This window comes from Gigantopelta aegis, chromosome 10, assembly GCF_016097555.1.
Source record: "Gigantopelta aegis isolate Gae_Host chromosome 10, Gae_host_genome, whole genome shotgun sequence".
NCBI classification, from domain to species: Eukaryota; Metazoa; Mollusca; class Gastropoda; order Neomphalida; family Peltospiridae; genus Gigantopelta; species Gigantopelta aegis.
In genome coordinates, this window is record NC_054708.1 from 47,193,756 (window position 1) to 47,265,844 (window position 72,089).

The 72,089-nt window shown below is 35.6% G+C and overlaps 4 long non-coding RNA genes across 4 annotated transcripts in view; all 4 read right to left on the reverse strand.

The window, feature by feature from the left end:
* Nucleotides 1-11,083: 11,083 nt before the first annotated feature.
* On the reverse strand, nucleotides 11,084-22,666 carry LOC121383098. The gene is made up of 4 exons (XR_005959258.1): nucleotides 22,579-22,666; nucleotides 20,983-21,047; nucleotides 14,382-14,425; nucleotides 11,084-11,104 (listed from the first exon to the last, which is right to left on the reverse strand). It is a non-coding gene; the product is annotated as an uncharacterized LOC121383098 (long non-coding RNA).
* An 8,904-nt stretch (nucleotides 22,667-31,570) lies between these two features.
* Nucleotides 31,571-35,772, reverse strand: LOC121382772. Its single transcript, XR_005959217.1, has 4 exons — nucleotides 35,752-35,772; nucleotides 32,855-32,875; nucleotides 32,547-32,567; nucleotides 31,571-32,031 (listed from the first exon to the last, which is right to left on the reverse strand). It is a non-coding gene; the product is annotated as an uncharacterized LOC121382772 (long non-coding RNA).
* Nucleotides 35,773-43,710: 7,938 nt separating this feature from the next.
* Nucleotides 43,711-51,473, reverse strand: LOC121384010. Its single transcript, XR_005959327.1, has 4 exons — nucleotides 51,393-51,473; nucleotides 50,178-50,209; nucleotides 44,697-44,717; nucleotides 43,711-43,730 (listed from the first exon to the last, which is right to left on the reverse strand). It is a non-coding gene; the product is annotated as an uncharacterized LOC121384010 (long non-coding RNA).
* A 19,134-nt stretch (nucleotides 51,474-70,607) lies between these two features.
* The window catches only part of LOC121384705, a 12,382-nt gene continuing 10,900 nt past the window's right edge, over nucleotides 70,608-72,089 (reverse strand). Inside the window, exons 4-5 of the long non-coding RNA XR_005959426.1 lie at nucleotides 71,922-71,936; nucleotides 70,608-70,914 (exon numbers count right to left, since the gene is read on the reverse strand). This is a non-coding gene — a long non-coding RNA (uncharacterized LOC121384705). The remainder of the gene's footprint in view (nucleotides 70,915-71,921; nucleotides 71,937-72,089) is intronic.

Here is a 72,089-nt window from a genome sequence, read left to right on the forward strand (position 1 = left end):
CCTCTCTCAATATCTGTGTGGTCCTTAACCATATGTCTGACGCCACATAACCGTAAATAAAATGCGTTGAGTGCGTAGTTAAATAAAACATTTCCTTCCTTCACAATCGATATCAGTAATACACATGTAGTTACACCGCGAACACAAGTATATAATTACAACCTAGTTTAAACATTAAGACCTTCGTTCAAAAGTGTTTGGGTTTTTTAATTTCCCACAGTATTAAATAATTTAATCCTCTCGTCTTCCTCTTATTTATTCTAATGACCTCACAAATGCTCCAGTATTATTTAAATTTTCCGCCGAGCTGTTATTTTTCTATTTGTCTTATTTCCACGGAGTGTTGTTCCAAACTGATCATAGCCCGCCTATTAATCTGAACGACAAAAGTGTCATCTGTGATCAAGTAGTATCTCTGCACAACGCAGAGTCAAATTGGCATATAGCAAAAATAGTTGTTGATTCCATGAACCTTTATCTAGTTCCTCGTGTATAGGAGGACATCCACTCCCGAAGAGATCCTACATCAATTTGACCGCCACAAAGAGTATTGCCACTCACATACTAGTTCACTATATAAAAACTAGTGCATGACCGTTCCTACTACTTAATATTCAATATGACATGTCTGTAGCTTGTTAATAAGAGGATCTGTTATTTTCTTTTAAACCATCAATTTGAAGAATTATTATTTGTCACAATGTTTTACTGTGAATAGTCAATGCAGAAAACCAATTTTGCTCCTCTGCAAATGTTTGATATAAGAAGTACTAACCTGATGTGGTGTAGTAGTTTTGCCCTGAAAATAAACAATTGGATATACATTAATCGTGACAAATGAATATTTTAAACACAGAATTCATAATAGTTTTACTGTTGAAACAGACAGTATACTTGCACCTGTGGATGTTCATAACAAGGCATATTATTTTCTTTTTAAAATTATTAAATTATTTGTCTGTTTGTTTGTTTTAAGTTTTAAAGATATTAATTTGTTTTTAAATATGTTAGATATAAGAAAAACCAACCTAGGGGGGATTTATTTTTCCATGAAAATAAACAATTATATATGCATTAATTATAACACAAAATTAATATTTTAAACATAGAATTCATAATACAGTAGTTATTCTGCTGAAACAAGACCGTATATTTACACCTGTGGATGTTTATCAAAATGCAGATTAAAAGTTTAAAAATAATAATTAAATTAATTTTTGTGTAAATTAATGTTTAAAACTAAAATATATTTTTAACTCTATTTCTCACAAATTATAAGTCGTAGGCCAACGAAGCTTGGTTTAATATCGTTGCATCTATGGATGATCATATGATATCATTTAAAATTTCTTTAAAAAACTAGATTAATCATGAATATTATATCACAAATTTCATTAATTGTTTTACACTTTAGTGTTTTATTCCTTTTCAACATATAAAAATGAAACGACAACTATTTAGATAGTTCACTTCGTGTAATCGTTAAGTAGTGGGTTCTAATAAGACACTCCCCACTGCCGAAGTTGACTGAATGTTTGGTTTCAACTAGCCGATGAGTCTATTATTTGGTGGACAAAATGTGATAGAATTGTTTCGATTTCATCCTAAACTTTACGAAGTTTTTATTTAAAATTCAGTATACCTATTTATATTTTGCACAGCTTTTTACACTGCGTTTTAACTTAAAGGGACAGTCCTGAGTTTGCTGCAATGATGTTATCGACAAACAGAGACTTTTTAACGATTGTAATTACATATCAAATATATTTTTCTACATAAAATATTAGTGGCTGTATATTAAACTTGTTTCTGATCGTTCTTATATATGTACTAGGTTAATTTTCATTTTATTTCCTAAAATATTATTTTTTCGTACGTACGAAATTATTTAAAGACAAAATCCAGTTTGGGCTTCTTACAAATATTAAGAGGACCAGAAACACATTGAATATACAGACATTGATATTCTAAACAAGAAAATATATTTAATATGCAAGTTTAAATATTTTATTAGTCAGAAATATCTTACAGTGCAGCAAACTCGGGAATGTTCCTTTAACTTATTTTTTTGTTTTATATTGATGCTGATAGTCAATTTATGTATATATTCACCATTCTTTGACACCCAATAGTCGATATATGTTTTGTGGTGGGGTGTCGTTAAACATTCATTCATTCATGCATTCACAATCGATATCGGGCCTAGACGTAGCGCAGTGGTAAAGTGTTCGTTTGATGCGCGGTCGTCCTAGGATCGATCCCTGTTGGTTGGCCCATTGGGCTACTTATCGTTCCAACCAGTGCACCACGACTGGTATATCAAAGGCCGTGGTATATACTACCCTGTATGTGGGATGGTGAATATAAAAGATCCCTTGCTGCTAATCGAAAAGAGTAGCCCATGAAGTGGCGACAGCGAGTTTCCTCTCTCAATATCTGTGTGGTCCTTAACCATATGTCTGACGCCACATAACCGTAAATAAAATGCGTTGAGTGCGTCGTTAAGTAAAACATTTCCTTCCTTCACAATCGATATCAGTAATACACATGTAGTTACACCGCGAACACAAGTATATAATTACAACCTAGTTTAAACATTAAGACCTGCGTTCAAAAGTTGTTTTTTTGTTAATTTCCCACAGTATTAAATAATCTAATCCTCTCGTCTTCCTCTTATTTATTCTAATGACCTCACAAATGCTCCAATATTATTAAATTTTTTCCGCTGAGCTGTTATTTTTCTATTTGTCTTATTTCCACGGAGTGTTGTTCCAAACTGATCATAGCCCGCCTATTAATCTGACTGACAAAAGTGTCATCTGTGATCAAATAGTATCTCTGCACAACGCAGAGTCAAATTGGCATATAGCAAAAATAGTTGTTGATTCCATGAACCTTTATCTAGTTCCTCGTTTATAGGAGGACATCCACTCCCGAAGAGATCCTACATCAATTTGACCGCCACAAAGAGTATTGCCACTCACATACTAGTTCACTATATCAAAACTAGTGCATGACGGTTCCTACTATTTAATATTCAATATGACATGTCTGTAGCGTGTTAATAAGAGGATCTGTTATTTTCTTTTAAACTCATAACCATCAATTTGAAGAATTATTATTCGACACAATGTTTTACTGTGAATAGTCAATGCAGAAAACCAATTTTGCTCCTCTGCAAATGTTTGATATAAGAAGTACTAACCTGATGTGGTGTAGAAGTTTTGCCCTGAAAATAAACAATTGGATATACATTAATCGTGACAAATGAATATTTTAATCACAGAATTCATAATAGTTTTACTGTTGAAACAAACAGTATACTTGCACCTGTGGATGTTCATAACAAGTCATATAATTTTGTGTTTAAAATTATTAAATTATTTGTTTGTTTGTTTGTTTGTTTTAATTTTTAAAGATATTAATTTGTTTTTAGATATAAGAAAAACCAACCTAAGGTGGATTAGTTTTTCCCTGAAAATAAACAATTATATATGCATTAAATATAACACATAATTAGTATTTTAAACATAGAATTCATAATACAGTAGCTATTCTGCTGAAACAAGACCGTATATTTACACCTGTGGATCTTTATCAAAATGCAGATTAAAAGTTTAAAAATAATAATTAAATTAATTTTTGTGTAAATTAATGTTTAAAACTAAAATATATTTTTAACTCTATTTCTCACAAGCTATAAGTCGTAGGCCAACGAAGCTTGGTTTAATATCGTTGCATCTATGGATGTTCATATGATATCATTTAAAATTTCTTCAAAAAACTAGATTAATCATGAATATTATATCACAAAGTTCATTAATTGTTTTACACTTTAGTGTTTTATTCCTTTTCAACATATAAAAATGAAATGACAACTATTTAGATAGTTCACTTCGTGTAATCGTTAAGTAGTGGGTTCTAATAAGACACTCCCCACTCCCGAAGTTGACCGAATGTTTGGTTTCAACTAGCCGATTGGTCTAACACAACTCGGCGCCCCGTTGGTGTTCGGACCAACAGATTTCCACTGTAGTTAACTGAAAGAAGTCAGGAATATTTAATGTTAGTCTAATCAAGTATAGATTGTTATACCAGTATAATAATTGTTCGTATGCTACATATTCCATCACGTTGCCAATACCATCTTTCAGAGAATAACATCACACTGGATATCAGCAATAGTCACATCATATATGTACATGCATAAAAATAAAAATAATTTAAATATTTAAAACTTCATTCAAATGTTTGTCAGAATTATTTTTTCCCACAGTATTAAAAAATGTAATCCTCTCGTTTCCTCTTATTTATTTCAATGTACTCAAAAATACTCCCAAAGTATATACATTTTCTGCCGAGCTGTCATTTTTATTTGGCTTATTTTCACCGAGTGTTATTCCAAATTGATCATAGCCCGCCTATTAATCTGAACGACAAAAACATTTTCCGTGATAAAATCGAATGGGTATATGGCAAACTATTTGTCTCATTCCATTAACCATTATCTTGTGCTTCGTCTATAGGACAGCCACTCTCAAAGATATCCATCATTTTGACCGCCACAAAGAGTACTGCCACTCCCAGACTAGTTTTCTACATAAAACCTAGCATAGGACGGTTCCTACTACTTAAAATGCAATATGACATGTCTGTAAACCTGTTAGTAAGAAAATATCAGGCACGTTGGAGCACAAGGGGAGGGGGGTTGGTGGGCTCTACCCCCCCTCCCCCCCCCCCCAATAATTCTGAATAAAAAATATTATTGGTAGTAAATCTTAAGGCAGATATTAATTGTATTTGTAAAATAAAGGAAATTGCATTTCAGGACATTTGGGCCCGAATTTACGAAAGGTGATCATCGCTCGTTTATCTCAGATGCGTGTTAGTCTTAAACGCGGCTAAAATCACACTTGTACGCGTGTGGCTACACGCCTGCGGGTAGCGTATATTATGAAACTAACAAAACGTGTAGTTAGCTATCTGCGTGTAACTTGTACGGGCCATTCTATAATTGGAGGCACTAATGTCATCCGCAAGTTTTGATTGGTATAAAATAATTAAAAAAATTAAATAATTAAAACATGTTTTTGTTGTTGTATCATTGTTTATATTATAATAATATATATATATATATATATATATATATATATATATATATATATATATATATATATATATATATATATATATATATATATATATAGCAAACCATCCACATTTGTATTTGATCATGTTAATCTGAAGAAAAGATTGCACAGATCCAGTTATTTATAAACAAGAAAGATATCGTTATTACAGTCTTGTTTATACGAATGGATCTCTGGTTGGGAAGTATGTGGCCCTCTGCTACAGTTTCTCCCTCCGATACAATAATTACCATGAGACTGTCTGATTTGGCATCTATTTTGTTCTGCTGAAACTTGGGCAATCATTAAGGCCCTGGGAGAAATTAAGGACTCCATAACATCCAAATATGGTATTTTTACAGACTCACTTTCATGTCTCCAAGCTTTACAGAATATGAAGCTGGAACATCCCTTAATTGGGATGTCAGTACGAAAGCTCGTTTTAGCCATTGCCAATAAAAATATTGTGTTTTATTGGGTGTCCAGTCATACTAGCATCAGTGGTAATGAAAATGCAGAGACAGCTGTTAAGTCTGCTTTACATTTGCCTCATTTCGGGGTTGGAGTGCCTTACACTGTTCTTAAAGATAATATTAATCAATATATATTTTCAAAATGATTGGAACGCTGGGTTTGCGAACATGTTGCATTCTGTTAAGCCAGTCCTGTGGGAGTGAGTCCTATATGCGTTGCAGGAAGAATGAAAGTATCTTGTGTCGTGCTCGCATCGGTAATACATACCCATCATATTCATTTATTGTAAAGAAAGATCATCCACCTCAGTGTGAGTACTGTTATTGTACACTGAATGTTCCCCACATTTTGGTGAAATCTAATTGTCTTATACCGACGAGGAAACATATTTGGTGGACAAAATGTGATAGAATTGTTTCGATTTCATCCTAAACTTTACGAAGTTCTTATTCAAAATTCAGTATACCTATTTATATTTTGCATAGCTTTTTACACTGCGTTTTGACTTCACTTAATTTTTTGTTTTATATTGATACTGATAATCAATTTATGTATATATATATTTACCATTGTTTGACACCCAGTAGTCGATATATGTTTTGTGGTGGGGTGTCGTTAAACATTCATTCATTCATGCATTCACAATCGATATCGGGCCTGGACGTAGCGCAGTGGTAAAGTGTTCGCTTGATGCGCGGTCGTTCTAGGATCGATCCCCGTTGGTAGGCCCATTGGGCTATTTATCGTTCCAACCAGTGCACCGCGACTGGTATATCAAAGGCCGTGGTGTGTACTACCCTATCTGTGGGATGGTGCATATAAGAGGTCCCTTGCTGCTAATCAAAAAGAGTAGCCCTTGAAGTGGCGACAGCGGGTTTCCTTTCTCAATATCTGTGTGGTCCTTAACCACATGTTTGACGCCATATAAAATATGTTGAGTGCGTCGTTAAATAAAATATTTCCTTCCTTCAAAATCGATGACAGTAATACACATGTAGTTACATCGCGAACACAAGTATATAATTACAACCTAGTTTAAACATTAAGACCTTCGTTCAAAAGTTGTTGTTTTTTTAATTTCCCGCAGTATTAAATAATCTAATCCTCTCGTCTTCCTCTTATTTATTCTAATGTCCTCAAATATGCTCCAATATTATTTAACTTTTCTGCTGAGCTGTTAGTTTTTATTTGTCTTATTTTCACTGAGTGTTATTCCAAACTGATCATAGCCCGCCTATTAATCTGAACGACAAAAGTGTTATCTGTGATCAAGTTGTATCTTTGCACAACGCAGAGTCAAATTGGCATATGGCAAAATAGTTGTTGATTCCATGAACCTTTATCTAGTGCCTCGTTTATAGGAGGTCATCCACTCCCGAAGTTATCCTATATCAATTTACAATGCTACTTAATATTCAATATGACATGTCTGTAGCTTGTTAATAAGAGGATCTGTTATTTTCTTTTAAACTCATAACCAACAATTTGAAGAATAATCATTTGACACTGTTTTACTGTAATAGTCAACGCAGAAAACTAATTTTGTTTCTCTGCAAATGTTTGATATAAGAAGTACCAACCTGAGGTGGTGCAGTAGTTGTGGTCTGAAAATAAACAATTGGATATACATTAATCGTGACACAAAATGAATATTTTAAACACAGAATTCATAAAAGTTTTACTGTTGAAACAGACAGTATACTTGCACCTGTGTATGTTCATAACAAGGCATATTATTTTCTTTTTAAAATTATTAAATTATTTGATTGTTTGTTTGTTTTAAGTTTTAAAGATATTAATTTGTTTTTAAATATGTTAGATATAAGAACTACCAACCTAAGGTGGATTAGTTTTTCCCTGAAAATAAACAATTATATATGCATTAATTATAACAGAAAATTAGTATTTTAAACATAGAATTCATAATACAGTAGTTATTCTGCTGAAACAAGACCGTATATTTACACCTGTGGATCTTTATCAAAATGCAGATTAAAAGTTTAAAAATAATAATTAAATTAATTTTTGTGTAAATTAATGTTTAAAACTAAAATATATTTTAACTCTATTTCTCACAAACTATAAGACGTAGGCCAACGAAGCTTGGTTTAATATCATTGCATCTATGGATGTTCATATGATATCATTTAAAATTTCTTTAAAACACTAGATTAATCATGAATATTATATCACATATTATTTCGTTTAACACATTAATTAATATCATTAATTGTTTTACACTTTAGTGTTTTATTCCTTTTCAACATATAAAAATGAAATGACAACTATTTTGATAGTTCACTTCGTGTAATCGTTAAGTAGTGGGTTCTAATAAGACACTCCCCACTCTCGAAGTTGACCGAATGTTTGGTTTCAACTAGCCGATTGGTCTAACACAATTCGGCGCCCCGTTGGTGTTCGGACCAACAGATTTCCATTGTGAGTTAACTGAAAGAACTCTGGAATATTTAGTGTTAGTCTAATCAAGTATAGATTGTTATACCAGTATAGTAATTGTTCGTATGCTACATATTCCATCACGTTGCCAATACCATCTTTCAGAGAATAACATCACACTAGATATCAGTAATAGCCACATCATATATGTACATGCATAAAAATAAAAATAATTTAAATATTTAAAACTTCATTCAAATGTGTATGTCAGAATTATTTTTTCCCACAGTATTAAAGCCGCACACCCTAGTTCCATCCAGCGAAAATAAATTATAATTTGGTTAATCTACAAACCTGTAACACACTTAGATCACGTTTTTATCAAATGGAGTGAAAAAGCAGGTTTTATATCGATAAATACCATGGGAATCCCCATGTCCCAATTGCTTGAAATAATTTTGAAAGTTAGTATTCTGATGTCACCGGTAGATGTCGCTCGAAGCACAACAATGCCTACGTCAAGACAAATTTCACAGAGTGCGCACAGACTTGGGGTGCGTTCTTTTCACCTCTCCTGGACATGTTCCAACTGTTCTGTCCTGGTTGTATCCCCTCTCCAGATATCGTAAGACTTAGCAAAATTATTGGTTTTAAGGGTTTGTAACGTTTTGTATTGAGACACTTACTTGTCTTAACTTTATTGTTACTGAAAATGTTCACGAACTGTGAAGAAAAATCTCACAAATGAACAACAACAAATCGGATGTTGATTGCGCGAACCGTGCACGAGAAAACAAACCGAACCAAAATGACAACGGTCACGTGGTATACCAACGTCTGTGACATTGAAATGGAAATATCCCGTCTAAAAATAGATTAGACCTTGTCTGCTCAACGGTTTTTTCTCAAACATGCGTGCGTTTTTAAGAAATAAGAAAAATGCATTTTGTGGTATTACAAAAACCAGGATTACCAGGATTACCAAAAAACACTTCAGGTGAATGGAAATGTATATTCTAAATAATAAACGGTAAGTAAAGTGCAATTTTATTTGTGAAAAAATGGGTTTAATAGCGAAAAACAACGCCGTAATGGTTAACAACTAGCAGTAACTAGGGTGTGTCCCTTTAAAAAATGTAATCCTCTCGTTTCCTCTTATTTATTTCAATGTCCTTAAAAATGCTCCCAAAGTATATACATTTTCTGCCGAGTTGTCATTTTTATTTGGCTTATTTTGACCGAGTGTTATTCCAAATTGATCATAGCCCGCCTATTAATCTGAACGACAAAAACATTTTCCTTTGATAAAATCGAATGGGTATATGGCAAACTATTTGTCTCATTCCATTAACCTTTATCTTGTGCTTCGTCTATAGGACAGCCACTCTCAAAGATATCCATCATTTTGACCGCCACAAAGAGTACTGCCACTCCCAGACTAGTTTTCTACATAAAACCTAGCATAGGACGGTTCCTACTACTTAAAATGCAATATGACATGTCTGTTGACCTGTTAATAAGAAAATATCAGGCACGTTGGAGCATAAAGGGAGGGGGGCTGGTGGGCTCTACCACACACACACCCCCACCCCACCCACCCCCCCCCCCCCCAATAATTCTGAATCAAAAATATTATTGGTAGTAAATCTTAAGGCAGATATTAACTGTATTTGTAAAATAAAGGAAATTGCATTTCAGGACATTTGGGCCCGAATTTACGAAAGGTGATCATCGCTCGTTTATCTCAGATGCGTGTTAGTCTTAAACGCGGCTACCCCTGCGTGTGCTGTAACCTCACCGTGGTGCAGGGGTGTAACATTCTCTTTGAGAATGGCCAATACAGCACAAAATTGAAGTTTTGAGTAAAATTCAGTATCCGTAAAATTCTGTGATATTTGTGTCTTTGCACAGTTCTTTACACTGTTTTAGTTTGTCTTGAATTTTTATATTGATGTTGATCATCACTTTATTTATTTGCATTACCATAGTAAGACACCCAATAGCCGATGTATTTTTCGTGCTGGGGTGTCGTTAAACATTCATTCATTCATTCATTCATTCATTCATTAAACGCGGCTAAAATCACACTTGTACGCGTGTGGCTACACGCCTGCGGGTAACGTATATTTTGAAACTAACAAAACGTGTAGTTAGCTATCCGCGTGTAACTTGTACGGGCCATTCTATAATTGGAGGCACAAATGTCATCCGCAAGTTTTTATTGGTATAAAATGATAAAAATATTTAAATAATTAAAACATGTTTTTGTTGTTGTATCATTGTTTATATTATAATATGTATATATATATCTATAGCAAACCACCCACATTTGTGGTCCTTAACCATATGTCTGACGCCATATAAAATGTGTTGAGTGCGTCGTTAAATAAAATATTTCCTTCCTACAAAATCGATGTCAGTAATACACATGTAGTTACATCGCGAACACAAGTATATAATTACAACCTAGTTTAAACATTAAGACCTGCGTTCAAAAGTTGTTGTTTTTTTATTTCCCACAGTATTAAATAATCTAATCCTCTCGTCTTCCTCTTATTTATTCTAATGTCCTCAAATATGCTCCAATATTATTTAACTTTTCTGCTGAGCTGTTAGTTTTTATTTGTCTTATTTTCACTGAGTGTTATTCCAAACTGATCATAGCCCGCCTATTAATCTGAACGACAAAAGTGTTATCTGTGATCAAGTCGTATCTCTGCACAACGCATAGTCAAATTGGCATATGGCAAAATAGTTGTTGATTCCATGAACCTTTATCTAGTGCCTCGTTTATAGGAGGACATCCACTCCCGAAGAGATCTTACATCAATTTGGTCGCCACAAAGAGTATTGCCACTCACATACTAGTTCACTATATAAAAACTAGTGCATGACCGTTCCTACTACTTAATATTCAATATGACATGTCTGTAGCTTGTTAATAAGAGGATCTGTTATTTTCTTTTAAACTCATAACCAACAATTTGAAGAATAATCATTTGACACTGTTTTACTGTGAATAGTCAACGCAGAAAACCAATTTTGCTTCTCTGCAAATGTTTGATATACGAAGTACCAACCTGAGGTGGTGCAGTAGTTGTGGTCTGAAAATAAACAATAGGATATACATTAATCGTGTCACAAAATGAATATTTTAAACACAGAATTCATAATAATTTTACTGTTGAAACAGACAGTATACTTGCACCTGTGGATGTTCATAACAAGGCAAATTATTTGTTTGTTTGTTTTAATTTTTAAAGATATTTAATTGTTTTTAAATATGTTTGATATAAGAACTACCAACTATATATGCATTAATTATAACACAAAATTAGTATTTTAAACATAGAATTCATAATACAGTTCTTATTCTGCTGAAACAAGACCGTATATTTACACCTGTGGATGTTTATCACAATGCAGATTAAAGGTTTAAAAATAATAATTAAATGAATTTTTGTGTAAATTGAAACTCAAATATATTTTTTACTATTTCTCACAAACTATAAGTCGTAGGCCATCGAAGCTTGGTTTAATATCGTTGCATCTATGAATGTTCATATGATATCATTTATTCATATTATTTCGTTTAACAAATTATTTAAATTTCATTGTTTTACACTTTAGTGTTTTATTCCTTTTCAACATATAAAAATGAAATGACAACTATTTTGATAGTTCACTTCGTGTAATCGTTAAGTAGTGGGTTCTAATAAGACACTCCCCACTCCCGAAGTTGACCGAATGTTTGGTTTCAACTAGCCGATTGGTCTAACACAATTCGGCGCCCCGTTGGTGTTCGGAACAACAGATTTCCATTGTAGTTAACTGAAAGAACTCTGGAATATTTAGTGTTAGTCTAATCAAGTATAGATTGTTATACCAGTATAATAATTGTTCGTATGCTACATATTCCATCACGTTGCCAATACCATCGTTCAGAGAATAACATCACACTGGATATCAGTAATAGCCACATCATATATGTACATTCATAAAATTAAAAATAATTTAAATATTTAAAACTTCATTCAAATGTTTATGTCAGAATTATTTTTTCCCAAAGTATTAAAAAATGTAATCTTCTCGTTTCCTCTTATTTATTTCAATGTCCTCAAAAATGCTCCCAAAGTATATAAATTTTCTGCCGAGCTGTCGTTTTTATTTGGCTTATTTTCACCGAGTGTTATTCCAAATTGATCATAGCCCGCCTATTAATCTGAACGACAAAAATATGTTCCGTGATAAAATCGAATGGGCATATGGCAAACTATTTGTTCATTCCATTAACCTTTATCTTGTGCTTCGTCTATAGGACAGCCACTCTCAAAGATATCCATCATTTTGACCGCCACAAAGAGTACTGCCACTCCCAGACTAGTTTTCTACATAAAACCTAGCATAGGACGGTTCCTACTACTTAAAATGCAATATGACATGTCTGTAAACCTGTTAGTAAGAAAATATCAGGCACGTTGGAGCATAAGGGGAGGGGGCTGGTGGGCTCTACCCCCCTCCCCCACACACACACCCCACCCCACACACACACAATAATTCTGAATCAAAAATATTATTGGTAGTAAATCTTAAGGCAGATATTAATTGTATTTGTAAAATAAAGGAAATTGCATTTCAGGACATTTGGGCCCGAATTTACGAAAGGTGATCATCGCTCGTTTATCTCAGATGCGTTTTAGTCTTAAACGCGGCTAAAATCACACTTGTACGCGTGTGGCTACACGCCTGCGGGTAACGTATATTATGAAACTAACAAAACGTGTAGTTAGCTATCCGCGTGTAACTTGTACGGGCCATTCTATAATTGGAGGCACAAATGTCATCCGCAAGTTTTGATTGGTATAAAATTATAACAAAATTAAATTCAGATCTGAACGACAAAAACATGTTCCGTGATAAAATCGAATGGGCATATGGCGAACTATTTGTTCATTCCATGAACCTGTATCTTGTGCTTCGTCTATAGGACAGCCACTCTCGAAGATATCCATCATTTTGACCGCCACAAAGAGTACTGCCACTCCCAGACTAGTTTTCTACATAAAACCTAGCATAGGACGGTTCCTACTACTTAAAATGCAATATGACATGTCTGTAAACCTGTTAGTAAGAAAATATCAGGCACGTTGGAGCATAAGGGGAGGGGGAGGGCTGGTGGGATCTACACCCCCCCCCCCCCCCCCCCCCAATAATTCTGAATCAAAAATATTATTGGTAGTAAATCTTAAGGCAGATATTAATTGTATTTGTAAAATAAAGGAAATTGCATTTCAGGACATTTGGGCCCGAATTTACGAAAGGTGATCATCGCTCGTTTATCTCAGATGCGTGTTAGTCTTAAACGCGGCTAAAATCACACTTGTACGCGTGTGGCTACACGCCTGCGGGTAACGTATATTATGAAACTAACAAAACGTGTAGTTAGCTATCCGCGTGTAACTTGTACGGGCCATTCTATAATTGGAGGCACAGATGTCATCCGCAAGTTTTGATTGGTATAAAATGATAAAAAATTTAAATAATTAAAACATTTTGTTGTTGTTGTATCATTGTTTATATTATAATTAAATATTTTAATAAGACACTTTAAACATCCAAAACATAGTTAAACTCTTTCTGTGTGTCCGAATTCAAGGTCAATACATTTTAATGCCTCTTAAAACTGAACTAAATCTTAACTTAAATCCATGTTTTGTTTTGATTGTTGCTTATTTGGATGATTGCTTTGTCAGGAACGTTTTCATAGCAGTATTATTAAATAATTATTAATTTAACTCTCATTTTGATTGAAATTTATTTTATAAAGTACATTTTCTGCAAAAGTTTTCTTTTTTTCATAATACGATTTTTATATCAACTTGTGATATGTGAAAACCAAATTTTCATTAATTGCTTAGCAATTCGTCAGTATAGTTTTCACACATCGTTCGTTGACATAAAACTCGTTACATGCCAGTTCATCGGTTCCCTTTCGACGCAGACGGACTATTGCAACAAATCTCCTCTTTTTATGACCAACCGTCGAAATTAGTATGGTTGTGAAATAAAATGAACAAGTTCATGTTGGTGACATCATTTCACTACTTTTGCATATTTGTGGGCAGGTAATCATGCTTGTAATCATGATTACTGGACAATGTATTCGCAATCGTAATCGATTACTTTCAATTTTCTTATAATCGTAATCGCAATCGTGACATTCTTAAGTAATCGCATTCGATTATTTTCGTCAAGTAATCACCCCATCTCTGATATATATGTTTGCACACACACACACACACACACACACACACACACACACACACACATAAATATAACCATTTTATTAAAGTGCTGTTAAAGTAATGTTAATTTACTTACTGTCGAATTGTTGGTTGCAGCTTCCAATGTGGTTGCCAAGAGTACTATAATATAAAATTAATATATTTACACAAACACAATATTTTAAGTACTGAAATACTGTGACAACGTTAGTGAACAAGCTTCTCACTAATGGTTTTGGTCACACATGGTATAATCAAAATGTAGAAAATTGCAATACATTTATATCACTATCAAACAAAGAATGACTGATCAATTTATCCAATCTATGTTTGCTGTATTCAACAATTCTCCAAAATGTCTGTTATACAAATACGTTGTTAATAATTATTGCTTACAACCTTACCTTCAGAAACCTATTGCCCTGAAATACAAACATATTTTGAGTAAATATAGATTATCTTCCCATAATCTATTTATAGAAACGGGCAGATACCACAATATTGACATGGATAATAGAATTTGTATTCTGTGCAATAGTGTGTCCTTTCTATAGTATCATAAGAGATAAATATATTAAACCGTTTTATTATAATAAACCATCAACATTTAAATTAACGCAACTGCTGTTCAGCGACAATTCAAAACAGCTAATTAAATTGTATAAGTATTTGAACACTGCTACCACGCATAGAACAGACAACATTGATACATGACATATGTTATTATATTGTATATTATTGCTATGCATGTATTACCCATTTACTATTGACTTTTACTCGTTGCTATATACCATTCCCCGCAGTGTGCACTTCATATTATTTTATCTATAAATATGTATGTATGCCTACAAAATGTATATTTTTGGCAAAATAAAATGTGTATCTTCATGTTATATAATAAGTTTTGTTATCCACATAGTTCAAGTTATTCAGGGAAATATAACCAGTATAACACACGTGTGTCATAATGATTTCACGTGCACAACAAATGACGTAATTTTGTGAAGCGACACTTACCAAAATGACGTCATTTCGGATCATAAAAATAATAAATTATTACACTCGCATGTGAATCGTATTGACTTACGAAACTCGTGTCAGGATTCATGTTACTCTACCAGCCAAATCTGAAGAGGCCTAGTTTAGGTGTTAGTACAAATGGCCGGGTAGAAAAATGCCAATGGTACCAGATGGTGTTGAATGAAAGGTCTGACCATACTCTAAATATTTGTTATTGTAGAGCTAATTTGCATACATTATGACGTCACAAACATGAAAAAATATCCTTTAAAAAAATCGCTTTTTTATTTTTATTTGTACATTTCCGGTGCATGTTTCCAGCTCAGTGTAGTGTCATTTAGTAGAAGATATATCTGTGCTATGAAAAAAATTATATTATATGGGATATAGGGTCTTGATAATGTTGATGAAGCCTTAGTTTTCATGGCGACGTTAATGACCATTTTCGTAGTGGAGCAGTTATCTTCCACTGTTAAAATTTCTATAACTCATATAACGTTTGTATTATAGAAGCTAGAAACACAATTTTGATGTTTCATACCACAGATATATGGATAGTGACTAAGTCAGGAGTTAGAATCAGTTTTAATAAAAATATGATTATGTTTAGTATAATTAATGATGAAAATTATGCCTTTTTAAACTGGCTAATTATTAACATAAAATACTACGTGTATGTTACAAAATTTCAGAATAAAGCTTTAGAAATCAACGCCGTCAAAAACATGCTTAACAAAAAATATTAATACAAAGATTTAATCTATATAAAAGTTATAATTACGAAACATTTAACAAAATATGGGATCCATGGTTTAATCTTTTCGATAATAATTAAAAGGGTTGCACACAATATACTTTAGCATAAATGTTCACATAATTATTGTTTTACTGAATACCTGTTTTGAGACAAGGGAAAAAGGCACTCATAGACAACAATCATTAACAATAACGGTGATTTTTTAATCTTCTGCAGTATTATGATGTTGCTCTATCTTTTTCTCCTGCTTTCTCTTTTCTTTCGCTCATTTTTATTTAAAATCCCAGATCAGAAAAACACTTTGTCCCCATATATATAAACTATTGCTTTAATGTGTCATGTTATTTTGTAAGATGTAGTGAATCAGCGCCCCAACCCTGACACTTCTGTTGCGATCTGGGGTAATAAATAAATAATAATAAAAAAAAAAATAATAATAAAAATAATAAAATAATAAAAAATTAAACTCAAAACTAAAAAAACAAAACAAAAAAAACTAAACAATAATGGATATTAGTATTTAGAGGAGGATGGTCAGACCTTTCATTCAACACCAGAATTTTATTTCTAGCTGCTATAATAAAAACGTTATAGGAGTTTGAACGAATTTAGTTATTAGTGGTAATTTTTGTTGGTAACCATGGAAATGCTGTTGTACAAAATAATTGCACCACTTTCAGACCCTATATCCACCTTGGTTATTACCACCCGTAGACCCCCCTAACAGCTGGTACTATTGGCATTTTTCTACCTGATCACTTGTGCAAAAATGCTGAATCCAGATTTGGCTGGTAGACTATGTATTGCATGTACCCTCGCTCTCGCTCGGACAATACAATAATCGTGACACTCGTTTCGTAAAATCAGTACGATACACAAGCTCGTATAATAATCTTTATATAGAAACAAAAATACAGAATTTACCAAAATACAAAATATTTTCCAAGATTATGCAAAATGTAAAAACAAAATCTTAACTAACTTAAACACTGAAAACCCGTCTGACATAATATTTGTTGGTGTGTTGAATTGGTCTTAGATGGTACGTAGTTTGGTTTTCTTTGAATATATTCGTGTCACTTCACTCCAGTAAAAGATCTATGATCAGATATATAATCCGAACAGAATATATTTCACAGAATTAGCACAATTGAATCTAAATAGATTAATGTCATCTATAAAAATGCAATTCGCTGTATTTAATCATTTTAACCAATCTTGCATCATTCTGAATTTGAGAGATATGTTTAAAGAGACATTCCTGAGTTTGCTGCAATTTTTAAGATGTTATCGACTAACAGAGATATTTTACCGATTGTAATTACATTTCAAATATATTTTCCTGCATACCATATTAGTGGCTGTATATTAAACATGTTTCAGAGCGTTATAATATTTGTACTAGCGTAAATTTCATTTCATTTCCTAAAATATTTTTTTTCATACGTACGAAATTATTTGAAGACAAAATCCAGTTTGGGTTTCTTACAAATATTAAGACGACCAGAAACACATTCAATATACAGACACTGATATTCTGAACAAGAAAAATATATTTAATATGTAAGTTTAATCGTAGAAATATTTTATTAGTCGGAAACATCTTACAATGCAGCAAACTCGGGAATGTCCCTTTAAAGGAAAATGAACACGCTCAGTATTTTGTACTTACACCGGGTACGAGTACGAGTGCTCTTTTGCAATTATATATATATAGCTTAGATTTTACATTAAGTATGAAATCACTAATCTGTTCCAACAAACCAAATAAGCCTTTCGACCTTGATATAAATTTAATACCGAGTCAAAGTAAATGAATTCATCTACTATTTCTACTTCTGCAATTCCCAAGAAAGTAACATGTATCTATGTATGTATCAGATTGTTTTGTGCTTAATACGTATAAGCGTAGCCAATGCATTTATTCATTGCTTGTAAAATGTTAAACTTTAAAATTGGTAAAATCTTAAACATTCAAAAATAATTATCTGAAATCTCGAAAACATTACAACATATTTCGAAGAATGTTGTATCACAACTTGCCCAAATCACAGACAAACACAATTATATGTTAGATATATATTTATATCTAGTTTTATTACTTCTGTAAAACTAATTTTTAGTCCGGTAGGAATATAAATCCTAGAAACAAAAATAACATGAAATACACCAGGTAAGAAAATCAGGGTAGGGCTAAGATATGAAGGTTCGGTTCCTACGGACATGCGTTCCTTTTACACGGGGAATTCTAGTAATGCGATCTTTACATGCTTTTGGTGTCCAGTTCCCTTTATTAAAATCCTAATGTGTTTCTGGTCCTTTTAATAGTTGCAAGTAGTCCAAACTGGATTTGGTCTCCAAATAATGTCGTACGTACGAAAAAAAAATCTATTGGGGAAATAAAATTAAGTTTAACCAGGTACGAATACCAAGACGACCACAAACGCATTTAATACACCGCCACTAATATTTTATGCATATATATATATATATATATATATATATATATATATATATATATAGTCAATCTTCGATCACTCTCGAACACTTCGATCTCTCGATCTGAAGCGACGGTCCCGGCCGAGTTGCTATACATACTAGTTATAACGACCTTAGGAAACTCAAACTTCGAAAACTCGATAACCTCGATCTCTCCACTTAATTCTTTGGTCCCGCCAAGCGAAGCGTGCCTGTCTCGGGTGGTCTTGGCTGTCGAGAATTAGAGTGATAATTACAGAATAATAGATCGCCGACTAAGCGGAACGAAATGATCCTATGTTTGGTAGTCGGTGTTCGTCCGTGGTGGAGAGCCTCGCTACGTAATACTTAATTAGAGACACAGTCTGGTTAACTTCAATGAGCATTTGTAATAATTGTTAGCTTTCTTTTTCTTTCTTCTTTTTTACGTGCCCATATACCACTAAGGTTTCGAACACGCCCATCCCGAGTCCGACCTCCGATAAGATCGGTGTCCTGACTCGGGATGGATGGGGGGGGGGGGGGGGGGGGTTAGAGTTGAAAATGGGCAGAATTTTGAAAATAGCAATTAGTAAAATAGTTAATAGAATACATTTTAAAAAAAAGAAAAGAAAAAAAAAGTTACAAGCCAAAATAAAAAGAATTGATTGCTCGGCCGAATATTTATATAATTTGGAGCATTTTAGAAGGACAGTCCAAAATTAAATAAGAGAAAGAAGAGAGGATCGGACTATTTAATAATAAAAAAGAGAGTAATTTCGACATAAATTTTGAACGCAGATCTAAAAGTTTAAAGTCCGATCGATATGCCCACGTGAGTGGCCTCGTTAAGGCCGTTTGGGTGCACAGCTTATAGGGACGAGATGGGTTGCATCCCGTCAAGAAAACCCCTAGATTGACAGTCGATAGACGTTGAAGGTGTAGTGCTGTGCTGAAATACAGATCTTGAGAAGCCGGATCCGTCTGAACGAGAGAGAGTATCAGACTAGGGTATAGTCCAGTCGTCATGGGTTGGTATAGTGGTGCGGACGGCCCCGACTCCGGAGGATACGAGATGGTATCACTATAAAGCAAAGTAAAGTCTAGAAAAGAGTAGTAGGGGCCGACCCCGCTTCCTATTTCTTCTTAGAGTGGGGCGGTCAATCTTCCAGTGCTGCTAGGACAGGCTCGGACATGTAGAGACTAAACGCGAACAACTGTGGCGTTCTGCAGAATGGCCTCATACGAGTCACGAAAAGACAAGTCAACATAGTCAGACGGAGAAATGACGTGGAGGCGAGGAATCTCGCTAAAAAGAATCCAACCTGGTGGTGCAGACTGTCGAAACGAGAAGCGTTCCAGCGTTCAATCAGTTCCAATGGCCGCATATATCCCAGTAGAAAACTTCATTTCGCTGACAAAAACAACGAAATGAAGGATCCCCAAGTCGAGCACACGAAAGCACGTGCAGTGTGCACCAGCGAAACAAACACGTCTTACCGCGTGGAGCTCCAGACTGGGAATCTAATTGTTAGCGCTGTTTGTTTTTGCTCTCAAAGGCGTGAATCGTGTCAAACTTTAGCTTTTCTATTTATGTTCATGTTAAAAATTGATACATCACAGAAGAACCCGGTAATGTGGGGTTTGCCAGATCGGTTTTAAAAAGTTCTGCTTTCTTGTCATCCAAGCAATCTTGCGTAGGGCCCAAAAATGGAGGGTGGATGGCCAGATTAGAGAAAGAAAGTACAGGTGCGAAGCGTAAATAAAAAAAAAAATTATTTACTTACTTTTACAATATACACAAAATGAATGTATGATAGGCGTCGAAGATGCTAACAGCTGGGGTGGGGCGGGATGGGGTGGAGTGGCGTGGGGTGAGGTGACTGATATATTAATTCACCTTTCAACTTGGAATGCATAGTTTTCAGAGTTCAGAGGTAGGCAGCGAAGCGCACGCTTCTTACAATATCAAGCGAAATAAACCAGCTGCAATGCAGTTTCAAATTTGAACTCTTATATATTAATTTCGAAAACTCGAACTCCCTGAAACTTGAACTATTTCCTCGCCCCCTTCAAGATCGAGTTATCGAAGTATATATATATATATATATATATATATATATATATATATATATATATATATATATATAGATATATATACATATAATATTAGTGGCGGTGTATTAAATGCGTTTGTGGTCGTCTTGGTATTCGTATATATATTTGCAACCGTTAAAAGTCTCTGTTAGTCGATAACAAAACTCAGGATTTTCCCTTTAATGTCATCATCTACTGGTTATTACATAAATGGTAGAAAGACATCCGATAATAATCTTTTACGTAACGGTTATCGTGATAAATTAGGAAAACAAACAGAGAACACGTTGTAATGTCAGACATAAAGATTACTAATTTCGTTTTGAAATGAAGAAATGTAGACAGTAGATAATATGTTTGTACTTACCGGCAAAGAACAGAGTCAAAACAGTGATATTACGCATTTTGACACTTCAGACTGTCTGTAGATACCTGAAGAAAAACTATAATACTATATTTTTATTGCCACTGATGATATACCGAAGTGTGTGTGTGTGTGTGTGTGTGTGTGTGTGTATATATATATATATATCGGTGCTTTCGTCGTTTGTGCGCAAAGGTACGTACATTTGAATATTTTTTATGAATTTGACTTTTGCATCGGGAAAGTAAACAAATGTCTGTCATATTCACAGAAATGTTCGTAAAAATAAAATTAAAACCAGCAAAGAAAGCAAGATTGAACTTTACCCACTCATAAACACGGCACATTTCTTAATACCTTTTTTATGATTTTCAAAGACTGTCATTTGAAAAAAACTTAAGTTTAAAAACTATTTATGTCTGTTCACAGCTGTACTGGTATCTGGTTATTGAAGTCACATGATTGTCACATGTCACGTGTGCTGGTTAAACTCTCTTTACAGATACTTGCCAAAAATATATGGTCCTTATATGTTTTAATATAAATATCTTACATTCCTAAAATATTCTCTGTTAACATTGGCTCTCGAGGACTCCATTTTGTAATTTGCCTTAAAATATTTAAAATATTTTTTTATGTTTTATGTTTTGTTAAAATACTGAACAATTTTGTATTGGAAAGTTTTTGCTGTAAGCTATATCACTAAACGTATCACCCACCGAAAAAAAAAGAAGTAAAGTTTGTTTTATTTAACGACGCCACTAGAGCACATTGATTTTTTATCTTATCATCGGCTATTGGACGTCAAACATATGGTCATTCTGACACTACTTTTTACAGGAAACCCGCTGTCGCCACATAGGCTACTCTTTTACGACAGTCGGCAAGGGATGTTTTATTTGCGCTTCCCACAGGAAGGATAGCACAAACCATGGCCTTTGTTGAACCAGTTATGGATCACTGGTCGGTGCAAGCGGTTTACACCTACCCATTGAGCCTTGCGGAGCACTCACTCAGGGTTTGGAGTCGGTATCTCGATTAAAAATCCCATGCCTCGACTGGGATCCGAACCCAGTTCCTACCAGCTTGTAGACCGATGGCCTAACCACGACGCCACCGAGGCCGGTACCCACCGAAACAGGTTACGTAGTTAACACTATTTACTGCTGATGACAAGCTACCTGCATTTGACATATAGTATTTGACTAACAGATACCATCTCAGGAGACATGTTGTTTTCAGACATGCACAGCCCTAAGTGCATGTGACTCAGGTATCCATCTGTTGACCGGCACTTTTGATTCTATCACTACTTATAAGGCATTCGATATGTATATTTATGTATTTATTTTTACCATAAATGATACCCATGAGCTATCAAGTACACAATATTATTAACCTAGGATAAATAGTGTACATGTTACTAATCGGTAAAGATAGGTACAGGTTTTTTTGGGGCCACTCAAAATATGATCAAACGTATTAGAGCTTTAACAAAGAATTTCTTTTTAAAACGTGTACACAGATGATATTGTCACCATATTTAAATAGGAAAATGTATGTAAAATAACCAAACAAAAATTTATAAGCTCCTCTTACCTGTAGATACAAAGCTGGTAAAAGATAACCTGCTGATATTACGTGACACTAACTCAAAATCTGTGTCGTTTTATACTCTCAGCGTATTCCATATTTGGTAATCTTTGCAGGTGATAACAGGTCAGTTTAGTTGAAAGGGGAGATTGCAATATATCTCTAGCTAGCGGCACGGCTTACTTAAAAATAGTTAAAAATAGTCTACAACGTAAAAATATGGAGAATAGAAAAAATGCAAATCGCGAGGACTAAAATCAAAAGAATTTATTCTTTTATTTTTATCAATGCGTACTTCAACTTCATTGTTTTCAACCATAATAAATTAATCTATGTGAAATGTAGGTTTGGGCAGGAACCTGATGATTCATTGTAATAGACGGAAAGGAAGTTTACGTAGTGTTATCAGATCACTCGTATGAAGCGTGTATGTAACATTATACAGATAGACCTTCTATAAAGACCTGTATATGAGAGAGAGAGAGAGAGAGAGAGAGAGAGAGAGAGAGAGAGAGAGAGAGAGAGAGGGGGGGGGGGGAGAGACAGAGAGAGACAGACAGACAGACAGGCAGAAAGATATATATATATATATATATATATATATATATTCGTATAAAACATTGTTTTACCAGTTATTGTTAGCACCGTATATAAGGTACTCCGGTTTCATGAGGTTTTAAACTACAGGCATGGTAAACTGAACACTTTTGGGGCTTTTTCACAATTTTCATAACACCTTTTTCTCATTAAATACAAAACAAATATATTGAAATAACAATAAATGTCATTAATGTACTTGCTTTAATAAATGAAAGGCAAAATATATAACAGGGATATTTTATTGATTAATAATAAATTTTCAGAGAGTTTTATAAAGACAATTTTAGAATTAGTTACTGAAAGGGCTTGTTTAATCTCAAGCCAGCAGGGGTCTCATTAAAGCAAGACGGCGCCAGACTATACTAAAACAAGCAAGGGAAACACTAAAGACTTACATACGGAAAAGTTTGTTTTGTTTAACGACACCACTAGAGAACATTGATTAATTAATCATCGGCTATTGGATGTCAAACATTTAGTATTTCTGACTCGTATTCATCAGAGGAAGTTCGCTACATTTTTCGTAAAGGATCTTTTATATGCACTTTCCCATAGACAGAAAAGCACATGGTCAGTTGTGGTGCACTGGTTGGAACGAGAAAAGTGAATGGATCCATCGAGGTGGTTCGATCCTGCGACGCAAGCACCTCAAGCGAACACTCAACCGACTGAGCTAAATCCCGCTCATTTACATACGGAGTTTAGACAGCATTATAAATTTGCAATGCTTGTTTTAAATGTTATTACTTCCAATACCACGTATTTAAAAAAAAATTATATATATAGAGCACTAGTTGTAACGAATATTACTCAATTTATGGATTATTTTGTTCATTTGTGTTGTGATTCTTTTTCCGACTAGATATGTTTTTCCCCATGGAATCATTAATCTATTAAAAAAAACCTAAAAATAAATAAATATTTAAAAAAAACAAAAACATGTCGCCATATAAAGGTTTGTGTCCATGCATAATCGTTTCACTAAAAAGTATGAAAGCTATACAAATACGTAAGTAATAAGATTTTGTCAAACATTCCAAAAGCACCAGGAAGACTACCTACTGGGAACGCCCAAGATTATTATAGTGAATACTAGTTACAACATGTTTCTTGTGACTACCAGTAGTTTTGTTATTAAAGCCCCAGTTTGGTCTCTCCATCATTAAACATATTCTACCATTGCACAATATAAACAGGACATCATTAAAGCCCCAGTATCGTCTCTCCATCACCAAACATATTCTACCATTGCACAGTATAAACAGGACATCATTAAAGCCGCAGTTCCGTCTCTCCATCACTAGACATATTCTACCATTGCACAATATAAACAGGACATCATTAAAGCCCCAGTATCGTCTCTCCATCACCAAACATATTCTACCATTGCACAGTATAAACAGGACATCATTAAAGCCGCAGTTCCGTCTCTCCATCACTAGACATATTCTACCATTGCACAATATAAACAGGACATCATTAAAGCCCCAGTATCGTCTCTCCATCACCAAACATATTCTACCATTGCACAGTATAAACAGGACATCATTAAAGCCGCAGTTCCGTCTCTCCATCACTAGACATATTCTACCATTGTACAGTATAAACAGGACATCATTAAAGCCCCAGTATCGTCTCTCCATCACCAAACATATTCTACCATTGCACAGTATTAACAGGACATCATTAAAGCCGCAGTTCCGTCTCTCCATCACTAGACATATACTACCATTGCACAATATAAACAGGACATCATTAAAGCCCCAGTATCGTCTCTCCATCACCAAACATATTCTACCATTGCACAGTATAAACAGGACATCATTAAAGTCCCAGTATCGTCTCTCCATCACTAGACATATTCTACCATTGTACAGTATAAACAGGACATCATTAAAGCCCCAGTATCGTCTCTCCATCACTAGACATATTCTACCATTGCACAGTATAAACAGGACATCATTAAAGCCCCAGTATCGTCTCTCCATCACTAGACATATTCTACCATTGTACAGTATAAACAGGACATCATTAAAGCCCCAGTATCGTCTCTCCATCACTAGACATATTCTACCATTGCACAGTATAAACAGGACATCATTAAAGTCCCAGTATCGTCTCTTCATCACTAAACATATTCTACCATTGTACAGTATAAACAGGACATCATTAAAGCCGCAGTTCCGTCTCTCCATCACCAAACATATTCTACCATTGCACAGTATAAACAGGACATCATTAAAGCCCCAGTATCGTCTCTCCATCACTAGACATATTCTACCATTGTACAGTATAAACAGGACATCATTAAAGCCCCAGTATCGTCTCTCCATCACTAGACATATTCTACCATTGTACAGTATAAACAGGACATCATTAAAGCCCCAGTATCGTCTCTCCATCACTAGACATATTCTACCATTGCACAGTATAAACAGGACATCATTAAAGTCCCAGTATCGTCTCTTCATCACTAAACATATTCTACCATTGTACAGTATAAACAGGACATCATTAAAGCCGCAGTTCCGTCTCTCCATCACCAAACATATTCTACCATTGCACAGTATAAACAGGACATCATTAAAGCCCCAGTATCGTCTCTCCATCACTAGACATATTCTACCATTGCACAGTATAAACAGGACATCATTAAAGCCCCAGTATCGTCTCTCCATCACTAGACATATTCTACCATTGCACAGTATAAACAGGACATCATTAAAGTCCCAGTATCGTCTCTTCATCACTAAACGTAGTCTACTATTGCAAAATATAAACAGGACATCATTAAAGCCCCAATTTCGTCTCTCAACCATTAAACATATTCTGAAATCACGTGGCTTGAGAATAATGAGTAATATTGTAAATACAGTAAATACAGAATACTTTTTATAAACATTTATGCAATTACAATGTTGTAACAAAAAAAATACCTCTGCTGCTGGACATTTTGTCTTAATTTGTACACAACATGAGACAAATATGAATAATTTATGTGGATATCTGGTGTGCGCGCGCGCGTGTATAAAATGTTATCAGAGATCTGCCTGTCTGGATGTGTGTGTGTGTGTGTGTGTGTGTGTGTGTGTGTGTGTGTGTGTGTGTGTGTGTGTATAAAGTGCTATCAGATTTAACATAAAACTTGATTTGCACGTTACAAATATTGTAAATACAGTAAATACAGAATACTTTTTATAAACATTTATGCAATTACAATGTTGTAACAAAAAAAAATACCTCTGCTGCTGGACATTTTGTCTTAATTTGTACACAACGTGAGACAAATATGAATAATTTATGTGGATATCTGGATGTGTGTGTGTGTGTGTGTGTGTGTGTGTGCGCGCGCGCGCGTGTATAAAATGTTATCAGAGATCTGCCTGTCTGGATGTGTGTGTGTGTGTGTGTGTGTGTGTGTGTGTGTGTGTGTGTATAAAGTGCTATCAGATTTAACATAAAACTTGATTTGCACTTTACATAATCCATTTCCCTGGAAAGAAGACAATTCTACCACTTAAACAAAAACGTTTCAACTTCAAGATTAGGTTATTTTCAAATGTTCAATTTCCTGTCAAGGGATTTGTACAGACGTGCATATCTTACAGTCTGGCATCAAGTGGCTTGAGCAAGCAGGTTCATAAGTTATACATTAATCTTCAGACTGTGTTTACAATGTCGAACCAAAGGTGACATGATAAATCGATTTGTAATACCAAACGCTTATGTCTGTATAGATGGACACTCTTATCTAGAAGACTATCACATTTTTATAAGATAAATTACATTACTGATATGATTTGGTTTTACTCTGGAGGTGTAGACCGGGATCGTGTTGATGATTTTATAACATTTCTTAAAGATATACAGCCCCGCAGAAACGATTTGTTATGTTGTGCACTACAACAGCTTGCTCTGAATGTGCACGTTAAACCATATGAACATTTGTTATGTGGTATCATTATAGATATTTGTTTAGTTTATAGAAACTAGGAATTAATAAAAACTATATATTAGTAATACCATATTTAGATCAGCCTGTCTAAACAGCGTTCAAATAGTTCATTGTAAAAAGAAAGAAATGCTTTATTTAACGACGCACTCAACACATTTTTATTTACGTTTATATGGCATCAGTCATATAGTTAAGGACCACACAGATATTGAGAGAGGAAACCCGCTGTCGCCACTTCATGGACTACTATTTCGATTAGCAGCAAAGGATCTTTTATATGCAACATCCCACAGAGAGGGTAGTACATACCACGATCAAGCGCCTTATAGCTGGGCTACATCCCGCCCCGTCAATATCTTATAATTTTGGCACAGCGCACTTAATCTGAATGGCGGCCTCGGTGGCGTCGTGGTTAGCCATCGGTCTACAGGCTGGTAGGTACTGGGTTCGGATCCCAGTCGAGGCATGGGTTTTTTAATCCAGATACCGACTCCAAACCCTGAGTGAGTGCTCCGCAAGGCTCAATGGGTAGGTGTAAACCACTTGCACCGACCAGTGATCCATAACTGGTTCAACAAAGGCCATGGTTTGTGCTATCCTGCCTGTGGGATGCGCAAATAAAAGATCCCTTGCTGCATATCGTAAAAAGAGTAGACTATGTGGCGACAGCGGGTTTCCTCTCAAAATCTGTGTGGTCCTTAACCATATGTCTGACGCCATATAACCGTAAATAAAATGTGTTGAGTGCGTCGTTAAATAAAACATTTCTTTCTTTTTTTAATCTGAATGGCGAAACCGTATTCCGTGATCAAAGTCGTATCTCTGCACAATGATGTTTTAGGCAAAGCTATGATTGTTACCATAATCCATTATCAGGTGCTTGTCCTTATGTGGACTGCCACTCCCCTAGGTGTTGTTTGTTTAATTTGCTTGTTTGTTTGGTGGAGTTTTGTTTGTTTTGTTTTGTTTTGTTTTTTTGTTTTTAGGGGTAGCATGTATTGTGGGGTTTGATTTTTTAAATTATTATTATTATTTTGTTTATTTTTGTTTATTTTTTTATTATTATTATTTTTTTTTTTTTTTTTTTTTTTTGGGGGGGGGTGGGGCTAATGAAAAATCAATTCAGATTATTTATACACCAGACTAGTATACACGAATTTCATTAAGGTACTAAATAAAATCATGTGGAGGAAAAAAGAAACTAACTGTGCTATTCAGCCAATATATCGAATCGTCAACCAGTGTAATTAATGGGTGTGTCACTCGAAGGAGGCCTTATCTGCATACACCTCGACTGTCGAGGCACCGTTATCAAAAACAAACAAGACAAATAGATTCTGACAAGTATTATCGTGTGTACTGCCGCAGGGTATTTCAGAAAGTCAGTTTGTGATAAAAAGCTTCCTGTTAGAGTTGTAATATTAAAACAGCAAACATAAACTACTCACAAAAGAAAGTCTGCTCCATATATGATCGTACATGCTTTTGGAAAGGAAAGCAATGTTTATTTAACGACATTTTGCATCTAGTATATCATATGTTACAAATGGTTATTTTCGAAATTTGGTTGATAAGATTAAAAAATGGAAACCTGCTGTCTCCACATAGGCTACTACCGATATAAGAAAGAAAGAAGTTTGTGTTATTTAACGACACCACCAGAGCACAGTGTTTAATTAATCATCGGCTATTGGATGTCAAACATTTGGTAAATCTGACTCATAGAGAAAAAACCCGCTACATTTTTCCTAATGCAGCAAGGACTGCCTTTATAAGCACCACATTACTCTTTATATGCACGCAGGGCAGTAAATACCACGGCATTTGATATACGGGTAAGAGGGCACTGGGTGGAACGGGAAGAAACCTCGAATCCACCAAAAGCTGCACCCCGTACCGTACCGTGATGGCACGAGAGATATGACAGCAACGAAGCATTTCCTCCACATTTACCAGCTTCACGGACATTCAGCAATCCCATAGAAAATTAATTTTTAAAAATAATAATAAAATAAAAAATTCACATATTAATTATATCTCTTCGAAACGTATTTGAAAAAATACAATGGTTTTCCGTTTGAATTGCTATATATGCTTCCTTTATGCACACACAGGTTTTATTGATATGAACAAATTGTTTATTTAATCAACAGATTCGCCTGAAAAATACAAACATGTATGAGAATAAATTAATTCCTTTAGGACCGTACCGCATTAAAATGCCAAAACAGTTAAGCAAGTTATTTGTTTTAGTCTTCAAGAGTAATTAAATATATGTAGCGTGTCACTAGTAATTCAAACTTGTTTAATAAATATAAACCGGTCTCGGTGGTGTTGTGGTTAAGCCATCGGACAGAAGGCTGGTAGGTACAGGGTTCGCAGCTCGGTACAGGCTCCCATCCAGAGCGAGTTTTAACGACTCAATGGGTAGGTGTAAGACCACTACACCCTTTTTTCTCTCACTAACAACTAATAATTAACCCACTGTCCTGGACAGACAGCCCAGATACTTGCGGTGTGTGCCCGAGACAGCGTGCTTCAACCGTAATTGGATAGAAGCACGAAAATAAGTATAATGAATGAATAATAAATATAATTTCCTTACAATATGTTCGCAGGTGCTGGTATATCACCGATAAATAAAAGCCAAAAACATATTACATACTAAAGTTCGCAACAAGAATATTTTTCAAAATAGCTATGTGTTCATAGTTTGGGGCTTTTGCACGCTTTTCCTATCCCGTTAACATGTTGAATCACATCTCACGTAATAGTAATAACTTACCTCATCCGCGTAAAGCAGGGATGGGTCTGAACTGTGCTGAGCGAAGTTTATTAGGAGTTTACAGAAAGTTTGTAAAAGTAGGTTGGGCCTTTATCAATGCACTCACCATGCACGTACATGATACGATGCATTTAAAATACACATGTATATTGTGTATAATATAAGCTTACATTTAAACACTTTTAAAATTGTATATCTACATTAACAGTTTACCAGGTGAAAACATGTTATTACCTTTCAAACGAGGATCTATATTTTAAAATGTGTTTGAACGTTTATTTTATGTTTATTTTTGTTTAATATATACATGGCTCCTCTTTTCATCAGTTAACAAACAGAATTAATTTGTTTTAGAACGTCTTACAAATTATTAATGCATACAGCCATGGCCATGATCTTGATGTTGCATGTAATGCAGCTAGCTGTGAGTTTCTTTACATTATATTCTAAACCTTTTACTGAAATTACTTCATTTGTCGAACCGGTCTTGCGAGTGGTAGTCTTCCTGTAGACCAGGGCCCCGTTCCACTAATCGATCTTAGCCCTAAGATCAACTTAAGTGCATAGGGTAGCTATGCGCCTAAGGTAATCTTAGGGCTAACATCGCTTCGTGGAACGGGGCCCAGGGCCCATGCTTATAAAACTTAAAGTCCAGACTATAACGTCATGCTATTTTAATGGTGTTGCCATGACGTTAAAGTCTGGACTTTATTCAAGTCTAGACTTTAAGGTTTATAAGTACGGGGTCTAGAAGGATGTATCGTCCTGTAGACGGGCCAGGAAGGATGTATCGTCCTGTAGACGGGCCAGGAAGGATGTATCGTCCTGGGGAGTGGTAGTCCTCCTGTAGACGGGTCAGGAAGGATGTATCATCCTGGAGAGTGGTAGTCCTCCTGTAGACGGGTCAGAACGGATGTATCATCCTGGAGAGCGCTAGTCCTCCTGTAGACGGGTCAGGAAGGATGTATCATCCTGGAGCGGTAGTCCTCCTGTAGACGGGTCAGGAAGGATGTATCATCCTGGAGAGCGTTAGTGCTCCTGTAGACGGGTCAGGATGTATCATCCTGGAGAGTGGTAGTCTACTTACAGACAAAGCACATGACAGTGTTTAACAATCACTACCTTGTCAAAACATACCTTTGTGCAGATATACGAATTTTTATTATGGTAGCGACTTTAAGATTCAGTACTTATTTACAGTGTATTCAATTGTGCGAGTGTTGGAAGTGCGCGCCCTCGTGCATGTGTTTGTGTTGTTAAATGCGTTGGGAGTGTTGTGAAATCGTCGTTTCATTTCTTTTTGAATACGAAATTTGCAATGTGAGTTTGATACTTAAAATGCATGAAGATGATCATCACATCATTAGTAAAAGACGACCAACAGTGCCTACTCCAGCCCAACTGCTCCGTTAGTTTTAACGGGAAGAGGTCATACATCTACCAGTGTTTTATGACTGAGAGTATTGTGTTCACAGTTTGCTATTCTTGGCAAGTGCAGACAAAAGATCACTTGTTGCCAGTTGGTTGTAGCAGCAGGTATCGGCATCAGATGTCCGTCCTCTCTAATCTTGGCCAATTAACGTCTCTCCTTGACAGATAACCTGCTTCGTTGCTAATGTTATTTTCAAAACCGTGACAATTTCTTTATGTTCATATTTTTAATACAGCAAACCAGTATGTTAAACATTTTTGCATAATCAAATAATACATATACTGTTTTTATTTTATTTTAAATTAACTTCTTTTTTCAGCTCTGCAGATATCGTCCATTACTTATTCAAATGTTTTATTAATTAACCACTGAAATTGTTTTCCATTATGAGTTCATTGCGATTCAGTAAAAACTGAGAGGAAAGATTGCTTAAAGTTTATGAGTTTAGCACAGCAACTCTATGAATATTATATATCACAGCAATTCGCATAAAAACAAACAAAAAAGTGAAACAAAACGATGAAAAAGATAACATCAGCTGAAAAGTAACATTGACGTCGCCTCCAGCTTCATCACAGATGTTCTAACATGGCGGTGGTGGACCCCTCATAGAAATCTGGCATATAGTATGGGCAGACAACTCATCGCGGTTAGAAACAATGAAGCAGAAGGTGCAGCACCATCACCCTGAAAAAACAAATTAAGTTTCACACAGGCTTCCAAAAGGTTATTTAATTTAAAGTTAAACAAACTATATGTTAACTATATACCCGACACCATCTTCTTTGTGTTATACCCTCCAATAACCCTCTTTTTTTTTGGACATAACATGTCCACGTCTAAGAACTACAAACATTGTTATTAATAAACCAGTTAAATACTATCCATGATTTCATTTAAAGACATCGTTTTGGATTTTTTATTATTTTATTATTATTATTATTATTATTTATTTATTTATTTATTTAACCACAAAAATCTCTTTATTCATACCATCAGACCACAATCACAGCCATATTTACAACAACAACAAAATGTTTTATTTAACGACGCACTCAACACATTTTATTTACGGATATATGGCGTCAGACATATGGTTAAGGACCACACCGATATTGAGAAAGGAAACCCGCTGTCGCCACTTCATGGGCTATACGTTTTTCGCTTTACCGCGGAGCTACGATCCACCCACCCATGTTTACACTTCCACTCCCTTTTCCGCTCTGAAATAAAACAAAAATATATATAAATAAGTCGTGCAATTTGAGTTAAACAAATCACATGTGCAGGTGAACCATTTAATATAAGGGATCCTTTTTGTCCCGTCAGTAATACTATGTTTATTGCAAATAATTTTAAACGTATTTTATAAATAGACCAACTGATATTTTTTTCTATGATTAGTTTTAAAGGCATTATTATTATTATTATTATTATTATTACCGAAACTAAAATAATAAATTGCATGTCTCTATTCATATCGTCAGACAATAATCACAGCCATACTTACACTTCCTGTTCCTTTTCCGCCCTGAAATAAAATAAAATAATGTTTCTGTAACAAGAATGAATAGTGATGATATCCTATGATTTATCGTATGTTGTTTTCGTTTTCTTATGTATTTTGGGCCAGTGGGCTTAAATGTTGTTTTTTAAATGTGGTTTTTTTCTTGACCATTCCCTTGCTGACAAATATCAACCTATGCAAAGGGAGAAGACATGGGTTGTTACAGTAATTATATACACAATTTATACACACATAATGTAGTTACTACTTTATAGGCAGAATTAATTAAAATAATATATTCACAAGGACCTGGGGGTAATATTGAATAAAAATTGTCACAAAGAAGAAGGAAACGACTTTGTTTAATAACATATCCACGTCCAAAACCACAACATAGTTAATTCAAGGGACAGTCATGAGTTTGCTGCAATTCTTAAGATGTTATCGACTAACAGGGACTTTTTAACGATTGTAATTACATATCAAATATATTTTTCTGTATAAAATATTAGTGGCTGTATATTAAACGTGTTTCTGATCGTTTTAATATTTGTACTAGGTTAAATTTAATTTTATTTCCTAAAATATACTCTGTCAAAAAAGAAACGCATAGGCGAAATATTCATGGAATTATCTCTTTCATACAAAGTGGCATAAATTTGTTATTTATGATCGTATCACAGTCAAATTTGACATGAGTATGTGACAATGTTCTTGCTATGGACTGACGGCAGTGGAGGCGTTTTCGTCACCAAACAGCGTCGTATGAGGGCGCTGAAATCAGTACCTTCTGTGGCCACCAGCAGCAGCAATCACTGCGCGACATCTCCTTCCAATAGACTGAAAGAGTCTCTGAATGCGGGCATGTAGAATCCTAGCCCATCCTGCCTGCAGTGCATGTGACAGTTGCGGAAGCGTCTGACGCTCCGAGTCACACTGGCGTACATGTCTGTCCAGTTCGTCCCATAGATGTTCAATGGGGTTGAGATCTGGCGCTCTTGATGGCCATGGCAGCACATTAATGTTCTCATTCTGTAGGAAGTTCATTGTAACACGTGCCGTATGCGGCCTGGCATTGTCCTGCTGAAAGAGTTCTCTGTCGATCCAAAATGGGAAGCATGTGACGGCGAAGAATTTCATCCCGGTAGCGTACAGCTGTCAGGTTGCCTTGTTCGAACACAAGTTCACTTCTGCCGGTGTATGAGATGGCTCCCCACATCATGACACTCCCTCCACCGAATCTGTCAACTTGGGCGACGCAGTTGTTGGCAAAACGTTCATTGCGGCGTCTGTAAACACGTTGTCGTCCATCACGTCGCTGTAGAACGAAACTTGTCTCGTCGCTGAACCATACTCGCCGCCAGTTTCCCAAGTTTTACCCCTGTATATTAGTGCACCAGCGAACACGTAAATGTCGATGTTGACGTCGCAGGACGGGGCCAACATACGGTCTCCTAGCCCGTAAACCAGCTTCTCAAAGTCGGTTCCGAATGGTTTGTGCAGACACCCTTCTCAAACCAGGTATGCGTCCAGCAGTGTTCGTTGCTGTGGCAGTTCGGTGACGCAAGTGCAGAACCCGGATGAAGCGATCTTGTGCTGCAGTTGTTATGCGAGGTCTTCCACTTCTGGGCCCGTCTTCAGCTGATTGAAACTGCTGGTACCTATCCCAGAGACGTGAAATGGTGCTCTGGTGGACGTTCATGTGGCGTGCGACTGCTGACTGCGATTCACCTAACTGGAGGCGGCGTATTACAACGTTTCGATTCGGCAGGCTTAGTCTTGGCATCTTGTAACTCGTCTACGCCGAAATGGAAATGAGGCATCATTGCGAGCATCGCAGCTATAAATACCCATCACTATCCCAATCTTTTTCTCGAGTTTCACGTGCATTCGCCACAATCTGACCATTTCACGCCGATTTCCTACAATTATCGCACAACGTGCGTTAAAATTTGTTTTAGGGTACATTTGGGCATGCTGTCCCATTTCAGAAACATTAACAAACATGGTCATTCAGCAACATTGTAAAATCAAACACTTTTCTTCTTTTCCTATCACCTATGCGGTGGGGTTTTTTTTGACATAGTATATTGTTTTTCTCTCGTACGTACGAACTTATTTGAAGACAAAATCCATTTTGGACTTCTTACAAATATTAAGACGACCACAAACACATTGAATATACAGACACTGACATTCTAAATAAGAAAATGTATTTAATATGTAAGTTTAAAATATTTTATTAGTCGGAAACATCTTACAATGCAGCAATCTCAGGAATGTCCCTGTAAGAGACCAATTTTATTTAGGAATAGAGGTGAATGAGATTGGGACAAAGAGAAACTGCATTAAACACATTTTGTCAAACGTAGAAAAACATGCTAACGGTACATGCTTTGTGGAAATAATAACTAGCTTTTTATTGAAAATCATCTCCTGTGTAAAAAGTAAACTGATTCGAGAAAAACGTTGTTTTTTATTGTAAACATTTTCACAATTTTCACTGTAGATTTGTTTTGTTAAGTTGATGTCATCAACAAATGATCTACTGATATACAATTTATTAATGATTCTACATCATGTTTCTGTAACTAGAATGTAGTCATGATATCCTAGGATTTACCGCACACATGCAACAAAGTTATTGCTTTTTCTTTTGTAGTTTGGGCCACTGGCTTTAATATTGAATAAACCTTGTCACAAAGGAGAAAAAGAATTTGTTTAGTAACATATCCACTTCCAAGAACCATAACATAATTGATTAAAAATCACATGAATGTTACCTTTATTTGTTTTAATGTCCATATAATCATTCACGGCACACCTAAGTGCCACGGAAACAAATAAAAGAGATGACGTGTTTATTCATATGACTAGATATTAATCACAGGCATACTTACAGTTCCTGATCCACTTCCACCCTGAAAAGCAAAAATCAATCATTTATTTTAATTTGTGGATGGTATTAAATGGTATACGTTATACAAACAATACCAAACAACAAGTAATAGTGATCAGACAGTTTGCAATTACTAATTATGGCTTAGTTCAATAATCCAAAAATAATATATATTTTATTCATTAATACAATAATTATACCTATGGTTATGGGTACCGTTTTGGCAATAATCCAAATTTAAGATAATAAATCTGATTTTGGAAACTGATTCCCTCCCTGCAGTATACATACGTTCATAAATGTTTGTAATCATTTTCAAAATTATCCATTATGTTTTTTAATGAATGAAATCAGTATGGCTATGAAATAAAGAATAATTTCATGTTGGTAATATCATTTCACTATTTGTGCATATTTGTGGAAATGTAATCATGATTACTAAACAACGTATTCCCAATCGTAATCGACTACTTTCGATTTCTTGTAATGTGTGTCTGCGTGTGACTGTGTGTGCGCATTTGTGTGTGTGTGTATGTGTGTGTGTGTGTGTGTGTGTGTGTGTGTGTTTGAGTTTGTGTGTGTGTGTACCCAATTAACTGTATATAAATTTGAACGACGAAAACGTTATTCACGATCAAACCCATATTTATGCACACATCAGAGTCGAATGGTCATTTGACAAAATAGTGGTTCATTCCATGAATCTCTACTTAGAACCTCGTCAATAGGAGGGCAGCCACTCTCGAGAAGATCATTTACAGGACAATTAAATCATCACTGCAGCATTAAGCCTTGGAAGGGCCAGAGTTAAAACATTTGTTTAACTAATATTAACACAAGCATCACTTCCGGCGACCACAAGTTAAAAAAAATCTGTCTCCCAGTTTATTTAGGAATAGACTTGAATGAGATTATTAACACGAGCGTCACATACGGCTGCTACAGGTTAACTGATGATATGTAAAGAAAAATCTGTCCCCCAGTTTATTTAGGAATAGAGGTGAATGAGATTAGGACAAAGAGAAACTACATTACACATATTTTTTTCAAACATAGAAAAACATGCTAAATTAAAAAAATACAATGTATGAGCAAAAACGGTACATGCTTTGTGGAAATAATAACTAGCTTTTTATTGAAGATCATCTCCTGTGTAAAAAGTACACTGATTTGAGAAAAACGGTTTTGTTTTATTGTAAATATTTTCACAATTTTCACTGTAGATTTGTTTTGTTAAGTTGATGTCATCAACAAATGATCTACTGATATACAATTTATTAATGATTCTAAATCATGTTTCTGTGACTAGAATGTAGTTATGATATCCTAGGATTTACCGCACACATGCAACAAAGTTATTGCTTTTTCTTATGTAGTTTGGGCCACTCGCTTTAATATTGAATAAACCTTGTCACAAAGGAGAAAAAGAATTTGTTTAGTAACATATCTACGTCCTGGAACCATAACATAATTTATTAAAAATCACATGAATGTTACCTTTTGTTTTATTGTCCACATAATCATTCATGGCACACCTAAATACAACGGACATAAATAAAAGAGATGACGTGTTTATTCATATGACTAGATATCAATCACAGGCATACTTACAGTTCCTGATCCACTTCCACCCTGAAAAAGCAAAAATCAATCATTTATTTTAATTTGTGGATGGTGTTAAATGGTATACGTTATACAAACAATACCAAACAAAAAGTAATAGTGATCAGACAGTTTGCAATTACTAATTATGGCTTAGTTCAATAATCCAAAAATAATATATATTTTATTCATTAATACAATAATTATACCTATGGTTATGGGTACCGTTTTGGCAATAATCCAAATTTAAGATAATAAATCTGATTTTGGAAACTGATTCCCTCCCTGCAGTATACATACGTTCATAAATTTTTGTAATCATTTTCAAAATTATCCATTATGTTTTTTAATGAATGAAATCAGTATGGCTATGAAATAAAGAATAATTTCATGTTGGTAATATCATTTCACTATTTGTGCATATTTGTGGAAATGTAATCATGATTACTAAACAACGTATTCCCAATCGTAATCGACTACTTTCGATTTCTTGTAATGTGTGTCTGCGTGTGTCTGTGTGTGCGCATTTGTGTGTGAGTGTGTGTGTGTGTGTGTGTGTGTGTGTGTGTGTGTGTGTGTGTGTGTGTTTGAGTTTGTGTGTGTGTGTACCCAATTAACTGTATATAAATTTGAAAGACGAAAATGTTATTCGCGATCAAACCCATATTTATGCACACATCAGAGTCGAATGGTCATTTGACAAAATAGTGGTTCATTCCATGAATCTCTACTTAGAACCTCGTCAATAGGAGGGCAGCCACTCTCGAGAAGATCATTTACAGGACAATTAAATCATCACTGCAGCATTAAGCCTTGGAAGGGCCAGAGGTAAAACATTTGTTTAACTAATATTAACACAAGCATCACTTCCGGCGACCACAAGTTAAAAAAAATCTGTCTCCCAGTTTATTTAGGAATAGACTTGAATGAGATTATTAACACGAGCGTCACATACGGCTGCTGCAGGTTAACTGATGATATGTAAAGAAAAATCTGTCCCCCAGTTTATTTAGGAATAGAGGTGAATGAGATTAGGACAAAGAGAAACTACATTACACATATTTTTTTCAAACATAGAAAAACATGCTAAATTAAAAAATACAATGTATGAGCAAAAACGGTACATGCTTTGTGGAAATAATAACTAGCTTTTTATTGAAGATCATCTCCTGTGTAAAAAGTACACTGATTTGAGAAAAACGGTTTTTTTTATTGTAAATATTTTCACAATTTTCACTGTAGATTTGTTTTGTTAAGTTGATGTCATCAACAAATGATCTACTAATATACAATTTATTAATGATTCTAAATCATGTTTCTGTGACTAGAATGTAGTTATGATATCCTAGGATTTACCGCACACATGCAACAAAGTTATTGCTTTTTCTTATGTAGTTTGGGCCACTCGCTTTAATATTGAATAAACCTTGTCACAAAGGAGAAAAAGAATTTGTTTAGTAACATATCTACGTCCTGGAACCATAACATAATTTATTAAAAATCACATGAATGTTACCTTTATTTGTTTTATTGTCCACATAATCATTCATGGCACACCTAAATACAACGGACATAAATAAAAGAGATGACGTGTTTATTCATATGACTAGATATCAATCACAGGCATACTTACAGTTCCTGATCCACTTCCACCCTGAAAAAGCAAAAATCAATCATTTATTTTAATTTGTGGATGGTGTTAAATGGTATACGTTATACAAACAATACCAAACAAAAAGTAATAGTGATCAGACAGTTTGCAATTACTAATTATGGCTTAGTTCAATAATCCAAAAATAATATATATTTTATTCATTAATACAATAATTATACCTATGGTTATGGGTACGTTTTCGGCAATAATCCAAATTTAAGATAATAAATCTGATTTTAGAAACTGATTCCCTCCCTGCAGTGTACATATGTTCATAAATTTTTGTAATCATTTCCAAAATTATCCATTATGTTTTTCAGTGAATGAAATCAGTATGGCTATGAAATAAAGAATAATTTCATGTTGGTAATATCATTTCACTATTTGTGCATATTTGTGGAAATGTAATCATGATTACTAAACAACGTATTCCCAATCGTAATCGACTACTTTCGATTTCTTGTAATGTGTGTCTGCGTGTGTCTGTGTGTGCCCGTTTGTGTGTGTGTGTGTGTGTGTGTGTGTGTGTGTGTGTGTGTGTTTGAGTGTGTGTGTGTGTGTGTATGTGTGTGTGTGTGTACCCAATTAACAGTATATAAATTTGAACGACGAAAACGTTATTCACGATCAAACCCATATTTATGCACACATCAGAGTCGAATGGTCATTTGACAAAATAGTGGTTCATTCCATGAATCTCTACTTAGAACCTCGTCAATAGGAGGGCAGCCACTCTCGAGAAGATCATTTACAGGACAATTAAATCATCACTGCAGCATTAAGCCTTGGAAGGGCCAGAGTTAAAACATTTGTTTAACTAATATTAACACAAGCATCACTTCCGGCGACCACAAGTTAAAAAAAATCTGTCTCCCAGTTTATTTAGGAATAGACTTGAATGAGATTATTAACACGAGCGTCACATACGGCTGCTACAGGTTAACTGATGATATGTAAAGAAAAATCTGTCCCCCAGTTTATTTAGGAATAGAGGTGAATGAGATTAGGACAAAGAGAAACTACATTACACATATTTTTTTCAAACATAGAAAAACATGCTAAATTAAAAAAATACAATGTATGAGCAAAAACGGTACATGCTTTGTGGAAATAATAACTAGCTTTTTATTGAAGATCATCTCCTGTGTAAAAAGTACACTGATTTGAGAAAAACGGTTTTGTTTTATTGTAAATATTTTCACAATTTTCACTGTAGATTTGTTTTGTTAAGTTGATGTCATCAACAAATGATCTACTGATATACAATTTATTAATGATTCTAAATCATGTTTCTGTGACTAGAATGTAGTTATGATATCCTAGGATTTACCGCACACATGCAACAAAGTTATTGCTTTTTCTTATGTAGTTTGGGCCACTCGCTTTAATATTGAATAAACCTTGTCACAAAGGAGAAAAAGAATTTGTTTAGTAACATATCTACGTCCTGGAACCATAACATAATTTATTAAAAATCACATGAATGTTACCTTTATTTGTTTTATTGTCCACATAATCATTCATGGCACACCTAAATACAACGGACATAAATAAAAGAGATGACGTGTTTATTCATATGACTAGATATCAATCACAGGCATACTTACAGTTCCTGATCCACTTCCACCCTGAAAAAGCAAAAATCAATCATTTATTTTAATTTGTGGATGGTGTTAAATGGTATACGTTATACAAACAATACCAAACAAAAAGTAATAGTGATCAGACAGTTTGCAATTACTAATTATGGCTTAGTTCAATAATCCAAAAATAATATATATTTTATTCATTAATACAATAATTATACCTATGGTTATGGGTACCGTTTTGGCAATAATCCAAATTTAAGATAATAAATCTGATTTTGGAAACTGATTCCCTCCCTGCAGTATACATACGTTCATAAATTTTTGTAATCATTTTCAAAATTATCCATTATGTTTTTTAATGAATGAAATCAGTATGGCTATGAAATAAAGAATAATTTCATGTTGGTAATATCATTTCACTATTTGTGCATATTTGTGGAAATGTAATCATGATTACTAAACAACGTATTCCCAATCGTAATCGACTACTTTCGATTTCTTGTAATGTGTGTCTGCGTGTGTCTGTGTGTGCCCGTTTGTGTGTGTGTGTGTGTGTGTGTGTGTGTGTGTGTGTGTGTGTGTTTGAGTGTGTGTGTGTGTGTGTATGTGTGTGTGTGTGTACCCAATTAACAGTATATAAATTTGAACGACGAAAACCTTATTCGTGATCAAACCCATATTTATGCACACATCGGAGTCGAATGGTCATTTGACAAAATAGTGGTTCATTCCATGAATCTCTACTTAGAACCTCGTCAATAGGAGGGCAGCCACTCTCGAGAAGATCATTTACAGGACAATTAAATCATCACTGCAGCATTAAGCCTTGGAAGGGCCAGAGGTAAAACATTTGTTTAACTAATATTAACACAAGCATCACTTCCTGCGACCACAAGTTAAAAAAAATCTGTCTCCCCAGTCTATTTAGGAATAGACTTGAATGAGATTATTAACACGAGCGTCACCTACGGCTGCTACAGGTTAACTGATAATATGTAAAGAAAAATCTGTTCCCCAGTTTATTTATGAATAGAGGTGAATGAGATTAGGACAAAGAGAAACTACATTACACATATTTCTTTTCAAACATAGAAAAACATGCTAAATTAAAAAATACAATGTATGAGCAAAGATGGTACATGCTTTATGGAAATAATAACGACTTTTTATTGAAGATCATCTCCTGTGTAAAAAGTACACTGATTTGAGAAAAACGTTGTTTTTTTATTGTAAACATTTTCACAATTTTCACTGTAGATTTGTTTTCTTAAGTTGATGTCATCAACAAATGATCTACTGATATCCAATTTATTAATGATTCTACATCATGTTTCTGTAACTAGAATGTAGTCATGATATCCTAGGATTTACCGCACACATGCAACAAAGTTATTGCTTTTTCTTATGTAGTTTGGGCCACTGGCTATAATATTGAATAAACCTTGTCACAAAGGAGAAAAAGAATTTGTTTAGTAACATATCCACTTCCAAGAACCATAACATAATTGATTAAAAATCACATGAATGTTACCTTTATTTGTTTTATTGTCCACATAATCATTCATGGCACACCTAAATACAACGGACATAAATAAAAGAGATGACGTGTTTATTCATATGACTAGATATCAATCACAGGCATACTTACAGTTCCTGGTCCACTTCCACCCTGAAAAGCAAAAATCAATCATTTATTTTAATTTGTTGATGGTATTAAATGGTATACGTTATACAAACAATACCAAACAACAAGTAATAGTGATCAGACAGTTTGCAATTACTAATTATGGCTTAGTTCAATAATCCAAAAATAATATATATTTTATTCATTAATACAATAATTATACCTATGGTTATGGGTACGTTTTCGGCAATAATCCAAATTTAAGATAATAAATCTGATTTTAGAAACTGATTCCCTCCCTGCAGTGTACATATGTTCATACATTTTTGTAATCATTTCCAAAATTATCCATTATGTTTTTCAGTGAATGAAATCAGTATGGCTATGAAATAAATAATAATTTCATGTTGGTAATATCATTTCACTATTTGTGCATATTTGTGGAAATGTAATCATGATTACTGAACAACGTATTCCCAATCGTAATCGACTACTTTCGATTTCTTGTAATGTGTCTGCGTGTGTCTGTGTGTGTGCGTGTGTGTGTGTGTGTGTGTGTGTGTGTGTGTGTGTGTGTCTTTGAGTGTGTGTGTGTGTGTATGTATGTGTGTGTGTGTGTACCCAATTAACAGTATATAAATTTGAAGGACGAAAACCTTATTCGTGATCAAACCCATATTTATGCACACATCGGAGTCGAATGGTCATTTGTCAAAATAGTGGTTCATTCCATGAATCTCTACTTAGAACCTCGTCAATAGGAGGGCAGCCACTCTCGAGAAGATCATTTACTGGACAATTAAATCATCACTGCAGCATTAAGCCTTGGAAGGGCCAGAGGTGAAACATTTGTTTAACTAATATTAACACAAGCAACACTTCCGGCGACCACAAGTTAAAAAAAATCTGTCTCCCCAGTCTATTTAGGAATAGACTTGAATGAGATTATTAACACGAGCGTCACCTATAGTATGTTTCTATAACAAGAATGAATAGTGATGATATCCTATGATTTATCGTATGCATGCGACACAGTTGTTTGCGTTTTTTTATGTATTTTGGGCCAGTGGGCTTAATATTTTTAAAACAATTTTAACGGTTTATTTATTTTTTCTTGCCAATTCCCTTGTTGACAAATATCAATCCATGCAAAGGGAGAAGACTTGGGTTGTTACAGTAATTATATACACAATTTATACAAACATAATGTAGTTACTACTTTATAGGCAAAATTAATTAAAATAATATATTCACAAGGACCTGGGCTTAATATTGAATACAAATTGTCACAAAGAAGAAAATGACTTTGTTTAATAACATATTCACGTCCAAAACCATAACATAGTTAATTAAGAGACCAATGGCATGTTACCTTTATTTGTTTTAATGGTCAAGTAATAATTTACGGCACAATTTTATACCACGGAAACAAACAAATTAGATCGCATGTTTTATTCATGTGACTAGATATCAATGACAGCAATACTCACTTTTGCTGTTCCGGTCCCATTCTGAAATAACATAAAACAATGTAACTACGATCATAGAATTAATGTGTAATAGATGTGAGATTTTGATTCAAACACATTGCATGTAAAGTGCAACATTATATTGCGACATTTCTTGAATTCTCCATCACCGACCTCCATCTTACTATTATACTCAAGAAGAAGAAGAAGAATTAATAATATATAAATGGATCTACAAGTTCAGTAACATATATATTAAGTCATCGGTGCAGAATAAGCATTGCGAGGGTTGGAGGCAAAGAATACATTTGGACTAATATTAACACGAGCGTCACCTACGGCTGCTACAGGTTAACTGATGATATGTAAAGAAAAATCTGTCCCCCAGTTTATTTAGGAATAGATGTGAATGAGATTAGGACAAAGAGAAACTACATTACACATATTTTTTTCAAACGTAAAAAAACATACTAAATTTAAAAATACAATTTATGAGCAAAGATGGTACACGCTTTGTGGAAATAATAACTAGCTTTTTATTGAAAATCATCTTCTGTGTAAAACGCACACTGATTTGAAAAAATCGTAGTTTTTTTGTAAACATTTTCACTATAGATTTGTTTTGTTAAGTTGATGTCATCAACAAATGATGTACTGCTATACAATTTATTAATGATTCTACATCATGTTTCTGTAACTAGAATGTAGTCATGATCTCCTATGATTTACCGCACACATGCAACAAAGTTATTGCTTTTTCTTATGTAGTTTGGGTCACTGGCTTTAATATTGAATAAACCTTGTCACAAAGGAGAAAAAGAATTTGTTTAGTAACATATCTACGTCCAAGAACTATAACATAATTTATTAAAAATCACATGAGTGTTACCTTTATTTGTTTTAATGTCCACATAATCATTCACGGCACACTTGAATATCATGGAAACAAATAAAAGAGATGAAATGTGTTTATTCATATGAGTAGATATCAAACACAGGCATACTTACAGTTGCTGTTCCATTTCCACTCTGAAAAAAACATATATAAATCATTTATTTTAATATGTGGATGGTATTAAATGCTATACGTTCTACAAACAATACCAAACAACAAGTAATAGTGATCAGACAGTTTTCATATACTAATTATGGCTTAGTTCAATAATCCAAAAATAATATATATTTTATTCATTAATACAATAAGTATATCTATGTTATGGGTACATTTTCGGCAATAATCCAAATTTAAGAATAATAAATCTGGTTTTGGAAACTGATTCCCTTCCTGCAGTATACATACGTTCATAAATTTTTGCAATCATTTTTAAAATTATCCATTATGTTTTTCATTGAATGTAATCAGTATGGCTGTTAAATAAATAATAATTTCATGTTGGTGATATCATTTCACTATTTGTGCATATTTGTGGAAATGTAATCATGAATACTGAACAACGTATTCGCAATCGTAATCGATTACTTTCAATTTTCTTGTAGTGAAAATATATATATATATATATATATGGCTACGCTCTTAGGTTAACAATAGTGTTGAGACTGCGACTGAGACCCCTCAAGGGAATGTTGGTCTGATTGCTGGTCCCTAAGTAACTAAAATCTAATAATCTTGTTCTAATAACTCGGCAGGTTTTGTGAAAAAAACTTTTAAATTAACTAGGATTTGGTCATCTTTGGATAAATCAGAATGTCATTAACGTAAATTATACTCTAATGAAAATGAAGCAGCGTATTTTTGACCAAGCTAAGCCGAATCTGCTAAATGAAATTCAGATATCAACAAAATGTACATTATATAAACATATTGTAATGGATATTACTCTACAATTTGATTTGTGCAAGCACATACCCGCCCAATATAAAAAGTACATAACCAAATTAAGATTATCATCCCTCGACTTGGAAATTGAAAGAGGACGTTACCATAATATTGAACGCAATAATAGAAAATGTCATCATTGTAATAATGATGTTGAAGATGAATACCATTTCATGCTAGTTTGCCCATTATTCCAAAACTTAAGAGAACGATATATCAATTTATACTACAGACGAAAACCTTCTGTCTTTAAATATATACAGCTGATGCAAACCCAAAACACTAAAGATTTAATTAATATTGGTATTTATATTTGTTTGGCATACAAGTTACGGCACTCATCTGTTGTCTAATATTATAAAAATTATTACTTTTCAGACGCATATGATATAACTTTGAATGTATTACCTCCATGCATGTACTTATTTAATATCTTTTGTTTTATATGTTTTAATGTATTTTTACTTAATATGTTAGATCAAAAGTGTGTGATTCATTGTATATAATAATTTAATTCTCCTGTGTGTTTATATACACTGTGTAAATATGTTGTGCTGATAAGCTTGTAGCTTAAAACAATACACGAACTGAACTGAATATTGTATAATTGGCAGGTGACACAACAACTAATTGAATCGTATATGCACAACTAACATATAAATTATTTTTGAATATTGTTGGAAATTTTCCACTATGATAATATTATAAACTAGACAATATATTTTATCTGAATTGTTAAACAGGCTCTGTTATTAAAAATATGTTACAAAGACAACTCAGGAGAGTCTTTTTAATAATCATTTGTGAACCTATTGTTATACTTCTACCTTATATTTTATTGAATACACGATGTACTCTAGTAACTATTGTCACCTGTACGGCAGTTATTTCACTTTCAAGACATATTACATTTTCATGATTAGCACACGAATAGCAAAACGGTGGTCGTGCCAAACGTACTAGATATTTATCTAATATTCAGTGTCGGTGTCACATATAATTTGCACTCCCCTGGATTTGCACTCCCCAGTCAAGATTATACGTTGAATAAGCACGCCCCAGTCCATATTATACATGTAATATATATATTCCCCCAGTCTATATTATATGCATAATAAGCACTCCTTCTGAATAGTATACACTCCCCCAGACTATATTACACGTAGGCTATCATACTTTTATAAAGCACTCACATTAAAAAAAAAACCAATTGAATTTTTGATGTTTGTAAAAGCTGGTATAAATCTCAGTGGCGAATCTAGACGAGGGTGTTGGGTATATGAATCAGGGACGAACCCAGGGGGACCAAAACTTTCCTTAATTCACCCTTGCAAATTTGCAGAATGGAAATAACTCATCATGTGTGGTGACTGGATGGATCCCAGAATCTGCTTGTTTAAAGACCTTTATAAAAATAAATGATGATAGAATAATTTTATTTTGGACTGGTAAAACGCTCGCCTGGTGCGAGATCGGTCTAGGATCGATCCGCGTCGGTGGGCCCTATCGGCAATTTCTCGTTCTAGCAAGTACACCACGACGTAAATCAAAGGCCGCGATATGTGCTATCATCATATCTGTGGGATGTGGATATTAAAAATGTATTACTATACATATAACCTACACTACCCATTCATTACTATACATATAATCTGCACTCTCCACTAATTACTATTCATATAGCCTACACTCCCCACGCATTACTATAATATAATCTGCACTCCCCATTCATCATTATACACATAATCTACTCTACGTTCATTATTAGACATATATTCTCTACTACCCATAAATTACAATACGATACACTCCACATGCATTATTATACATATAATCAATACATTACTACACATATAATGTGCACTCTTCATTCATTATTTTACTTATAATATAAACCCCACATTCATTGTTATACGCATAACCTGCACTCCCAGTTCATTATAATTCATATAATCTACACTCTACATTCATTATATGTATTATGCACAACCAATTCATTATTATATGTATAATCTACACTACCCATTTATTATTATACACATAATCTAGAGGGTAACTTGCCATGCAAGATCTGTAATAGTACACGATAAAGCTATGCACAAAATTTCAGCTCAATATTTTGCGGCATTGCAAAAACAAAGCCCGGTAAATAAATTTTCGTATCGCATAAATTCCAGGGCCACAACTCGGTAAAAAATGGGTAAATCGTAATGAAAGTCAAACTTGATCTGTAAAGCTAAACACAAAATTTCAGCTCAATATCTTGAGGCATTGCAAAAACAAAGTCCGGAAAACTAAGTTTCATATCTTCTAAAAGCAAGGACCATATCTCTGTCAAAAATGGGTAAATCGCCATGAAAGTAAAACTTGATCTGTAACAGTACATGATAAAATTATATACAAAATGTCAGCTCAATATCTTGAGGCATTGGGGAAAAAACATCCGGAAAACTATATGTGGATGGACAAACATACAGACAGGACGGTGTTAAAACGTATAATCCCCTCCGAATGGACCGACAGGAGAAGGAAGGAAGAAAATGTTTTATTTAAAACTGCAGTCCCTGGAATATTTTTATTATTTATATAGAATAGATGATCCAGTTCTGTTTGGTACACCACATCGCTATAGTTTCGCAATGCTCGCTTATCTACATTATTTAGGTCAACTACAAACGCAATGGCCAGCTTTGTTTTTCTTCATTTAGCGGGACGCCAGTAGAACTGGGACTTTACGTGATTTGCGCAGGCGCTGAGCTTCTCACGTGATTTTGAACACATTCAACTGTCTTGACTGGGGGGGGGGGGGGGGGGGGGGGGGGGGGGGTCGTCTCATTCCTCCAAAACATATTTATATCCATAGAGGTATGGTACAACGCCTTTCCAGGGGTCGGTGGGGCACTTGCCTTGACATTTTGACAGTGGCCAGCGGTTGGCATACGCGTTATATGTAAGGAGGTGTTACTAATTACGTAACGCTCTAGGGGTAGAGGAAGAGTGTGTTGTGTTCGATTTACGTAACATTTTTCAAGACTATATGCTATTTTTATTCATTACTTAGACCAAAAAAGGTGTGTGGGGGGGGGGGGGGGGGAATGTGCGGTCAGTCCAGGATCGATCCACATCGGCGGGTATATAAAAGGCCATGATATGTAATATCCTGTCTGTGGGATGGTACACTAATAGAAAACTTACCATATGTTTGACATCCAATAGCCGATGACTAATAAATCAATGGGCGCCGTGTGCAAGGATTTCAGCGGGGTTGGGGTTATAGACTGTGTTGAGCGAAGTTTATATGGGGTCATGCTCCCCCAGAAAATATATTTCAATTTTTTTAAAGCTTGGGCAGGTAAGAGTTTCGACCTCCAATACCCTCACCCTGCACATGCACCCGATTCCTCTCTAAGATTATACGTCAAAATTACCAAATGTCTGACATCCAATAGCAGATGATTATTAAATCAATATGCTCTAACAGTGATGTCGTTAAACGAAAAACCCTAAATGTTTCCCTTCCCAAACGAAAGAATATTTAAATTTGTCGATTTTAACACACGTAAAATTAAGAAGTGAAAACGTTCACTGTCTACTTTAGTATATTTTATTTTTAAAATATATACATGATCAATGTGTTACAAGTATACAAACTAAACTTTGAAAGTTCTACTAACACTTTATAAAATAATTCTGAAATAGGAAGGTACGATTGTCGATAATACGTTGTGAAGATCAAACGGGTTTTAACGAAAGACTCTAGTACCGTAGCCTCAACCGAACGTTGTTTGTACAGCGGAAGATTTCTCATTTAATGTTTTGAGACGAACCCTACAATTTGAAATTGGCAAACGCACGGGCTAACTGAAACTGACAACAGGCTGTCGTTTTGCTTTGCCGAGCAATGGCGGCACAGGCGACGAATCGAGCGTATACTTTTGACGATCTCCGTTCATAGTGCATTTGAGCTTGTATTTCATATTTGTACATGATGTTATAATATGGTAACCAGAGACTGTAACTTTAACGATGCACTCAACACATTTTTATTTACAGTTATATGGTGTCAGGCATATGGTTAGGAACCACACAGATACTGAGAGAGGAAACTCGCTGTCGCCACTTCATGGGCTACTCTTTTTGATTGGCAGCAAGGGATCTTTTATATGTACCATCCCACAGACAGGATAGTACACACCATGGCCTTTGTTACACCAGTTGTGGAGCACATGCTGGAACGATAAATAGCACAATGGGCCCATCGACGGGAATCGATCCTAGATCGATCGCGCATCAAAATATCACTGAGCTACGCCCCGCCCCTGGATCGATAGTGGACTAATAATGAATATGGATTCAGTATTCAAACATAGTAGTGAAGAGTGCATATTATATGTATAATAGTAACTGGGGGAGTGCAAATTATACGTATAATAATGACTGGGGAGTGCATATTATTGGGTAGTGCAAATTAAATGCTACACCGGAACCGTGTTATACCAGGGACCCATTCCGCAATCACTAAATATTTATTTAAAACCTGAAAATACATAACACGAGTTTGAAAGATGGTTTGCATGGTGCCCATTGTACACTGTATTAATTTTTCCAGATTTAAATATATGTAAAGGTTAAACAGTTATTAGTTTACTTACTTGAACTCCCGAAACAGTTAGAGCCAAGATAACTAAAAATAAAATAATACATTTTCACTTCTTTAATTCCTATATTTCTACAATATATATATATATATTGGCAAAAATTAAACGGATGTCTAAACATTGGCTTCACTTATTAACGTAAAAACAGTTTGAAAAAGAACATTATATTAAAGGTACTTCGTCCTAAAAAATAATGTATGCAATATTCCCCTTTGTTTACTGAAGCTGTTAAAAGGTTGTTTTGCCCTTGTACTGGCGCGCACTATAAATGACAGTCCTCCTTCAGACGGAGATGGAACCATATATCGTTGTCAATATCAGCTCTTCTCTGCCGACAAAGTACTTAACAATAAAAGTTTGTTCTGTTTAACAAGCACATTGATTTATTAATCATCGGCTAATGGATATCAAACATTTGTTAATTCTGACATATAGTCTTAGAGAGGAAACCCGCTACACTTTTCCATTAATAGCAAGGAATCTTTTATATGCACCATACCACAGGCAGGATAGCACATACCACGGCCTTTGATATATCAATCATGATGCACTGGCTAGAACAAGAAATAGCCCGATGGGGCCACCAGCTGAGATTGATCCTAGACCAACCGCGAGCGCTTTACCACTGGGCTACGTCTCGCTCCCAACTGAACAATGAGTTATACCTGCGTACACTTAGGACTCTATCACAACTTCTTCTGTAATCAGTTATGCGTAGAAATATGATATTGAATTGATATGTTACAGCTTCTATTGCACATTAAACAAAGTTATATTGTTTTGGGGTATATCGTGAGTAGATTAATGCATATTATCGGCATTTTTTTTTTTTTTTTTAAGGGGAAAAAAAGAGGCTTTTTTGGGGGGGTGGAGAAGAGGGCGAAGTACCTTTAATGTTTGTCCTCTACAAGTATTCAGTTAACTCAAAACATGTATCGTAACATAAGATATCGTCCATTGGGGAGCCGTTCTACTGTTTAATAGGTGTTTTCAGAACGACAGGTATCTTGGTTGTATTCTAAGCAACGGAATTCGTGTTATCAACAAATTACTTTTAAATGGTAGCACGGCGTACCATAATCTTTTATCGTTGTGAAGTTAGATAAACAAGTAGTAAAATAAAATTAACAATTTGTAATGCTGGGGGAACGTTGATAATTGGTAATAAATCTGTTAAAATCTGTTAAATCTTGATACGTTTGTACTTACCGACAAAACACAGTGTCAAAACGATGATAGTACGCATCTTGAAAATTTGGCTTGATTCTGAATTCGAAAATACAATACGTCTGAAACAAAAACAAAACAAAATGAATAAATAATATTGTATTGACCTATAAAAAAGTATATAAAATGTATTAATAATACTAACCTTCGCCGTTCGTTTTACCTTAGAAGCAACTGTTTAAGTATTTATGCTTGTTCTGGAAATGATCAAAAGTGGAGAGGTAGGGTATATGTTTATATGTAACCACAAAATAAACAAGATATGTTTTTACTTATCCACAAAATACTAGTCTGTTTGAATACATTACCCACGATGCAAATGATGGAATTCATTTGCAGAATAACGTCGACAAAATATGTCAAAAAATCTTGAAAAGCGCCTAGTATCTACTCCAGTCTTAATATATAAAATCTGTATATAAAGAGTGTCTTACCTGCAGATAAATGTGAGCAAACCCACAACTATCAACGTGGATCGGACTCGAAATCGTTGGATGGCTTTTTATATACTCACAGTATATTCCATATTTGGTCAGCTTTCCAAATTCGGTCTCGACTAGTCTACTTATTTAAAAGGGTAGTATGTAGAGGGAAAAAGGCTAGCGACTTCAAATAGATAATATATAGTTCATTAAAAACAGACGTGCACAATTAAACAAAATATGAACAAACTAAAGATAAAAATCAGAACAATTAAAGAGTTATAGGTTAATGGAAAATATTTTCTTCCTCTTTTCCTATAAATGCATGAACGTGAAACATGGTTTCAGCCTTTGTTTATTAAGCTGTTATCAGACCACACCCGAGAACAGCAGCCAGTTTTTCGCCGTTCATAAATTTATGAGTGAAAAGTATACGCGATACCCGACTTCACGGGGGATTGTTTATCTATCGGCCATTTCCAGGAAAACTGTGAATAAAGTAAAACAAAATTAAAATATGCTAGTAAATGAAAATATTTTGTAAAATTTGTTGTTCAAGGGTATAATCGTTACATTTCAAAAAACATTTTAAAACATAAATTTGACCATTATGAAACTAGGACACCGCCACTTTAATCCCAGGTTATAAGAAAACATTATTTGCGAAATTGTGTTTAGTACTCTTCTACCATATAGACCGGCCTCGGGAAGCGCAAAGAAAAGATCCCTTGCTGCTAATCGGAAAGAGTAGCCCATGTAGTGTCGACAGCGGGTTTCCTCTCAAAATCTGTGTGGTCCTTAACCATATGTCTGACGCCATATAACCGTAAATAAAATGTGTTGAGTGCGTCGTTAAATAAAACATTTCTTTCTTTCTTCTACCATATAGGGTATTCATTTCATTTAGAAATAAAACAACTTTCTTAAGAGGCTATTTTTAAATTCTCCCAAATCATCCACCTTATGCTCCTGACCTGGCTCCCTCAGACTTCCATCTGTTTCTAAACATGAAGGAAGCTCTTATATAGCTGGAACCCATTTCGACTCGAACTATGACGTCATAGCAGCTACGAAACGGGGATAAAATCCTTCCAAAATCATTGGCAAAAGTGCATTACTGTGGAAGGGGATTAGGTGGAATAACTAGTTAATGACGTCGGATATCTGCTTTATCCTGTGAGTTAAGAATGGACAATTTTGCATTAAAGCTGCAGTGTCTGGATACAATCAAGTTCTAAGTTGTAATCCAGCATTTTATTTAGCTAGTAACATTAGGTAATACAGCTTTAACAATAAAATAAATTATCAACTTAATCCAAGGCAGATAATCAAATCTGAAAAAATTGGTTCTGAATCAAGTATAAACTCAAAATGCTTTTCATGAGAGCTAATTAAGTGATTATTAAGAAGAAAAAAAATGATCTGGAGATCTAAGTATATGTTTAACAACCTTATTGTTATGTACAAATAAGAACAGAAGGCACAACAGTGACAACAAATTTAATTATGTTTTTGGTAAAGTTTTTCTTCAAATTTACTTTAAATTTTGCATAAAACTACAAATTTGTCTAAAATATAACTTAGCGCCCTATAAATATGTCAAAATGACAATAAAAATCAACTTCTTTACAAATTTGAGTTTTCAGAATTTCATACATAAAAGAATTAACAATGTTAATGGAAACTAAAGACATTAACCCACTATTGGCACATGCTATTTTTAATATAAAAATAAATTGCTATTAAAATCTTAGTTCAGGTTGCCTATATATAATACCATATTTAAGAGCAGTTGTATATGGCAAGTCAAATACCATGTAAAAAGAAATTATTGAAATCTTTACAGTATGAATTATAGGCCAAAACCAACTTTTCTTCGGTGCTAACTTTGATTCAAACTCCATTCAGAGCCATGTACAGAGATTATTGTCAAGGTCATTGTGAACTTGCATGATCGAGTGATGGCTAATTAATCAACCAGTATAGTTTAATTAAATAAAATGACAAAATCATAATATTTTTTATTATGCACTGAATATGTGCTATAGGGTGTATACTACCAAATCAAATCCCATAGACGACAATAGTAACATATGTGGCTAAAACTCCTACCTGCAACATATCAACCGACATAAACGCCACGGATATAAATACTACCACCCCTTACACTTAAAGTGAATCAGAAAAAAATGGGGGTCAAGCTGCTCGTTTCTGAGATAACGGGTAGCGTCTATGACTACCCTAGTTTCGCACAAAATTCGAGTACTTTTTTTTACAGGTACCCCATACATGTTTCAAGCACAAGGCTACTTGACACACTGGTACTAGATGAAATAAAATTGCAAATTTGTTTTACCCAGATGAAACTATTATTTTTTACAACCAACACACTCACATTTATAACCAATCACAGGACTTGTGGTGTTCACTTCTCTATCAAAAGTTGGGTGCACCTCCAACTTTGACCCAGCCGGAAGTTATTTGGTTTAGTACTACCTACAATGAAGGGTCGATCCTTTTGGTGAAGTTTTTGAGTTTTCCTATTCCAACCAGTGATTCATGAATGGAATATCATAGGAAATAGTATGAAATATGCTTTGTAAATATGTAGATACTTTGTATGTACACATATGTATGTGCGTGTATCTGCTACCTATGTATATATGTATGCATGTATGGATGTAGGTATGTAGGTATAGATGTAGGCAGGTATGTGCGAGTGCGAGTGCGAGTGCGAATAATTTTAACATGCTCATATACCACTAGAGTTTCGAGCATGTCCGTCCCGGGGCCTGTCTCTGGATAGCCAGTGACTTGCTCCGGGACAAAACAAAATTAAGGGGATAATTTTGAAATTTACATCTAAAAATTAAATAGTGGGAATTGACTGCTCGGCCGAATATTTATATAATTTGGAGCATTTTAGAAGGGCAGTCCAAAAATAAATAAGAGAAAGAAGAGAGGATCAATATTTTTGACATAAAATTTTGAACGAAGGTCTAAAAGTTTAGAGTCCGATCTATATGGTCCGGGCCGGGGGGGGGGGGGGGGGGGGGGGGGGGTAAATTTGAGGTGGGCGGAATTTGAAATACGAATTTAGTAGTTAGGTCAAAGACCGAAGACCAAAATGTACTACAAATATTTAAGTCCAAACAATGAAATTAGAGTGCTCGACCGAAAAGGTTTTAAGGTGATTTGAGCAATTTAGACGGGCTGCCAAAATAAACTGCGTCGGACTGTTTACAAATTTTTTTTTTTAACTGCGGCCAAAAATGTTTTTAAAACCCAAATGAGCCCTAAAAAAGGAAGTACATGTCCTAGGAGGGGGTACGCAGCGGAACTCATGGCGAGTTGATGGGATGATCGGCTCGGAACTTCGGGAAGAAGTGAGGCAGGTCGATGTAGCACTCTCCCCGAAGTATTGCTGAGTAGTCTTCCGGAAGTATCAGCTTGATAATCCGATGGACGATTGGATTATCCATGTCTGATTTCAGTAAGCCTTGCCGGTACATCCCGTTCCGCTCCGACGTCAGGTAGTAGGTACGACTTCCCTCGACGTACTGGAACTGGTACCGCCCTTGAGCAGTTGGTGTTGGTCTCCAGCTCTTGGTGACGAAGGGGCCTGGCAGCTGAGAGGTCGCAGTGAACTCCCCCTTCACACAGTTGCGGTACCGTCCAGGAAGCTTGTTGCGTGCGATCTGCCAAGTCGTGGGCTGTGTGTCGGACAAGTCCTGGACCGACACCTTCCTCTTCTTGGCTTCACGCTCTGCAACCGCTGTCGCAACAACTCGTGGAGACGCCGGTGGATTGGTTGGTGCGGACGACACTTTTCCTGTTTCCATCGGCGTTGGTGCTGCAGGGGGAGGGGCCGCCACTGCCGGTTTAGCCGACAGCTTTGGCTCCCCCTTTGCCGCTCCTGGCGTCTGCTGCTTCCGAGTAGTGGGGGACGGCGACGCAGAAGGGGCCGCCGCCGGCAGTTGAGCTGCCGGTTTTGGCTCCCCCTGAACCGCCCCTGCCGGTCTCGTCTTCTTCTGTGAGCCGCCCGGTTTGGTCCCCCCTGAGCTGCCGTGGGACGACGTCTTCTCCTACTTCCCGATCTCTTCTGTTTATTGTCACCATAATACAAGGTGACAATAGCCGTGCTCCCATTGTGTTCATCACGATACTTGGCCAAGCGGCCAAGCTCGTGCAGCACAGCCCCAAGGGTGGGGCGGGGGGAGAGAAACCTCGACGTTTGCTAAACACAACAGCATTCTGCGCTGTCTCGAGTAGGAAAAACGAGGCAGGTATGTGGGTGGGTTGATACGTAGGTACGTACGGGTAGGTATGGGTGAATCGATGGTTGGTTTAAAGTTTGTTTTGTTTAATGACACCACTAGAACACATTGATTAATTTCTTAATCACCGGGTAGAGTTTTAGAGAGGAAAGCCACTACATTTTTCCATTAGTAGCAAGGGATCTTTTGTATGAACCATCACACAGACTGGATACAACATACCACGGTCTTTGATATACCACTCGTGGCGCACTGGCTGGAATGATAAATAGTCCAATGGATCCACAGACGAGGATCGATCCTAGACAGACCGCGCACCAGGCGAGCTATTTACCACAGGGCTACGTCCTGCCTCGGATGGATAGATGTATGGAAGGATGGATACATGCATGTATGTTTGTGTGTTCATGCGTGCCTGTATGTATATCTGGTTATGTAAATGTGTTTGCGACTGCATATTTAGCTATGTTCCAGTTTTGGCGATAAATTAATGCCGACTACCGGTCTCGGTGGTGTCGTGGATAAGCCATCGGACATAAGGCTGGTAAGTACTGGGTTCGCAGCCCGGTACCGGCTTCCACTCAGAGCGAGTTTTATCGACTCAATGGGTAGGTGTAAGACAACTACACTCTCTTTTCTCGCCCTTCTCTCCCTAACCACTAACAACTAACCCACTGTCCTAGATAGACAGCCTAGATAGCTGAGGTGTGTGCCCAGGACAGCGTGCTTGAACCGTAATTGGATATAAGCACGAGAATTAGTTAAAATTAATGAATGTTGATTTTCACTTATATTTATACGTCGTACTTATCTTACAGTCAGCGTGTGTCTCACTACACTTGGTGATATCCCGGTTCTCTTTTAATAAAAATATATTTTGATCACTGGTATATTTGTGTGATATCTCCCTTTATCCTCCCTCCCCCCCCCCCCCCCCTCTCTCTCTCTCTCTCTCTCTCTCTCTCTCTCTCTCTCTCTCTCTCTCTCTCTCACACACACACACACACACACACGGTGTTATTGCACGTATATGTGTTAACAAATATGTGTTATTAAAATAACAAATGATGTTCTCACCTACGGGTGTGTAAGAAATAATTTTTATTCCCAATATATGTTATTGACGATACCGAAACATAAAAAGGTAATAATCTCTTTATCATATAATCTCAAGCTTAATACAACATGTCTTTGTAAACTGCATATGCAACTTAAATTCCAGTCAGCTATTACTCGATATTCAAATGAGGTATGAATATATGGCGCCGTGTCTTTTCAAAAACAAATATCCTTACATTAAAAAACCCAGAATGGAATTGCCATTTGAATTACATGTATGTGCACTCCCATTAAACACACATACTTCTGCTGATATCAACGAGAGATTTGTTTAATAAACAGACTCGTTAGATTTGTTTTTAAATTGCAATTTATTCAAAAGGCTACCCGACAACATCTTTGTTGAGAATAAACCAATTTCCCTCGATCATTAAAATGCCAAAACTGCTAGCGTAGGTATTTATTTTAGACTTGAAAGTGGGCCTTTTGAAAATCCAATGTGTGTGGCGTGCCACTAATAATGCAAACTTGCTTGATAAATGAATCACTGATAAACACAAACCACTAAACACTGCAACACGCTTTTGTGTTATCCCCTTAACGCGCGGGTCTGACGTGTCTTAACATGCTTAAATTGGCCGCTTGTGAAAAAGCTGAACATGTCGAATCACTTTCTACGTAAATAGTGACAAATGACTTTATAAAATTGAATTACGCTTCGCGTTGTATTAATCTTGAACATTTTGTGCAATATCAATACTAAGGTAACATTTTAAAGGTTAATTGTTTTATATAGTGGGGCAAATAACACCCAATATTTGTCTGAATTGTGCACTTTTGATTAAAAGCATGAAACCTGGCAGATGGATACCTTGACCCATTACAAACATTTTCAGATATGGACCCAAGTCAGGAGCGCCCCCTGGTGTGCAGAGAGGATCTACAGATATCTCACACACCCTTCTACTGGAATAGCTAACACAAATATTGTGCACCCTTGGTTAAAACCATGAAACTTGGCACATATATACCTTGACCCATTACAAACATTTTGAGATATGGACCCAAGTTAGGAGCGCCCCCTGGTTGCCAGGGAGGATCTATAAATGTCAATCACCCCCTTTTAGTGGATCGGCTAACAAAACAATTGTGCACTTTTGGTTAAAAACTTGAAACTTGCCACACACATACTTTGACCAATTAGAGGTATTTTTCTGATATGGACCCAAGTCAGCAGCGCACCCTGGTGGCCAGAAAGGATCTACAAATGTCCCCCAACCCCTTTTAGTGGAGCGGCTGACAAAACAATTATGAATTTTTGGTTAAAAGCATGAAACATGGCACATACATACTTTGACCCATTACAAGCATTTTCTGATATGGACCCAAGTCAACAGTGCCCTCTGTTCGCCAGGGAGGATCTACAAATGTCTGTTGTGAATTCGTGTAGGGGTTTCTTAATAACTTGCACGTACCTTCATTCATATGCATGATTTCACTCATCATTTCTAGATGTAATTGTGAATAGATGAGATGAATGCAGGTGCAGATTTGGGGTGTAGGAGTGGAGAATTAGCAATGTTTTTCATGTGGAGGATTTGTACTTTCATGCCATGAAGCAATCATATGTAGCATGCAAGCCAAACACATTGCATATATCATGAACCTTGACGCATAGATATCATGACACATTAGAAACAGTCAACAACAGCCTCTGTTGACCGGGGGGGGGGGGGGGGGGGGGGGGGGGGGGGGTAACACAAATGTCCTCAACCTCCCATGGAGGAAGTTCTATTCAAAATATCACTACATGAATATTTATAAAATTTACAAAATATGGAGACAAGATATCAAGGGGAAAAGCTGCAACACTTATTATGAGTCTAACCAGCTTTTCACTTTGGTATCATTCTGTTCTAACAAGGTAAAGTTTCTTGGAACATAGGCTAGTGTAGTCACAATCAAAATCTGGGTGCACCTCTAACTTTGACCCAGCCGGAAGTTATTTCGTTTAGTACTACCTAGAGGTAGGGACAGGAATGTATTTTTACCCAAGACGTGGTATATGCCAGTGATGTATAAAATGGAAAGCATTTGCCTGTACCAAAGACAACCCAAATACTCACATTTTGATTGAAGGTAATCAAACTATGGAACCTGTCAATTAGGCTGACAAGCATACGTGTGTTAACAGCGCACACAAGACTGTTGACAAAACCGTTCAGAATGGCATCCCGAGCATGAATTAAAAGACTAGCGTGCTTCCTCGTGGTTACATGGTGGCATAGAACGCTCGGTTCCTTGAAGAATTACTATAACACAATATGTAATGATTATTTTCTTGTCTTCAGGGCAGTCTATAGTGGCAATTTTGGTGGTGATTAATGCAAACAGTTCCTGCTTGATGGCTGGATAATGTAAAACATCTGCCTACTTTCCTGGGCCCCGTTCCACGAAGCGATCTTAACGCTAAGATCACCGTAGGTGTATAACAACCGTACCTACTTAAGGATCTTAAGAATCTTGTTCCTATCAGCAACCTGATATTTGACCAGAATGCCAACAGTATATTTGTTACATTCATCACTATACAGAACATTCTAAAATAGTTGATGTGGTATGGGATACATATATCACAAGCAGCAACAAATAATTCAAGAGAAAAGCAAGGAAAGGTTTTCGAGAAACCAAACACTATGGTATATATGATGCCCTGGGTAAAGAGAAATCATTGGCTTCACAGCTTCACAGCTTCACAGCTTCACAGGATATAACAATACCTTTGCTTCCTTTTGGAAATGTAAAACGAGTCAGGAATGGAGTTAAGACCAGTAACCTGGAACATGTTGACAGAGCAAAGAAGGTGTTATACTGATAAAAGGGCAAGACAGTGAAAACCATTCCACCCACCCAAGATGCCCTAATCATAACGTTGCCTTTTAATCTGGAATCTATAGTATAATACGCAAGGCCTTTTTAACAATTTCTAATCTTTCTGATCGCTTCTCTTCTTTTAATCTTTCTGTGCTCAGGTGTAGTCACCTACCGTACACACACATCGTCAGATATTGATACTAATGGTTTCATTCCCACCAAAATATTGCTCACCTTATATCACCCCACCCATCCCCACTCTCTTCCTGTGTGCATCTCAGCTATTCAAAAGTACATTTAGAACTGATGTAGTGAGAATCATGTATTTGAATGCAAGTACTTCAAAGTTATTAAGAAATCCCTACACGAAGGAGGGGGGGGGGGGGCATTTGTAGATCCTCCTTGGCTAATAGGGGACACTGACGACTTGGGTCCATATTTAAATATGGTATGTATGTGTCAGGTTTCATACTTTTAACCAAAGGTACACACTTTGGGTTTTAGCCAAAACGGGGTGGGGAAATTTGTAGATCCTCCCTGGCCAACATGGTGCTCTCCTGAGTTGGGACCATATCTGAAAATTTTGTAATGGGTCAAGGTACATAAGTGCCAAGTTTCATGTTTTTAATCAAAAGTGGCCCTTTTTTGTCAGCCGCCCTGCTAAAAAGGGTGGGGTGGGGGTGGGAGACGTTTGTAGATCCTCCCTGTCCATCAGGGGCTGCTGCTGACTTGGGCCCATATCTGAAAATGCTTGTAATGGGTCAATGTATACATGTACAAAGTTTCATGCTTTTAACCAAAAGTGCATAATGTTTGTGTTATCTGCCCCACTAATACAGTCGGTACATAAAATATGATATTGTAAATACAGACTTACACATATTGGTTTGTTAATATTTTAAAGTTAATCGGTGGTCTTTTGCTTTTCACTTTAAATATCATTTCTATTACTAGAAACAGCCATTTCATTATAGCGTTATGAATTAAGCACGAACGTAATAAAAGCTTGTAGAAAGTACATAATCTCAATAAGCTAAATAAAGTAGACAAACAAGAACAGGCTATTTTAGTTTCAATATTGGTTACTGTCTACATGAAATCAGGCTTGGTTGTGTATAAAACTTTAAAAATCCACTTTTTAATAATATACCTGTCTATATGACCCATGCGTTATTTGCTTCAAATATAAAGTCCACGACTTTATTCTAGACTTTCGACTCCATTTCTGACTAGTTTCCAAAGACGTTTAAGAGTTTGCCAAGAACAGACAGGCCCGAACCTTCAAAGAAAGTGTACAAATTAACAGAGTTTCTTACACATCTGTTGGTGAGAACATCATGCGTTATTTATGATAACACATACTTGTTTACACACGTACGTGTGTTAACAATTTCAAGACATACGACTGACTGATCCTAGGTGATGACCAGGTCACCAGTGTCATACGTCAAATAAAAAAAAACCCAGCGCGATGGAAATCGATTCCACTGTGACGTATAGTTAACCTGACAACCATGTGTCTGTGACGCGTAAGTCTGTAAATACCTTTTAGTCGAAACAAATAAATGTTAAAATTTGCTTTAAACCTGTTTTTTTAGGATATGTTAGAAATAGAGTAATACATTCGTGTCCGTTAGATACCATTTATCTCACAACTCATTGTTTAAAAACGTATCCAACTCGGTTTTGCTTGCTCGTTAGATATATTTTTAAACAACTCGTTGTGAGATAAATGGTATCTAACGGCCACTCATGTATTATTCTCTATATAATATGGTAAAGTCTGAACAAAAATCAGAATACCTTTGCCCCTGCATATTAAATTATAATCACAAATAACTGAAGAAAAGACAACAAAAAAAACCCCACCATTGATGTATTATTATTATTATGTTTTATTAATGATACATTATACATTTGATGGGATGTTATAAACACACTATTGCTGACCAATGCCGTTTTGTAATGATAAAGCTACACACTGGAAAATATGTAATAAAAGCACACTGACACAAATGCAGTATCATTATAAAACAAAATGTTTTGTTTTAATTATTTAATTGAAGTCAATTTCATATTTCAAATTGATTTTATTAATTTTTTTATTTACAACGCTAACCGGGACGATTTTGTAAAAATGTGATCAATATATTAAATATTGATTTAAAAAGTTATTAAACCCCCCCAAATAAAAACACTAAATAAATATAATGAAGCTTCATGTGGATGTGAGCTTCATGAAAAGATCATTAAGTGACAACGAAAGCTCCTTCGTCTGTCAAAGTGTGTTAGTGTATTATCAAGGGCAGACAAGTCATCGCAGTCATGAACGCTAAACGTCCAGATATAGTGTCGGCATTCTGTAAAAACAAAAACAATAATATAAAAGTCGAGGTGAACACTAAATATTTTGAAAGAATATCCTGAAATAATGCTGATGTTACTGGTTTTTGTTCAGAAAAACAAATCATAACAACAAAACCTTTAATATGAAGGTTTTACAATATCTTGGTCCCACATTCTTCTAGGTTGTACATTTGCAGGTTAAAGTTTAAACTTAAAATTAAAGAAACATTCCTGAGTTTGTTGCATTGTAAGATGTTTCCGACTAATAAAACATTTCTACGATTAAACTTACATATTAAATATATTTTCTTGTTTAGAATAGCAGTGTCTGTATAATCAATGTGTTTCTGGTCATCTCAATATTTGTCTTCAAATAATTTCGTATTCAAATAATTTCGTATGTACAACAAAATAGATTTTAGGAAATAAAATGAAATGTAACCTAGTACAAATATTAGAACGGTTAGAAACACGTTTAATATACAGCCACTAATATTTTATGCAGAAAAATATATTTGATATGTAATTACAATTGTTAAAAAGTCTCTGTTAGTCAATAACATCTTAAAAATTGCAGCAAACTCAGGAATGTCCCTTTAAGAGGCTTTAACCAGAATTTTAGGTAAGGAAGGTTTGAAAAGACTACTGTATATAAAAAGTGGTACTGATTCCAAAAATAGCAGTCTTATTGACCCCACTTAAGAAAACGGCTTGCGGTCATTTGCCCCCCCCCCCCCGGACATTTGCCCCTAGGACATTTCACACACACACACACACACACACACACACACACGGACATTTGCCCCTTTGCTTATTGAGAATCCGGTCATTTGCCCCCCCCCCCCCCTCCACACACTTCAATATTTTTCAATCTTTAAAAAAAAAAATGTTTAGAAATTATTGCAACTGAGATAAATAATGCCATGAATATTTGGCTTCCTTTGCCACATACACACACAAACACATTATTAGGAAGGAAGGAAACTGTGTTTAACGTGCCCCTATCCACAGGGGTTCAGGCACGCCCACTTCGGATTTAGCCTCTGACATCGCCAGTAACCAACTCCGAAGCAGGAGGGGGGGGGGGGGGGTATGGGAAGTGGTGGTTGATGGGGACCATTTAAATATGTGGTAAGACCACTTAATTAAAAAATAATAATAATAATGGACACTATAATAATTTTAATTCTTTTTTTTATATACTTAATATTGCACCAATTATCCTAAAATCTGTTATTAAAATTTACTTTTATATTTAGTTGGTGCCAATAACATTTCTGTTTCGGGCTGGTCGAAATTAAAATAATTATTCTATACTAATATAATTAAATTAAATCTTAACATTAATTAAACTTATTAAGCCCTGGAGGATCAAGGATTCGTAGAGGGGGGAGCATTGCGTCCATTCTTTTTAGCGATCTGACATCCGGGAGACCCATTCCAGCAAGTCCGGATTTCCATGGGTGGGGGCGTTCCAGGGGGGGGGGAGGCCTCCTAACAGGCAAACCTACCGGCCCAAACCGCCAACGCCCTATCGCTCCCAAAAAACTCCCTACCACGGCGTCCCCCACCCCCCCACCCCCTCCCCCCCCCACCCCCAGGTTATCCATATAGCAGGGTGGGTATTATTGTATGAAATGAATGGTATTGATGAACAATGAATGATGATAAGCCCGCAAATCGCCGTCCGGAAAGGTGGGGAAACGTATCAGTATAGGTGGTGATATTGGTTTGTTGATCCACGTTGATTGGTCCCAGAGGAGTCCTCGCTGTTCTCCCCAAGCATTCGTGAGCTCTACACCCGAGGGGGTGCGCCACCTATACGGATGACAACACTTTATTGGGACTGGGAAACTCTTTTTACGTGCCCCTATCCACAAGGGTTCAGGCACGCCCACCCCGGATTCAGCCTCTGACTGCGCCAGTGACTCCGGTAACACTTTATTACCATTGATGTTAACTGTTCTAACCTATATTGTCAAGTGAAAATCATTTAATCTACTTAATAGTGATGGCCTCCAAAACCACACAGACATATATCATTGCCAGTGAGGTTTGTTTATAACAACATAAAATATGTTTTCTTTATTACCATTGATGTTAATTAACTGTTCTAACTGATATTGTTAAGTGAAAATCATTTAATCTACTTGATAGTGATGGCCTCCAAAACCATGGCTTTGACCAAAAGCCGGGAAGACTAAATGTGGCATTATGTGTATATACAGAGTAGGATTAGGCTTGATTAATAAGCATCAAAGGATGCACATGATGTGACTGTGAACGGTGGCTCCCGAACAAATAACATGTGTAAAGCATGGAATCGGGGGTTTAGTACTCTTGTGTGCCATGCTCATCCCACACTGTGGACACTTATTGACTCTTTGCGCAAGGATTATTCTGCAGTAGAGAGAACACTGCGACTCAGTGATATTATTGTTGTTTCGCATTAAAAGGGGCAAATGTCCGGGGAGGGGGGGGGGGGGGGGGGGCAAATGACCTAAAAATTACCTAAAAACGCATGAAAAATCTCAGTTATCAAGCCATATACAAATAAAAATTACAGTCTGACATTTTATTACTATCAGAGTAAAATTTTAATCAACGTACTGTCCATAGATTATTCAAATTAACTCACATGTACAGTAACCAAATCCTATAAATTAAAGTAAAATGTGTTTAGAGTGACACTGTTTAATTATGTTTTAAAAATTAAAACTTCACTATATAATATATATATATATATATATATATATATATATATATATATATATATATATATATACATATATAGTTAGTCAAACCTGTCTTAAGCGGTCACACAAGGGAGTTGATAAAAGTGGCCGCTTAAGACAGGTGGCCGCTGAGTACAGGTTGCCACACATTATATAGTCTTTAAAACATTTGTTGTTTCTTGTTTTACCGTCTGTACTGCTAATCAACGGATGCGTGCTTCACAGTTGACTATAAATCAACTTTTGACATGTCTCTCTTCAGAAATAATGCAAAAAAAAAAAAAAAAAGTGTTTTATTTAACGACGCACTCAACACATTTTATTTACGGTTATATGGCGTCAGACATATGGTTCAAGACCACACAGGTTTTGAGAGGAAACCCGCTGTCGCCACGACATGGGCTACTCTTCCGATAGGCAGCAAGGGATCTTTTATTTGCGCTTCCCACAGGCAGGATAGCACAAACCATGGCCTTTGTTGAACCAGTTATCGGTGCAAGTGGTTTACACCTACCCATTGAGCCTTGCGGAGCACTCACTCAGGGTTTGGAGTCGGTATCTGGATTAAAAATCCCATGCCTCGACTGGGATCCGAACACAGTACCTACCAGCCTGTAGACCGATGACCTGCCACGACGCCACCGAGGCCGGTATAGAAACAATGCAAATGGAATGTATTAAATTAATCGTTCTCAACAAGTTTGTTTTCTTTTTCTATTTAATTATTTAATTCCTATTTCATGCGATGTATTGTCATAGTAAGTGAATCTACAAATGCCAAGCGTAGCCTGCCCAGAGGCAATTAGATGCATTGCTGAGTCATACTTTCTTAATTGATACACAGTAGAGATGTCAGAACTGAACGGGTACTAGTATTCCTGAAGGTGTGAAGATCAGTTATTTGCTGCACCTTATCGCTGTTGTTAAAATATCCCTTTTGTATAGTAGTAAACATTTAATGTGGCCGCTTAATACAGGTATTAGCGTTAGACAGGTGACCGCTTATTACAGGTGCATTTACATTATAAATCGTTTAGCAGGGGAAAAAGTGGCCGCTTAAGACAGGTGACCAGGTGATATATATATATATATATATATATATATATATATATATATATATATATATATATTGATGTAGGCGTGTATGTATGGATGTAGGCATGTAGGTGGGTGGGTTGAATGCATGTATGTTTGTGTGTGTTTATGCTGCCTGTATGTCTGTATGTGTATCTGGTTATGTAAATGTGCTTGGTGTGCATATGTAGCTATGTCCCAGTTTTGGTAATACATTAATGTTGACTTTCACTTATAAGTCAGCGTAATATCCTACTACTCAACCCACATGATGATATCCCGGCTCTTCTTTCACAAAAATCTCTCTCTCTCCATTTATCTCTCTCTCACATAAAAAAACCCCATACATTTCATCCTTTTTTTAAATTATATGAACGACGTACATAAATATTTAAAATACGCACATGATATATATATATATATGTATACATTATTAATACGTGAACCGCTGGGAACAAGAAGATGCATAAGAAAGTTACAAAATTAGGTCTGTTCAAAGAGGGAATAATACACTGACCACTTGGTGAAGAATTTGTTAAGATTGTTCTTACTAAAATAAATACATTTTCCTGCTTTATATCTTTGTTTAGCTTCGTTTTGGGAATGAATAATATTTAATTGAACTCTTTGCACTTTACATTTATATATAAAGTATTTAGCTAATAATAGTAACAGGTCAAAAATATTATCTGTGTAATATTATCTTTACATTTAAATATCACTAGCTCAAGAGAAAGCTTTAAATTATATATATGCTTACATGAGTTTGATAACCAATTTAAATAATCATTCCAAAAGTTCTGAACAATTTTACAAGTTTTATTTATTGCGTGGTAACAAATGGTTTTAACTAGATAGTGTGCCAATCAAGGTCTGAAATAAAATAATTTTGCCATTTTGATATTGCAGAATTTAGCTTTTCAGAAGTTATAAGTGCACGATAATACAGTTTCGAGCCATTTCTGATAGAACAAAGTTTTTGTTGAACGGGTGAATCATCTAAAGGAATATTTGTCTCTATTTTATTCAGTTTCGTTTTCCTAAAGTAAGCCTTATACTCTAAAAAAAAGATGCACTTAATTCGTATAAATTATTAAATGCGCTTAATGTTAAAAGGTTGCTGTATTCATCAACAAGATCACAGATTTGAGAAACACCTTTCCCAAGCCACTTCTTTTTAAAAAAAAGATTTGCTGTTAATTTTTATATTGATATTATAAAATAAATTGGTTCTGATAAAGTCTTCAAAAGACGAAACTTTAATTAATGACCAAAAGTCACGGAATGCAATGATAGTCTTTCCAAAATATATTTGTTTTTACATTTTTTAAGCACTCCACATTAAATGTACTAAATGATTTACAACATAAAGAGAAGGACCCCTCCGACATAAACACAAAAGCAACGACATGGCTGTATTATGCATTTGCCTTTAAAACGTTCTTACAAATTATTAACTACTCATTTATAATCCTTCCATTGTTTTTGTTTTTTGTAATTTGTAATCGTGGTGTGTTACTTAAAAGTCCACGAAGATGATCACCAGATGAGGACTAATTAGTATCCACTTGAAGTTCCGACTCCAACCCAAATGTAGTTTAAGGAGGTGTAGGTTATACACCACTTAGTGTTTCATGACTTGTACATCTGATATTATTGTGTTCACAATTTGCTATTCTGGGCAAGTCCAGCCAAACGATCCCTTATTGCCAGTTGATAGTAGCAGCATATGCCAGCATCAGCTCTCCCTCGTAACATTAAAGCAATTAAAGGGACTTCTCCTTTTAAGCTAAGGTATTTTCATCAGCAATTTGCACTCCGAGCTATGCCTTCGATGAGGAAAGACGTGTCGCTCTGCTCTTTCGAGTTGCCCCCCCCCCCACCTGGGGGGACTTATTGCAAGCTACGGCTCTTTGTTAGAGTACCGCGTCGCTTACATTGGCTCACGGGCAACCGTGACTTTGGTGTATGGCGACGCGGTAACGAACACGACGAACAGGAAGGGAAGAGGAAGGAGGAAGAGGAAACCTGCACCAGGGACGGCTCAGGGGGGACCTAAACTGGCGGCTCAACCGCCAGCGGCGGTCCTGTCTGCGTCGCCGCCCCCACCCCCAGAACCCGATCAACCAGTGCCAGCCGACGCAGATACCTCTGAACAGACTGAGCCAGCGGACCAGTCGACGCCGCTGTTGGACACAGCGATCTGCGAAACTCCACGGCGTGCGTCTCCCGTTCCAACCCCTTCGAGGCGGTCGGCGTCGAGTCCCCCACCCCCGGGGGGCTCCGCCAAGACCCCTATGGATGGCGCTGCTGCGAAGCGGAAGGCCGTCACCCCACCGAGTAGTGACCAGCCAGCCAAGGCCCGGCCTTCCGCGACCGCCCGGGGCAGGGACGCCGCCTGGAGCCTAGCCATCTCCAAGATCAAAGGCCAGTACGCTCGATACTTGGTCGGGGACACCTCGGACACCAGCTCACTGCCGGGAGGCATTCTTGAGGGCAACTTTAAGAAGTTTCCTGACGGAGTTGAGTGTGCCATCCACGCCATGGAACTACGAGACGGGAAGTTTGGACTTGTGGTGACGTCGCGCCGAGATGATCTCTACAGACAGGGAATACTCTTCGAAGACATGGACAACTACACCATCCACAGAGTACTGAAGATCATCGCCGGTGCCCATTACGTCGAGCTAGCTAAGACCTTGCTAGCCCACCGTTGGAGGAAACTGGTGCCACAGTTCAACGCCAAGCACTTCATCTCGTCCCCGTAGTCGCCAACCGTTCCTAGGGCTTAGTTGGACTTTAATTGTGTTTTTTTTTGTTTTTTTGGTAAACAGTCCGACGCACTTTATTTTGGCAGCCCGTCTAAATTGCTCAAATCACCTTAAAACCCTTTCGGTCGAGCAGTCTAATTTTGTTCTTTGGACTTAAATTTTTGTCCAGACATGAGTTGTATGAATGAGCTCATTTTGGCTTTAGGTCTTTGACCTAACTACTAAATTCGTATTCCAAATTCCGCCCACCTTAAACTCACACGCCCCCCCCCCCCCCCCCCCCCCCCCCCCGGACCGGACCATTTAGATCGGACTTTAAACTTTTAGACCTCCGTTCAAAATTATATGTCGAAATTATTCTCTTTTTTTTTAAATATTATTAAATAGTCCGATCCTCTCTTCTTTCTCTTATTTATTTTTGGACTGTCCATCTAAAATGCTCCAAATTATATAAATATTCGGCCGAGCAGTCAATTCTTTTTATTTTTGGCTTGTAACTTTTTATTTATTATTATTTTTTTAATTCTATTAACTTTTTTACTAATAGCTATTTTCAAAATTCTGCCCATTTTCAACTCTATCCTCCCCTCATCCCGAGTCAGGCCACCGATCTTATCGGAGGTCGGACTCTGGATGGGCGTGTTCGAAACCCTAGTGGTATATGGACACGTTAAATTGTTATCTATCTATCAGCAATTTGCGTTAATCTTATCACCAGTAATATACTAAATCTGCCATTAGCGTATTCAGTACCATATCTCTGCATAAGACTGATTCCAAAAGAAGTTCTAATAGTTGTGACGGTATGCAGCAATCACTCACTGTAAGATCCTTTGTCTACAGAGGAGAGCTGGTCCTGACCATGATTTACGGTTCCAACTTCGTCTCTAAGAGGACTGCCACTTCATTGCTTGAGCCAGTATTGACACAAAAGGATCGTTTTGCGGCTTCCGTAAACAAAGGGGCGTTTAAATTAATACACGAATGTACATATAATACCATTTCAAGCAAGGAACTTTAAATATTTTACATAACAGATAACCTTTACAAGCACAGGCACTAACAGCCAACGGTTTTTCTCCCATCTGATTTTCAAAAATATACATGGTTTATATGGTATACGATAGAAAAGTGAGACTTGGGGTTAAACTATTTGTTACAAGTCCAGGTGATTAGAAAATAGCTTTGTTGTGTGATTCAACGTTTTTGTTTTATGATGGTTTTGGTTTGATATTGGTGTTTGTCATCTGACTCTAGCATTATTGATGGTCATTTATGCAATTATACTGATTAAAAATCAGAAAAAGGAACTATTCAGTTTCATTTCGTTATTCATTAAATCAAATTTATTTCTTCTTTGTTGTGTTTGGAATTTCTTTTCTTTTCTTTTTCTTCTTTTTTTCTTCTTTTTTTTTTATTTTTTATTTTATTTTATTTTATTATTTTTTTTTTTTTTTTTTTTTTTTTTTTTGGGGGGGTAATCGAAGAGTAGTCATCTAGTTAAGAGACGAGTCTGCCTATAAACTAATGTTTGTTCACAAATATTTTGTCAGAAAACCAGTTTATATAAATGAAGTTTTTATTTACAAACATCTGTCTGTTTCATTGACGATTTCAGATTTAAAACTATAACACATTGTTTATGTTCATATTTTTAATGCAGCAGAACAGCACTGATAACGTTTTACGTTTTTACATAAATTATTGCATTCAATTATGTATACTACTGACTTTTGATTTGTGACATACTGATTGGTAAAGTTTAGAAGCACATTATAGTGTATCACAGCAACACTACAAATAGTATATAGCACAGTTCAAGTGACATCAACTTTATGGCGTCCGTGGTCACCTCAATCTAAACCTCACTGTAATCAGGCATTCAGTAAGGGCAGACAACTCATCTCGATCATAAAGAACGAAGCAACAGACGTAGCAGCATCATTCTGAAAAGATGAACATGAAAAATCTTTTACTTTAGCTTTCCGTGTTAATAATTACATTGCTAATTTAAATATATTTGTTACTCGAATTTAGCTGATAGTAATACCTATTCACATACCCTAGTAGCAATTTGCTTTACAATTTTTTGATTTTGCAAAGATATATATATATATATATATATATATATATATATATATATATATAGTGTTTTTAGGTGTTTTTTTACAAATTTGATAAAACAAATATTAGGTAGTCTCTTCATTGTTAATTGTGTTCAGCATGCATTATATAATTTGAAAAATCAATGTACCTGATTTGGCAGTCTTATTTATATATGAGAAAGTTAAAACATTAGAAAAGGAGAAATGCAAATAAAAACAATCCACAAATGGCTTTTTGAACTGAATATTCATAAACAATAAACACAAACTTTAGGACCATGTTAATTCATATATATCAGTATTTAACTATCAGATAATATGCTCTTTATAATCCCGACTTTAATATTCGAGGTACGTACCTTTTCTGTTCCACATAGTATGGCCACAAACATTGGATTTGCCAACACTAGCAGTTTAATCAAACTGTCATGTTAACTAATGTATAATTTAACAGTAAGTAAACACACACGCAAAAGCAGATAATACTATGCATTGCTTACTAACCTGACTCAGTACCTTTAAGCCCAAATTTGTCTTACCAAATGCTAATGTTGCATTTTAAAAATATTTATAAGTTTGCACTTGTCTTATTACGTAGGAGTCCCATGTGCTGTACGGACTATCGAGCTTTAGTTCTCACCAAAGTCGGGACAGTTTTTACGAGACTTAGAATATATCAAACACCATTTTTAAATCCGTTTGTTTGATAAATGTACATGGTGTACCTGTCACACTGCAACTTAAAGTTACGCAGTGATACCATCACATCAATTTTTATAAACTCAATTTCAAACCGGATCAACCAATAATGCGCTCCACTTGAGGTGCTCCACATCAGACGTACATACCTTTTTACCATGGGGCTGAAATTAAACAATCGTATTAGTATTTAAAAATAATTAAATATGTACAAATTATTGGCACTGAAACGTAATATGTATAAACAAAACACTTCTGGTTATACAGTATCAAGTTCACAATGCAAGTTTTCTTCTAATGCCTTTGCAAAGGTTATC